At 35.3% G+C, this 65128-nt stretch overlaps 2 protein-coding genes across 2 annotated transcripts in view; both read left to right on the forward strand.

Moving 5' to 3' along the window:
- The window catches only part of ppp1r14ab (protein phosphatase 1, regulatory (inhibitor) subunit 14Ab), an 18255-nt gene extending 17970 nt beyond the window's left edge, over nucleotides 1-285 (forward strand). Inside the window, exon 4 of the mRNA XM_073818230.1 lies at nucleotides 1-285. This exon is cut by the window's left edge and continues 834 nt beyond it. The gene's annotated coding sequence lies outside the window, so the exon portion shown is untranslated.
- A 14758-nt stretch (nucleotides 286-15043) lies between these two features.
- On the forward strand, nucleotides 15044-60173 carry exoc3l2b (exocyst complex component 3-like 2b). The gene is made up of 13 exons (XM_073817834.1): nucleotides 15044-15158; nucleotides 23967-24449; nucleotides 27890-28098; nucleotides 42670-43324; nucleotides 46315-46429; nucleotides 46854-46964; nucleotides 47771-47871; nucleotides 50098-50211; nucleotides 50640-50775; nucleotides 51236-51358; nucleotides 52036-52191; nucleotides 54803-54924; nucleotides 57816-60173. The coding sequence occupies exons 2-13, from the start codon at nucleotides 23989-23991 to the stop codon at nucleotides 58093-58095; spliced, it is 2583 nt and encodes an 860-aa protein (XP_073673935.1). The 5' UTR covers nucleotides 15044-15158; nucleotides 23967-23988; the 3' UTR covers nucleotides 58096-60173.
- The last annotated feature ends 4955 nt before the right edge of the window (nucleotides 60174-65128 follow it).

Genomic DNA, 65128 nt, shown 5'->3' on the forward strand with positions numbered 1-65128 from the left:
CTCTTTCTGTTAGTTTGTATAATGCATTGGTATGTTTGTTTGTACAGTGGCAGGCTGCCAGAAATGTTTCTTACCAAGCTTTTTTTTGTAATTATTAACCGTTTTCTCTTGCTTGTTTCACTTGTTTGTTTTATTTTATATTTATAATGATACGAAACTGAGCAAAAATAATAACGGGCTATTTAGCTTTTGGTATCCCTTCATTTTAAACAAAACAAAAACACTCAAGCTAAAGAACAGAAATAAATAATGCTGTACATAGCCCGTTATATCTTTGTGAAATAAAATAATATTAAATCTACTGTATGTCTTCAGTTAATTACTGATCTACTATTTAAGCTTCTTCTTCTTCCTCATGTGCCTTTGAGTCCAAATTTAACACCTAAGTCCTTCTAGAGCGTTCAAACTACAACTACTAATCTCGGGTCAGACCTTCGGACTGGTCTGACTTGGTGTGCCATATCTTTTCTAACTTATCCGTGAACCAGATTAATAAAACCACCAAAAATCCCATTTACACTTACAAAACTTTTGCATAATAAGACTTTGTTGTATGTTGTATTTAAGCTCTCTATTGCTATAGCATAGTTTAATAACTTCCTGAAAAAGAAAAAAAAACATCTGAAGCTGGTTTTCCAGGCTGGTTTTAAAGTGGTTTTGGCCACTTTTTAGCTGGTCAAACAGGGAGACCTGCTAGAAGACCAACCAAGCTTAAGCCAGCTACTTTTAGCTTAAACTGCCTAAGACTAGATAACCTTTTTGCTAAATGACCTGATTTTAGTTTTTTTAAGCTAAATCAGCTGGGTTTAACACAAATTTTGTTTGTTTGTTTTTTCAGCTATTTTAGCTGGCCTTTTGCTAAATCAGCTGTTTGTTTGTTTTTTAGCTTTTTTGCTAAATTAGCTGGTTTTAGCAAGTTTTCACTTTTTTGCTAAATCAACTTGATGACTTTTTGCTAAATCAACGTTTAGCTGGTTTTAACATTTTCTTTGGCTGGTTTTCTACTGAATCAACTTGTTTTTAATTGGTTTTAGCAGAATTTTTTGTTAAATCAACTAGTTTTATTTTTTGTTAAAGCAGCTGGTTTTTAACCTTTTTTTGCTTTTAGGTGGTTTCTTCTCTATTAAATCGTCTGGTTTTAGCTGTTTTTTTACTAAATCAGCTGGTTCAACTTTAGCTAGTTTTTATTTTTTTGCTAAATCAGCTTGATGACATTTTGCTAAATCAACTGGGTTTAGCTGGTTTTTAACTTTTTTTGTGTAAAATCAGCTGGTTTTAGTTGGCTTTTTGCTAAATCAGCTGGGTTTAGCTGGTTTTAACTTTTTTTGTGTGAAATCAGCTGGTTTTAGTTGGCTTTTTGCTAAATCAGCTGGGTTTAGCTGGTTTTTAACTTTTTTTGTGTGAAATCAGCTGGTTTTAGTTGGCTTTTTGCTAAATCAGCTGGGTTTAGCTGGTTTTAACTTTTTGGGGGGCTGGTTTTCTACTGAATCAATTGGTTTTTAGCTGGCTTTAGCTGATTTTTTTTTTTACTTTTTTTGTTAAATCAACTATTTTTTTTTTTTAAATCAGCTGTTTTAGCTGGCCTTCTGCTAAATCAGCTGGTTTTACCTGGTTTTTAACTTTTTAAGCTTGTGTTCCACTGAATCGACTGGTTTTAGCTAGTTAACTTTTTTTTAATCAGCTGGTTCTAGGTGGTTTCTTCTTTATTAGCTGTTTATGTTAAACATCTGGTTTTAGTTGGCTGTTTTGCTAAATCAGCTTGTTTAGCTGGTTTTAGCTGTTTTTTTTACTAAATCAGCTGGTTTTAGCTGTTTTTTTTTTCTTCTTTTTTGCAGGTTTTCTACGGAATCAACTGCTTTTTAGATGTTTTAGCTGATTATTAAGTTTTGTTAAATCAGCTGTTTTTAGGTCCTTTTTAGCTGTTTTTGCCTAAATCATTTCAAAATCATTTCAAAACTTTTTTCGAATCAATTGGCTTTAGCATTTTTATTTTTGTTAAATCAGCTGGTTTTAGCTGGCTTTTAACTGGCTTTTTGCTAAATCATCTGGGTTTAGCTGGTTTTTACATTTTCTTTGGCTGGTTTTCTACTGAATCAACTGTTTTTAGCTGGTTTTAGCTGATAAATTTGATTTTAGCTAAAAATCAGTTGTTGTTTTTTTTGTTAAATAAATTAGTTTTGTTTTTGTTAAATCAGCTGTTTTAGCTGGCCTTCTACTAAATCAGCTGGTTTTATCTAGTTGTTAACTTTTGGTTTTTCAGTTGTTCCTTTTTTTTAGCAGTTAAAATTTATGTTAGTTAAATCATCTGGTTTTAGTTGGCTTTTTGTTAAATCACCTATGTGTAGCTCTTTTTAAAGGAACACTCCACTTTTTTTGGAAATAGGCTCATTCTCCAACTCCCCCCGAGTTAATAAGTTGATTTTTACCGTTTTGAAATCCATTCAGCCGTTCTCCTGTTCTGGCGATATCACTTTTAGCATAGCTTAGCATAGATCATTGTTTCGATATTTGTCCTATTTAAAACCAAAGACTATAGAATACCCAAGACATGTCACTGGTATTTTTGAATGGGGAAAAATGCAACGCTCATTGTGGCCGCGAAGCCCCGCCTTCTTAATGAAAGAGCCAATCGTTGATTAGTACAGTCAGCGCGTCATTGCAGCTGCAGTTAGAAGTCCCGGTTGCTATAGAAACGATCGGCGCTCTAAGACGTGCGCTCAGTATCATTTAGCAGGAAAAATAATCGTTTTTTAACGCTATTACAGCTCAAGAGACCATATTTATGAGGCAGTTCTTGTTGGATTTCGTTGGAAATTTAAAATATGAAATTTAATCGTAAGCTTGGTGAACAGTTTTGGAGAATTTGATGTTTCCCCATTCAAAGAGATAGGAGCTAAACTTGAATGCCCGAGAGGCGTTTCAAAGATGGCCGCCGAGTGACATGACTTGCCTTAAAGGGGCTTTGTTAAAACTTGACTCTTCTGTAGTTATATCGTGTACTAAGATCGGTGGAAATGCAAAGCTTCAATTTTCTAGGCTGATTTCTAGGGCCTGCTTCGGCCCTATTACGGCAGCAAACTTCCTTGACTATTACACCGGAATGAAACTAGAAACTTGCAGCTTTGCATTTCCACTGGTCTTAGTACACGATATAACTACAGAAGAGTCAAGTTTTAAATACAACAAATATGGAAACTCGTTGGTCATTTTTGAACGCGATGCTATTGGTCTAATAGGATTCAGTGATCTATGCTAAGCTATGCCAAAAGTGATATGGCTGAATGGATTCAAAACGGTAAAAATCAACTTATTAACTCGGGGGGAGTTGGAGAATGAAAAAAAGTGGTGTTCCTTTAAGCTGTATTTTTAATTGTTAGCAACATGTTAGCAATATGTTAAATCATGTTAAAAACATGCTAGCAACATGTTAAATCATGTCATCAATGTACTAAAGCATGCTAGCAATGTACTATCAACATCTATCTAATCTATCTAAACTGTATTCAATTTTGCAGGTTTGTTTTTTATGTATGTGAAATTTGACATACATTTAAATAATTACAGATTTTTCAGTTTGTGTTCTTTTTAGGATAAATAAATACATTTTCAGGATAAATTATGAAATCACGGATAGGATATTTCTAACAAAAGATGTTGAGCTAATCTGTAAAAAAATCTTCTCAGCATGATCTTAAAAAGACAGCAGAGGGCAGTAATGCATCTGAATCTGTTTTAAGATCTTTTGGTTACACAAGCTATTGTATATATTACTGTATTACATAAATGTGTTTCACTTGACTTACAATCCATTTAAGATTAAAAACCAGTGCAGATGTTGTATAATTTAATATCACCACTGTAATAGTTTCATTCACTGACACTGACATTCAGTAGCAGCTCTTATTCAGCTTTCATAAACAAATAGCCAGCCAATCAATCAATCACTAGCGTTGTTGTTAAAAGATGGAAACACATGAATGGCAGTTTCAAACCCTGTACAAAGTTAACATCTTGTAAACACACGCTATAACAGAAACACCATGTCAACGGTGAGGCCTGTCAACAAAGGGAAAAAAGAAACCAAAAGAAACATTGTTTTTTCAAATAGAGCAGTGCGAATTCTTTCAAGCAGCAAAGCCATGCTTGTTCCTATGATGTAAACAACATAAATAGCACTGATTACCACAGTGCCGATCAAAGCCTCTATAGATCCGTGGGTCTAATACAATGCTGTAAGAAAACAAACAAACCACCCCACGCAGAGACGGCGCAGGTGCACTCATTGACCCGGGCACAGTCTGCCCTGCTTATTTCAACCCACAGTTGGGAAAACACCTTCAGATGTGCTAGGACGGTTAGCATCAACAAACACGCTTCAGACAAAAGCCGAGCGGGACAGTGGACTCCTACACACTCAGGACCACTTCCCTCACGCCACACACCGGTGATGACCGATCACGTTAGGCATAAGCACACTTATCCATGCCAAGCAATAAAGAAATAAACACAAATACTGTACTGCATCCACGCCTCCCGGAGTAATTAGTGGAGTCATAGTGCCCATGATCCCAGAGGCCCAAGAGGTGGTGGGGGAAGCTCAAGAGCTGGTGGAGAGGAAAGGGGATGGCCGGCTTCCTGAGGAAAAAGCATCGTCTTTTGCGCTCCAAAACAACTCAGGAAGTGACCATAGCTAGCCCCAGGCTTCAGACGTGCTTTCAGTTGGACGACAGCACATGTACAGTGAGTAACTCTCTGAGTTGGACACTTACAGTGATTGCCTGACAGACTAACACACAAACACATACACAGATACGAAACCTCTGGGACACTGGGATGTCCCTGCTCTGAGACCTTTAGGGATTTACCATCGCTTCAGTGCCAAACAAGGTAAGAGGAATGTTATTCTGGTTTGACAGGGCTTTTTGATTTTTTGTAAGTTTAAAATTGCTGAAATGATAAGTGGAGGCGCATTTAGTGTCATAGGGTTCAGTTGTTTCTCTTGGGTGAAGAGGGTTATTTTGATGTCTTGGTGAGCTGAGTGGATGAGGCATACGTCTTAGTGCCAATGATGTATATTAATGCCAAGCATACTTCAGTTTTCATACTTTTTGTACACTTCTTGTATTAATACAAAACTGGAAAGCTGGACTTTATGATTGTTGATTATGATGTCCATCTTGATTTATTTAGTAAGGTCCATGTGTCAGGTACTGATTCTTATTACTTTCTCTGGGCATCTCGTCTCAAAACAGTGGACAGAGGTCAAGAATAGAGGTCTTTATAATAAGCTGGTTTTCAACTAGGTGGTGTATCATCTGATTTTAAACATGTTAAACAAAAACAACAACAAGCACCAAATCCATCAAATCAAACATTAGAATGTTTTTAAAGTATATTTATGTTGCCTCAAACTGCATAGGCCCGAAATGAGTTTGCAATTATATGACACAGAATATAATTGTTTTTCTTAGATAAACAACAGAAGTATGAATTTATTTTAATAATAAGTGAACAGTTTTTTTTTTATTTAGTCTGGTTTATATGTTCTTTGAGCTTGTGTAGTTTTGTTCTCTTTTAAGGATTTTTTTAATTTAATTATTTTTTTAAGGGCATCTGCCTTATTTGACTAGTTTCTGACCGTTCACAAATGAATATGCCATAGAGCAGTTGTTCTCAGTCAAGGGCCGGGGCCCACTAGGGGGCATCAGCAAACTTCTAGGGCAGCCTTAAAGTAATTTAAATTTGGTTATATTACATAATCTTAATTAAAATGCTAAACACACTAAAAATTAAGATGTACAACATTGAACTGTCATAATATTTTTATTTATCACTGGACATATGACCTTTGCCACAAACAGCAAAACAAACATTTTCTCCTCTCTTTTTGTAGCTGATAAGACTTTTATTTTGATATCCTAACTTACATATTTTGTGTTTTTTTTTTTTCGTGACCCTATCAGAACAGACCATGAAAGCCAATTTGGGTAATTAAATATTATAATATTTAATTAACCAATAATATTTTATAAATGTTTATAATAATTGTACTTTCTAAATTATATTTTATAAATAAAAAAGTACAATAATTTTATTTAAAATAAATAAATAAACAATATGGATATAAAATAATAGTAATGTTTTTTCCACAAAATATTTTATACATATTTATATTAATTGTATTTTTACTAGTATATATATGTGGAACTAAATAAAATAAAAAAATAAATAAACAGAATAATAGAATAAATAATGAATAATAGAAAAAAATATTTTACATGATATTTTATATATATTTATAAAAATTGTATTTTTACCAGTATATATGGGTCTTTATATATTATATTTTATAAATAATATAAATACCTCATAATACCACATTTTAATTTAAATATACCAGTATAAATTGGTCTAAAATAAATAAATAATAGAAAGTAAATATTTTACACATAATATTTTATACATATTTACAATAATTGTATTTTTACCAGTATATATTGGTCTTTATAAATGATATTTTATAAATAAATAAATACTTAATAACATGATATTTTATTTAAAATAAATATATATAAAATAATAGATATAAATATAAAATAATAAAATAATAGATATAAAATAATCACAGATTAATAATAGAATAAATAATAAATCATAGAAAGTAAACACCTAATAGTTCAAACATATTTATAATAATTGTATTTTTTAACAATATATTCAATAAATAAATAAATAAATAATAACAGATAAATAATATAATACATCATAGATAATAGATGTATAACTGTATTTTTACCAGTATATATGTGTCTACATATATATATATATATATATATACTACATGTGACACATAATAAATAATTGAAAGTACATATTTTACATAGAATATTTTGTACATATTTAAAATAGTTAGTATAAATACTTTATAATACAATAATATATTATTCTATTTTATTTTTAAACGCAAAAAAATACATTTTTTTACATTCTGTTAGAGTAAAAAGAATTATATGCCATCAAAATGAGTAATGAATTTAATACACAATCCAAACGGCATGAAATAAGGTGTATACAGCTATATATAGTATTACCATTTTTTGGGAGGGAAAGAAATGATAGAAATTAATAGTTTTATTTAGCAAGGATGCTTTAAATTGATTGAAAGTGATGATAAAGATGTTTATAATGTCACAAAAGATTTCTATTTCAGATGAATAATGTTCTTCTCAACTTTATATCCATCAAAGAAACCTGAAAAAATTCTACTGTGCTGTTTTTAACATCATTGTATCAATAAATGTTTTTGAGCAGCAAATCAGAATATTAGAATGCTTTCTGAAGGATCATGTGACTGGAGTAATAATGATAAAAATTCAGCTTTGAAATCACAGAAATAAATTACATTTTAAAATATATTCAAATAGAAAACAGTTATTTTAAATAGTAAAAATATTTCTGTTTTTGCTGTATTTTGGATGAACCAAATGCAGGCTTGGTGTGCAGTAGACTCTTCTTTCTAAAACATTAAAAATCTTACTGTTCGAAAACTTTTAAATGTAACCTCAATTTTAACCAATTAAAAGGACAACGCCGCAGAGACAGCTTTTGTGCTTTTTTTTGAGAGTGTACAAGTGAAAACAACACCTGCGCCAAGAGTAAACAGACAATGCTGATGACAGAAAACACTGTGTACAGCGATAACGTGACAACCATAAAACCCTGGGATAGACAAAGCCATGCCATAATCAATCCTTCCTCACATGCTGACTGATATCTTCCCCTGAAAACCTCTTAAATTAGCTTTAACCTGACCCGCTCAATGTAAAAGGTTACACTTGTGACGTCCATCCAGTCCATTCCCGCTTACAGATGCCCACACTACAGCAAACGGAACCAGGATGCTACCAGCTAAAACGGGCCCTATAAAGGATGACCCCTGTTCCTCTACTGGCATCCACCGCGCTGGAGCGTGTCAGCAAGGCTGCGGCTGATTGCTCGCTGTGGTCAGGGCTGCTGTTCTAGTGGCATGACATAGAGAGCCCTTCTCTCAGTACAGATGCAGAGGGCTTTTCCTGTGGTCTGTATGGAGCAGCATCACAGGATGCAGGCAGGCTGTGATTGGACCATCCCCTGCTGACCCCTCATTCAGGTGCCAGCAAGAAGTTGCATAATAGTGCTGACAAACAGGGATATGAGCACACCACTTTGGGAGAGAAACCAAGAATGGTGTGTTTTACTGTAAGGACAGTAGGACACAAGCAGCGGTGAACACACGTTTGAACCCCTTTAAAAAACAGTTGTAATGTTCTATTTAAACGCATTTTAAAATAGTGTAAATAATATAATTAGAGTATTTTACACTACTTCTAATTATTTAAATAAATAATTAGTAAATATGTATGTATGTACATCTCATTTAAATACATTATTTAATACATTAAATAAATAGTTTTGTAAATTTAAATAAACCATTTTAAGGCTGCATTTAATTATTATAATTAAAAATTATAATATACAAAATTTGAAAGATATACAGTAAATATACAGTATTTATTATACATGAATTATTAGAATATATTGTTTTATTATCATAACAAAAATATAAAATTTTATATTAAATAAATACATAGATAGAAAATAACAATACATAAATAATAGCATAAACAATTTTATTCAGTTATTTATACATTTTATTAATAAATAAATACTTCATAATACACTACTTCATAAATGCATAAATCAATCAACAAACAAATAAATAAATAAATAAACGCTTGTCTAACTGTAATCTCAAAGATGGGTTAAAATGTAGACATTTTAATTATTATAATAATTATTTAATTATTCTAATAAAAATATGCTATTTTATATTAAATAAATAAATAATAAAGATATACAATAATAAAACATACATAATTTAATAAATAATAGAAAGTAAATATTTTGCACATAATATTTTATAGATATTTATAATAATTTTATTTTTACCGGTATATATGGGTCTTGATAAATTATATTTTATAAATAAATAAAAAATACTTTATAATGATACTTTAAAAAATACTTTATAATGATACAATCAATCAATCAATAAACAAACTAACAAATAATTAAATAAATATAATATACTATCAGATAAATAATACATTAAAAATAAAAATGAGAAAGTAAATATTTTACACATAATATTTTGTAACATATTTATAATAATAGTATTTTTTACCAGTATATGGGTTTTTATAAATGATATTTTATAAATAAATAAATAAATAAATAAATACTTGATAATATGATACTTCATAAATAACAAAAAAATTGATTAATAATAAAATTTAAAATATAAAGTAAATATTTTACACATAATATTTTACACATATTTATAATAATTGCATTTTTACCAGTATATGGTATTATGAATTATATTTTATAAATAAATACTTTATAATGCAATACTTCATATCTAAATAAATAAATAATAGAATAAATAATAAAAATATTTATAATAATAATTGTATTTTTACCAGTATATATGGGTCTTTATAAATTAAATTTTATAAATAAATAAATAAAGTAAATATTTTACACATATTTTATACATATTTATAGTAATTGAATATTTACCAGTATATGTGGGTATTTATAAAAAATATTTTATAAATACATACTTTATAATACAATATTTTATAATTAAATAAAAACATAAATAATAGAATAAATAATAAACATATTTATAATAATTGTATTTTTGCCAGTATATATGGGTCTTTATAAGTGATTTTTTTTTATAAATAAATAAATACTTTATAATACAATAATAGTTAAATAAATAAATATTTTACACATAATATTTACCACATATTTATAATAATTGTATATTTACCAGTATATACAGGTCTTTATAAATGATATACAAACATGTACATAATTGTTACTAAAAAAAAACTATCTAAAAAAACATAAATATTACTAAAACACAGGCCAGACTGTCCTTTTGAATCACTCGGGCTGTTGGGAAATATTTGAAACTTGGCCAAGGTGACCGTCGTAGGCAGAGCAGGAGCAAAGGATGCACCAGCAAACACACACAACAATGACAGTGTTAATGTTATGCGGTACTATTTCCTGCTCCCCAAGCCAAGAATTCACCCCAGTTTGCAGCTTCTCTTTATACAGTCCCTCTTTATTCAGTGCTGGTCTCAGATGTGGCGCCAATTGTGCTTTCCTGATGCGCTTTTTGCCCCCTGACAATCAACAGGAACAAGAATATGATGTCCTTGTTCGGTCTCAACTCAAAATATAGCATGCATCTTATAATTAATTAACAGGGAGGTCAAGGTGGACATGAGAAAGTACATCCGGTAGATAAGTGAGGGCTGCAAAAGCAAAAAAACAAGAAAAATGCTTGAACTCCGATCTTTGCGCAGCCTGAACGTACAAATTCCCCCGATTTAATCAGCCCAACTGGTCAGCGCTCTCATTTTGCCAAAGAAATACGAGTTAAATAGCCATGCCAAGTTTTTGACCTCTGCAAACGTTCCCTGAGGTTTACGGGAGGCGTGACACTCGCGGCAATCCTTTGTTTATGCATCAGCGAATAAGCTTTTCTGTACTGTTTATCATATTGTTTAAGGAAACAGATTTCATAATACTTATATGGGCTGCCAAAATGCTTAAGAAAACAAGTGTTTGGAGAAGCTCACACTCCTCCAACATGCTTAGTTTCTTTTATTCAGACCTTGTTCAGTTGTAATGTGCCCTCCATGACGCACTCCAGGGCCATTTCTATTGTTCAGACAAAACTATACGCATTTGTTTGACTTCCCTTTGGCACGTGTGCTGCCTGATTGTTTTGTGAAATATAATAATGTTAATCGGCAAAAAAAATATAAGAGCTGTGAGGTCACCGATTAATTTTAATGGCCCATGGCCTATTAAATAGGGGTTATGTGCAAGAGACTTCCCTATTCTGTTTAACAGGTCTTACTTCTTCCGGTTCAAGCATTTTGCAAATGCTTTGTTAAATAGGAAGCTGTTTTACTCAACATAGACGTCACGGTTTGGTCAGTTACCCGGATGTAAACAATAGCATGGATTGCACGGTTAATGTACTACTGAATATGTTGTTCTGCTATGTTTTATGCTGTCTAAACCACAGAAAAACGTGTGGAAGCTGCTAAATTATATAGAGAAGGACTTATTAAGCAGGAAAGGGCCTGATATTTTGACAAACTAAAGTTAACAGCTGGTTAAGATAAACAAACAAGCAGTATTAAGATATTAGCCTAATATTTCACCTCCCTGACTGGAATTGATAAGAACAAACATGAATGTTGTCAAGATTCTTGCCCTGGAAATCCTGGTTCAGTTTGGCCAAACACAAGCTTTTTGATCCTCAGACAGTTTTGATTTGTTATAACTTTTGGCGGTCTATAGTACTCCAAATGTTTTTTCCCAGTCTGATCGATTAGTACAGCCCAAAACATGACAATAATTGACCATTTTCAGCAGCAGTAATCAACAAAATATGCAAGTTTTGTTTGGTTCAATGGCATTGTTTATGTTCAGTGCCGCCAATGTGGCTGATTGATGACTATGAAAACGCTAAGTATCGAAGTCAATTATTCCGCTTATACTACAGTTACCACACCTCAAGACATCGATCAGGTGATATATTTCAAGACATTCGTCCCGTTTTTGTCCTTAAAACGCTGCTCATCCAACAGCTTCGTTGCTAGTTCCAAAATGTCATTTTGGACCTAGTAACGACATTTAGGCTCAATCCCAATTCTACCCCTTACCCCTACACTTAGCCCTACCCCTCCGTTTGGCGCGTTCACGAGAAGGGGTAGGGGTGTCTCATTTCTCTTTTGGTTGGAGGGGTAGGGGTAAGGGGAAGGGCCAGATAGCCCTCCAAACGAAGATTTTTCAGGACCTCACTTCAAACGAAGGGCTAAGAGAAATTTCCAACATGGCTGCTCACTCGAGCAAGCAGACTCGTAAATAAAAGTAATTTTTGCTTTTAATAAGGATTTTGATGACAATGTTTCTTTTTATGTATATACCTTCAATCTTGTGTTTGTGTTTATGGTGTTGTTTTGTAAATAAACGTTTGCAAAAAAATCGCTAAAGTTTGCTAGCAGATAGCAATGATTGCACGATATTACAAAATATATTTTTATGTCATACACTTGACTGCATGTTAGAAACATGAAAGACCAGTGGCACGGCAATTTGCAACGGTGGTGTAGTGGAGGGTGTACGCAGGTATACGGTGTATACACACTTCCACTTTTTAAATCCCCTCTGATGCGCATTATTCAGTGTCCTGCATTCGCCAAAATCATGGCAGTCCACCACATCCAGTCATGTGAATAAATGTAAATATTCGCTAAAAACACCCAATAAAGGCAGTGATGATGCAGTCAGGACCGTGGAGCCGGCTTGCTTTGAAATGTATTTGATGATTGCGCCTAATGCATCTGCGCCCGCTATGTCTACCGCACCAGTAATTTAAATCAGTACATAATAATAAAAACGATACCTTACAAATAAAAAGAAGCAGATTTTTACGATCAGAAATTTCTTAAACCAGTGAACCCCTGTAAACATTTTAGTCCAAGGATCCAGAAAACGAACGCGTTCAAATAGAAAGTTGAAAATGAAATTCATAAATGAAGCATATAGACTTCTCCAGGCACCACTACACTGATTAGCAATTTGCCGCGCATGTGATAATGCGTTGTTTGTTTTGCTTACGGCCACATGTGAATGAACGGTGCGTACACCGTACATTTGTACTTTTTGCAACATGACAACATTTTGACATCTTGGAATGATGATAAACATCTGCGCATGTCCTCTGACGTAACATTAGGAACTAGCGACAACCTACGATGACGTATAACAGTGTTGTAGTGGTGTCCCATTCCTTAGGGGAAATATTTTAGCCCTTCCCCTTTACACTTTGTTTCAAGGGACAAGGGGAAGGGGCGAGGGGTAGGCGAAGGGGTAGAAAATAGAATTGGGATTGGGCCTTAAGCTGTTGATAGCAAACTAATACAGTTAATAATCTAGTTTAGACCGACAGACAGGCAGACAGAAAGAGAGAGGGAGAGAGAGATTAAGTGCATGAATTACCTCTCTCAAGTCTGTGTCTCTCAAAGGTGACTGGCAGCATCGTCTCTACTAATAGTTAAACTTTAAGTTCATTTTCTTCAAGACCACGCTGTTGTTACCTCGCGTGTAAGCACTGTCATGCCGTTTTTAAGTTGTTAATCGTTAGAGCAGCACTAACAACATTAGTGCGTATGCTAACGCGTGTGCTAACTGTATGTGTGTGTGTCTGTAAGGGAGAGAGAGTGGGAGAAACAGAGTTTGTGCTTTCCGTACATAATAAAACGTTATATTGTGTAACAACATAGAAATAATCTGTCGTTTTTATCCTATTGTTTACTGTATTTTTTTGTTTGGCCAGTGTCATTGTGGGTTTTGGTTATTTTGCTGTTTTGGGCTGTAAGGACCTTTGAAATCGTGTGGCGAAGTGATGTAGAGTCAAGTGCTGCCTGGAACTATGTTCGCCGTGCGTTTTCCTGAAAATAATGCACACCATTAGAGCGTTTGTCAGCCAATCAGATTCAAGCATTCAATGGCCCTGTAGTATAATGCCGCGTTCCAGGCAACCCATTACTCGTGTTTTTCCAACCTTCTACCTGTGAAAGTGCACTGGATCGGCAGTCAAACCCGTGACTTCCCACCCGTGAACTCGTACTAGATCGATGTACTCCCAATTCCGAGTTCTGACGTTACATAGCCCGCGAAACAACAATGTCAGCCCCTACGGTTGCGGTGTTTATGCAAGTGGTACATGATGGAAAAATAGACTTTAGGACAATAAAACACTGCAATCAAATTAATAATAAAATAATAATAAATGTGCTCAGGCAGTTTGGCGTGACTTGCCTGGAACACTACAAAGTCGTGAGTCGTGGTTTGAAGTGGTGATTTACGAGCTCAAAAACTTGCCTGGAACGCAGCATAACACTCTATTCACCTTTCATTGGCCGCTATTGGCATATGACAAGAAGAATAACAACATGCAGTAAATGGTAACTGTTTGCACTACAAACCATGTGGTCATAATTAAGATAATACAATAAAATAATTTGGTAAGACACACCAATTTGCAATATCAAGCAGGAAATGAGCTGTTTTGTACAGCTAAAAATAGCTAAACGCTGATGAGTCCAGAAGCCAAACCCATTAAAATTTAAAAATGGCTGCGCCCACTCTTACAGCAAGAAATAGGTGGATATGAAGCTGTTTTACTCAAGATTTCCATAAAAGTGTTTTTTTGTTGTTGTTGTTTTTTTTTTTTTTTACTAATATTTAGATATTAAAATTTAATAAAACGTCAACAATAAAAACAGCTAGCTAGTTTAACTGCTTACCTTAAAAGTCCATAGATATCGCCATTATTTACACGCGATGAGACCTGTTTTTGGCTTTGGTCCGGTGACTTTTGACATATAGGCTACCCTATAAATCACATATAGGCTACCCATTTACAGGACTTTTTTTTAATGAAGGATATCCTTAATACATAAATACGAATGATTTCAAACTATTTAAACACGCACACAAACACTAAATAAATGTAAAAATGACAACGTAGCCTACTTGAGACACTGGTGAAAAACCTTTTGAAAAACCTGTAAGCATATATTTTTAAGCATAATAATAATAATACATATTTTAAACATACTATTGTGTTCTTAAAGTCTTTTTAATTATTTTATTTTAACATTTAATTTAAATATAAATATGATTTATTACTATTACATTTATTTATTTATTTTACATTCTTGAATTATTTAAATAAAAGTATATTTTATTTAAGTATTTTATTGTATTTTAAACATTTTTTAGTGTACTTGCTCCTGTGTGCTTCCAGCTGAATGCGCGCTTTCTCTTTAGTCCAGCCCACAAACGAAAAGTAAAAGTCCTGAGTCCTGACAGCTCAGCCCGTAATCACTTGCTCTGAACGGTGGTTTAAACGGCTGGTATAGGTGAAGTTCCTCGATTTGAATTATTATCTCATTATTTCATTCAAATATTTTTCTTTCTGGTTGCTGACATGAAGACCTTTCGACATGGACTCTGTAAGTTTTTATGTCTCCTTTGTTAATATAAAGTGTTAAATGTCACCGGACCTGCAGAGTTTAATTAGCTGTCGTGTCATTTGTAACCATGTTAATCTCTGTGAAGACTTTACCGCCTGTAATACTGTAATAGCGCTGGCGTTTTTATTGTTTACAACTCTGGATTTGATCAGAACTGTGTTAAATGAATGAAATAATGTGGTATTTCATTACTATGTGAAATATTTATTTAAAACTAAGAGAAATAAGCGTGGAACGGAGGCTTATAACGCTTATAAATATATTACAAAATAGCTATAATATATTTTTAACTTTTAACAGTTGTTGTTTTTTCCATTTTAAGTGAAACCACATCTCATATTAACTAAACTAAACTGAATGCATTGTCACAAGTTCGTTTTCCCAGTACTTTACTCTCTGCCCTTCAATCTAATCTTCATTTACACATCTTTTTTGCAACCTCGTCACATGACAAAGCAAAAAAATAAAAAATAGTTGGGCTGAATTCTGAACTAGCTGACTTAATAGTTTTCTCTTCCTGCTTATTAAGTAAAATGTTTATCCTTCCCGTTTTAAAAAAGAAAGATTGCATCCACATTCACAGAAAATCTCATAAGGTCATCTAACATTGTTCTCCTGGTGTACAGTTAAAGATTTACTCCTGAGACAAAGATAATATGTCCTGGAAAAGCACAAGCTTTAATAGCAGGGCATATTCCAATGTCAAGATGGACGACTAAGATTTGCTAATGTTGGTTACGTCAAAACAAGTAACCTGACCTTGTTGTACCCATATAATACTGTGCTTGTGTTGAGTTCATCTGTAATATAGTGGTGATGAATGATGGCATGAGGGACCCTTTTAACACTTCCATCCTTAATCACTTTTGTGGCTTCAATGACACGCAAACTCTATCTATCTATCTATCTATCTATCTATCTATCTATCTATCTATCTATCTATCTATCTATCTATCTATCTATCTATCTATCTATCTATCTATCTATCTATCTAAACAGTAGTATTTCATAGCACATATCTTACCTTTAACCAAATTGAATGTTTTTATTTTTCCAATTAAAACACTTATAATCAGTTCTCTAAATTTCACTGGACCTGTTTGAGATCACGTGCTTGCATTACCCCTTGACTTCAGGAGCTTTGAAACTTCACCTTGGGGAAAGTCATTGGGAGGTTGTCTTTGGCTCTCTCCAGCATTCCAGTGCTTTTCCTTTAACCAGAGCCTGAAACCCAAAGCTATAACAGAAGCAATGGCTCTGTCTGTCACATATTAAGACCTGTCCTCCCTCTGTTTGACTGTAACTCACTGCCCATCCCTAAGAGACAGGATGACGATAGACTTTGAACCGTACTGGCACTGCAGTCTGTGGTTCCACATAATTTTGAAATGGTAGATTCAGATGAGGAGGATTATGGTGCGAACAGAGCGAGACTAAGCTTAGATTTCACAAGATTTTGGTATTTTGGCATCCTCCAGAAACCATCTTTGACAGTAATCAAAACGTACAAACAAGAAAGGTTTTTCCCATAAATTGGTCAACTGTTACTTACCACATACAATGAAAAACTGTAAAAGGTTTAAAGGGTACGTTTAATGATTTTCAACCAGCATTGTAAGTAAATTAACTATGTGAATTATTTTTCCTTCTACTGAAATCTTAAAACAGGACAGACTTTTTGACAGCTTTAGAGTTTTTGTGAAAACCACAGATCATACTTCTGCATTTTTATCCCTGCTCATGGATAGTCTGATCAAGCCCAATGCATTATGGTCATTTGAGCTTTCCAACCTTTTTTCACCACTGCCCTTTTCTCTATTACTGATTTAAAAAAATCAGTTTCTATTACACATACAGCCAATTTTTATTAAAACCCCATCTGGCTGGGCTGAATTAATCTTTTATTATCACATTATATATAATTGTACTGAAAAATACTATCAAATTGATGGTATTAGCAAGTAAAATTACTATAATTTACTGTTAAAAAAGCATTCCCGAAGTCCCCATGTGACATGACACATATGATTATATATGTATAATTATTTCTTTTTTTTCTGTTATCAGCAATCTACATTATATTGTTTTGTGTAACATGATCTATTTAGTTAATGTTCATTGCATTATTTTATATTTAATATTTTGTCTTTGTTGTAAAAATATACTGGCACCAACATGTGACTGTATTTTCTACAGTAAATTTCTGGCAATTACTATGGAAGCCCTCTGAGTTAAAAAAGTTAAAAAAGATAATTGCAACTTTTTATCTTGCAAATCTTTTTTCTTAGAATTGCTTGATTCAAACGTACAATTCTGACTTTTTTCTTATAATTGTAAAATGTAAACTCAGAATAGTGAGATTTAAACTAGCAATTCTGAGAAAAAAAGTCCAAATTGCAAGATAAAAAAATCGCAATTCTGATTTTTTTTTTCATAATTGCAAGTTTATATCTCGCAATTCTGACTTAATAACATCGCAAGTTATTAAGTCAGAATTGTGAGATATAAACTCACAATTTTGAGAAAATATATATTTTTCCCCCTCAGAATTGGACCTTTTAACACGCAGTTTAAATCTCACAATCTGAACTGTGAGAAAAAAAGAGTTTGTATCTCACAATTCTGAGAAAAAAAGTCAGAACTGCGTGTTTACATCTCACAATTTTGAGGAAAAAGTAATAATTGGAATATTTAAACTCGCAATTGCAAGAAAAAAGTCATAATTGCGAGATTTAAGCTTGGAATTCTGAGGAAAAAAGTCCAAATTGCAAGCTATGAACTTGCAATTCTGACTTTTTCTAAGAATTCTCGCAATTCTGACTTCATAACATCCAGCTACTAGTTATTAAGTCAGAATTGTGAGATATAAACTTGCAATTCTGAGAAAATATCTGTCGTTTTTCCCTTCTCAGAATTGGACCTTATAACTTGCAATTTAAATCTCACAATTCTGACTTTTTTCTCAGAATTGTAAGTTGTAAACTCGCAATTGCGAGAAAAAACTCAGAATGGCAAGATTTAAACTCGCAATTATGAGGAAAAAAAATTAAATTGCAAGATATATAAACTCACAATTCTGACTTTTTTCTCAGAATCGCAAGTTTAAATCTCGCAATTCTGACTTTATTACTTGCAACTGAAAGTTATTAAGTCAGAATTGTGAGATATAAACTTGCAATTCTGAGAAAATATCTGTCGTTTTTCCCTTCTCAGAATTGGACCTTATAACTTGCAATTTAAATCTCACAATTCTGACTTTTTTCTCAGAATTGTAAGTTGTAAACTCGCAATTGCGAGAAAAAACTCAGAATGGCAAGATTTAAACTCGCAATTATGAGGAAAAAAAATTAAATTGCAAGATATATAAACTCACAATTCTGACTTTTTTCTCAGAATCGCAAGTTTAAATCTCGCAATTCTGACTTTATTACTTGCAACTGAAAGTTATTAAGTCAGAATTGTGAGATATAAACTTGCAATTCTGAGAAAATATCTGTCGTTTTTCCCTTCTCAGAATTGGACCTTATGACTTGCAATTTAAATCTCACAATTCTGACTTTTTTCTCAGAATTCTAAGTTGTAAACTCGCAATTGCGAGAAAAAACTGAGAATGGCAAGATTTAAACTCGCAATTATGAGGAAAAAAGTTTAAATTGCAAGATATAAACTCACAATTCTGACTTTTTCTAAGAATTCTCGCAATTCTGACTTCATAACATCCAGCTACAAGTTATTAAATCAGAATTGTGAGATATAAACTTGCATTTCTGAGAAAATATCTGTCGTTTTTCCCTTCTCAGAATTGGACCTTATAACTTGCAATTTAAATCTCACAATTCTGACTTTTTTCTCAGAATTGTAAGTTGTAAACTCGCAATTGCGAGAAAAAACTCAGAATGGCAAGATTTAAACTCGCAATTATGAGGAAAAAAGTTTAAATTGCAAGATATAAACTCACAATTCTGACTTTTTTCTCAGAATCGCAAGTTTAAATCTCGCAATTCTGACTTTATTACTTGCTACTGAAAGTTATTAAGTCAGAATTGTGAGATATAAACTCACAATTCTGAGAAAATATCTATTTTCCCCCTCGGAATTGGAGCTTATAACTTGCAATTTAAGTTTTTTTTCTCAGAATTGTGAGATTTAAACTTGCAATTGTTTGGAATAAATCTCATAATTTAGAAGTCTTTTTTATGAAATCTCATAAAAAAGTCATTTGCGAGTTTATATCTCACAATCCCGAGAAAAAAAACTCAGAATGGAGATTTAAACTTGCAATTTTAACAACAAAAAGTCACAATTGCAACATATAACCTTGCAAATTACTTTTTTTCTCAGACTTTTGTAAGTTTGTATCTCGCAATTCTGACTTTATAACCCGCAATTGAGTCAGAATTGTGAAATATACAATTATGAGAAAATAGCTGTCTTTTTTCCCCCTTAGATGTGGACCTTATAACTCACAATATAAATCTCACAATTCTTAATTGTGAGAACAAAAGAGGTTGTATCTCACAATTTTGAGAAAAAAAGCCCTAATTGTGAGATTTAAACTCGCAATTGTGAAAAAAAAGTCGTAATTGCAAGATTTAAACTTGCGATTCTGAGAAACCAAGTCAGAATTACGTTTATATCTCACAATATTGAGAAAAAAGTCAGGATTGCTAGGTGTCAACTTGCAATCGTGAGAGAAAAAGTCATAATTGTAAGATAACAAGTCGCAATTACTTTTTTAAATTCTTTATTCAGTGGCGGAAACTGGCGTTCATAAATAACAGCTGCCAATTTAACAAGATATTTTTACAGTGACTTAATAGACTGCTTGTCTGATTTCACCTTGAATTTATCCGGTTATCCACTCACTTGAGAATGCCACTGCCATTGGCTGTAATGCGGGGGACCTGTCCCTTTTGTCCCCTACCTGTCTGAGACAGGAAGAGGAGTTGGTCTGGGAAAGCGGTAGTATCTCACCCAATGATCTAACCCGACGTTCCATATTGGCTCCACTGTAAGGTTTATAATTAGAGCTGGAATTTCACTGGGAATGTTAAGAGAGGATGATTCAATTGCTGTTCCACTTCAGTCACAGTTTTTCTTATTAACTCATTAACTTAACTTGTTAACCCCCTGTTAAACAGTTCAAGTGTAAATGAACACGGTTGTTAAGCAGTTGCGTAACTTACTTTCTCCTCCTCATTCACTCCATTTGCTTTGTAAATTTCCTTCTTGTCTAATAATTAAATCCCACTGGTGAGTCAATGATCAAGTCAGGTTAAAAAAATGAAAAAACTCTCATCAATACTCAACGTCATGTCATTTCAAATCTGCATGACTTCTGTGTTCTTTTGCCCATACAATGGAAGTCAATGGGGTCCAATGTTGTTTTTCAAACTTACTTTTATTATATTGACAATAACAGTTGAAACATTCGGTGAAATATATCTTTCAGTATGTTCATGGCTTTACACACGTCTTCCAGTGTGAATGATAAGCCCCTAAAGGTAGGTGACCCATATGGAAAAATCATGCAGACATAATTATTTAAAAGAGGTAGGAAGCCACAAACAATAGACCATCTCTAGGAATTTAAAGCTTGTTGGCTGTCACACACTGAAATTAGTCTCTAAGCTACTGTATGGAATCTGACTTTGATCTCGGAAACATGTCGGTAATATAGTTTTACATTTTGTTTAGTGAGCTATTAATAAAATAGCAGAATGTAGTTTTTATCGTGAGGAAACCAGGTAGACGGCTGTTAACCCAAAGCTAATCATTCATTAAGTATCGGCCCCTTCGTATTCGCACACACATACACAAATTAGCAAGCCGGAAGTGATTCAGTGCTGTTCCTATCCCCTTTTGTCACCAGCCATAAATATCCAAGAGGGCTATTCTAGCCAAGAAGCCTTTGAAAGAGGCAAACATGTTTTCTTGAAATAGACTCGGTTCATCAAGTTGAAGCCTCCTTTTGTTTATTTACACAGGATTTTGTATATTCAGAGATATAAAGATGTAACTTTTGGGTAGCTTGTCCTAGTCAGGATAAGATTGTTCTCATTGTGTCATTTTTCTTCCCTTTGAGTATAAAAAATATTTTATTGCCCTTGTAATGTAAGCAGGCCTGACATCAAAAGGTCTCGTCAAGATTACCCAAAGGGTGTGCTTCTGATTCTACCCATCATAAAATGAGTAATCTTTCGTATAAAAATGTCAGATTTGTTATCTCTGTTGTGTAATACTGTTTGCTAGGCTGATATTGTGTTGATATTGAGTTGACGTGCGTCAGTAAAAATAAATGGGGCTGAGCAGTACATGTGTCATGCAACAAAACAGAACAAGTCAAAAAATCTAGTTTAAAACATAAGATAAAATAAGAAGAGTCTTATGCTCACCAAGGCTGCGTTTATTTATTTGAAAATATAGTAAAAAAAAAAAAAGTAATATTCTGAAATATTATTATAATGTAAAATAGCTGTGTTCTATTAGAATATATTTTAGAATGAAATGTATTCCTTTTACGGCAAAGCTGAATTTCTTCAGTCTTCAGTGATCCTTCAGAAATCATTCTAATATGCTGATTTTCTGCACAAGAATTATATATTTTTAACCTTAAGGATTCTTTGATGAATTAAGAGTTCACTCTTTAATTTATAACAAAAACAGTTGTCATTACTGATCTGTTTACATCTGTTTATATCTGAGTTTACATCTTGCAGTTCTCACCTTTTTTTCTCAGAATAGCGTGATATAAACTCTCAATTTTGAGTTAAAAAGTCTTATAAAAATTATAGAGTTATAAAGTGAAAATTATAGAGCTATAAAGTCAGAATTGTGAGATTCTGTGGACAAAAGTAAAAACAAATTTTATATCTCGCAATTCTAAGAAAAAAGTTTATATCTTGCAATTCTGACTTTATAACACACAACTGCGAATTCTGAGAAAACATCAGTCTTTTTTTCTCCTCACAATTCTGAGAAAAAAGTCAGAATTTTCATATCTCGCAATCAAAGTCAAGGTTTATATCTTTCAGTTCTCTAAACTCACAATTCTGAGTTTTTTCTTTAAGATGCGATATGTATATCATGCAATTATGAGAAAAAAAGTCAGAATTGTAAGTTTGTATTACACAACTCTGAGAAAAAAAGTCATAATTGTGAGTTTGTATTACACAACTCTGAGAAAAAAGTCAGAATTGTACGTTTGTATTACACAACTCTGAGAAAAAAAGTCAGAATTGTGAGTCTGTATCACAATTTTGAGAAAAAAAGTCAGAATTGTGAGTTTGTATCACACAACTGAGAAAAAAGTCAGAATTGTGTTTGCTTTACTCAGCTCTGAGAAAAAAAGTCAGAATTGTGTTTTCTTTACTCAGCTCTGAGAAAAAAAGTCAGAATTGTGTTTGCTTTACTCAGCTCTGAGAAAAAAAGTCAGAATTGTGTTTTCTTTACTCAGCTCTGAGAAAAAAGTCAGAATTGCGAGTTTAAACCACGCAGTTCTGTGAAAAATATAGAATTGTGAGTTTGTTTCATGCAACTCTGAGAAAAATATCTGAATTGTGAGTTTGTATCATGCAATTCTGAGGGAAAAAGTCAGAATTGTCAATTTGTGTAATGTAATTTTAAGAAAAAAGTCAGAAGTGTGAGTTTATATCATGCAATTCTGAGAAAAAAATCTGAATTTTGAGTTTATATCATGCAATTCTGAGGAAAAAATTCAGAATTGTCAATTTGTGTAATATAATTAAAAAAAAGTCAGAAGTGTGAGTTTGTGTCACGCAACTCTGAGAAAAAAGTCAGAATTGTGAGTTTGTATCACACAATTGAGGAAAAAAGTCAGAATTGTGTTTGCTTTACTCAGCTCTGAGAAAAAAAGTCAGAATTTTCAGTTTGTGTCACACAACTGAGGAAAAAAGTCAGAATTGTGTTTGCTTTACTCAGCTCTGAGAAAAAAGTCAGAATTGCAAGTTTGTATCACTCAACTTTTAGGAAAAAAGTCAGAATTGCGAGTTTGTGTCACACAATTGAGGAAAAAAGTCAGAATTGTGTTTGCTTTACTCAACTCTGAGAAAAATGTCAGAATTGCAAGTTTAAACCACACAGTTCTGTGAAAAATATCAGAATTGTGAGTTTGTATCACGCAATTCTGATGGGAAGTCAGAAATGTGAGTTTTTATTATGTAATTCTGAAAAAAAAAATCAGAAATGCAGGTTTATATTAAGCAATTCTGAGAAAAAAAGTCAGAATTGGGATATAAAAAGTCACAATTACTTTTTTTGTATCCAGTGGTGGAAACGGGCTTCCATAGTGAAGTATTGATTTCTTTGTAAAAAAATAAAAATAAAAATTGTGATCCCAAACTTTTGAACAAGTAATGTATATATTTCAATTCATTTGAAGGCATTCACTGAAAGTATTAACTAAAAAGTATTAAGTAAAAATTTCAAACTACTGTATTTTAAATTGATGAATAGATGTTATGTCATTTACCCACACTACTTATCAGACACTATTGAAATCTTCTGTTTCACAAAATTCGCTGTCTTTATTTCTGTGTCCATTGTACTATGTAATTTCAGCTGTGTTGTAAACTGGAAAGAACCAAGGAACATTTTCATAAAAAGTGAAAGCTCATAGCAGCATCATGGATGAATGCCAATGTACTGGCCCGTGTGGCAGTAATTTCCTGTTTGTAGAGACAGAGTGCATTCGTAATGGCTTACAGAGTTCATACTGGTAGTGGTGGTGCTGATAGATATGCATTAATTGTTTTATCTCTCTTCCAGCATATATCCTCCCAGCGCAACCATGCCAGTCCTTAAGAACCTCCCGTCTCGGCTGAAGGGAGGCAGGTTTAGCGTGGATTTGTCGACAACACGTAGTGAGTTCATTCTCCGAAAAATGAGTCTCAACCTCAATCCATTTGAGGAGCCTGGCTCAGATGAGGACTGGCCAAGAAGCAATGGAGGCTCACTTCTGGATGGGCGTGTGCCCCGGGACAGAAACCCATTTGAGGATGAAGAAGATGAAAATGAGGCTAATGAGGTGCGGCGTGGAGGATCAGGGAAGGGAGGCTCCATCAAAGGCACCCTGGAACGCATGAAAGGAGTTTCTCCCCTCAAGACCCTAGGCAAACTGGGCAAGAACTTACGCATGTCTAGCAGGAGCAAAGGAAAGGACACCCCCTCCCCACATGGCTCTATAGGATCAGCCTCACCCATGCAGAGGAAGAAAAAGGGCAGACGGAGTTCAGAAGGGAGCTTGCTACGGTATGATGGGTTCAATTTCCCTTTACAGTAATGATCAATGAGTTAATTACGTCAGTGTGTGTCTACACAAACTTTTAGCAAGTGGCATAAATGCAATCCAATAATTGGCCTTTAAAGGGATAGTTCATTAACAATGAAAATTCAAACAAGATCATAAAATCCAAATAGGTAATAAAGTATTGCATAACAAATTCATATGAAGTGTGGTTTAAATTAAGCTTGTCATATGAACAACCAGTCAGTAACTACATTAAAGAATGATTCACCCAAAAATGAAAATTCTGTCATTAATTACTCACCCTCAAGTCATTCCAAACTAGACCCTCATTCATCTTTGGAACACAAATTAAGATACTTTTCATGGAATCCAAGTGCTTTCTGACCCTGCATAGACAGCAATGTAAGAACATCGTTAAAATAGTCCATGTTACATCAGTAGTTCAACCATAACTTTATTAAGCTACCAGAATACGTTTTGTGTGCAAAGAAACACGTTTTTCATGTCTGCGGGTTGAAGCGACCCCAATAACGTAATATTTAGCCCCTGGAATGCTAATTTTACCAGAGGAACCCCACCACAAAATGCATATTTCCCCCCTGGAACACAGTTTTTACTGGGGGACTCCACTCAAAATGTGATTCGGCTGCCTTTGGGCTAGTTTTGAGAACCAATTGGGCAGGTTTTGTTGTGAAAAGCTAGCAACCCTGCCACTCACTCCCATGAAGCACTGCAAATGACATAATCTAGTCAGTCTCCCTACTATCTCAATCTACTTGAGTATTTATGAATATATATAGAAATTTTGAAATGAATGTATAATATATTAATTCTCTCTCTCTCTCTCTCTCTCTCTCTCTCTCTCTCTCTCTCTCTCGCTCTCTCTCTCTCTCTCTCTCTCTCTCTCTCTCTCTCTCTCTATATATATATATATATATATATATATAGTCAACATCTTTAAAGCAATACTTCTATATTCCTCCATCAATATTCTCAAGTTAATCTCTTTTCCTCATTAAACCTGTTGAGCAGTAACAAAGGAGACATTCAAAATATGCAATTTGGGTGTCCACCATGAACAAGGTTAAAGGGATAGTTCACCCAAAAATAAAAATTCTGTCATTAATTACTCAACCTCATGTTGTTCCAAACCTGTAATACCTTTGTTTATCTTTTGAGCACAAATGAAGATATTTTTAATTAAATCCGAGAGCTTTCTGACCCTGTATAGACAGCAATGCAGCTGACACGTTCAAGGCCCAGAAAAGTAGCTTCATAAAAGTACGGTTGAACCACTGATCTCACATGGACTATTTTACCGATGTCCTTGCCACCTTTCTGGGCCTGGGAAGTTGGCCTGGGCCAATTGCATTGCTGTCTATGGAGGGTCAGAAAGGTCTTGGATTTCATCAGAAATGATGATGAACAAAGGTCTTACAGGTTTGGAACCACATTAGGGTGAGTAATTAATGACATAATTTTCATTTTTGGGTGAGCTATCCCTTTAAGAACCACTGCTTTAGGTGACTATTAGTTATTACAAAGGTGTGTACTGTTCAGCTTGTTTCAAAAGGTCTGTGATGTTCTTATGGCAGTTTGAGCTGGGAAATCCTTTTCTCATAGATCCACTGAAAATCTCTAATACATGCGGCATCATGCCACCCGAATAAAGTAGGCCACCTTGGGTCATTGTCCAAATTCACATTTGGCCCTCCAGACCCCGATAACCTGAAACCAGTTCAGCATTAGATGTTCAGTGCTGCTTTCTGTGTGATATGATACTGATTGTGAGAATCATTTATAAAATTATTGTGAACATCAGTTCAGTAATTTCTTACCCAGAGGTCGTCCATTTTCATATGCCATCTTCATCAGTGTCATTCAGACCAATCCAGACTGAAGTACCACCAAACCTATTCTTAACAAAATCCTGAGCAGATTAAACAATTACACTTAACACAGACAATAAACACATAGACACAATAGACTCTGTCTGTACAGTATCTCCTGCTCTCAGTTCAGTTCTTTGTCTCATTAGCAGTAAGTAATGTGAGTTACGTAATCAGATTACTTTTTTCAAGTTACTAAAGTATCACATTACTATCACATAGTATCATATAATATTAAATATCTGAGTTACTGTTAAAATAAGTAAAGTTACTATGTTTTTCAATTTATTCAGACACCTCTCCTGTCCTGTGTTAAGAGGAATTGTGAGTTGCAGAGGCACTTCCTTCAGTCTGAGGCTTATTAATTTCACTTTTGGTGTGAAAAAGCCTTTAGAGTTGCCAAAAATATAACTTGTGGGTTTTTAGCCGAGGTCAGAAAAAGTAATCCAAAAGTAACATAATGTATTACTTTCCATAAAAATTGTTTATAAAGTACCACAGTATTGTAATGCATTACATTTAATAGTAACTTTTTCCAGCACTGCTCATCAGACATGTAGTAAAAATTGAATTGATAGTCATCTGTCTGTAAACACATCCAGTTAAGCTTTTAGCGTTTTATTCCCATTTACACTCATCTGTCTGTCACTTATACAGATAGTATACTATCTTTACCACAGCTCAACTAAATCATGCTTTAAAAGTGCCTGCTGTATCTACCTATTTTCTGTGAATGTTCGATATAGAATAGAATAAAAATACCAAAGTGTAGTAAACAGTAAAACAATTTGCGCTACCAACCAGTTTGTTTATAATTACAACAATACATTAAAGTAATATGTTTTGAAATACCAGTTTGCAATATCAAGCAGCGTAAAGACCATGTAAAACTTTACCAAGAATCAGAAGTTCATTTCTTAGCTGTTCTCTCTCATTGGTCAGGTTTGTGTTATTGAGTATTAGCTCGTTTCTCCCATTGGGTACGTTTTTATTCTTGAATATGAACCGCTGTCTTTATTGAGTGTTTTGGTGTTGGCAAAATGTAGACAAACTGAAAGTTTCTCTCCTGGAGTGGACTGTGCTGTGTTTCTCATCTGTGTGTTGTGTGGCCAGTATTTGTACAAAAAGTGTGGATTTGGTTAATTTCAATTGGATTTAAGTGAATATCAAGACATAAGCACACAGTCTTGAATCTTTGTCTGCTTGTTCAATATTCAGTTCAAGATTTGTAATGTGGTGATTCACTTTGTAGCTGGTAAGTTCATTACTTATAACTCAATAACAAAGACTTGTTTTAAAATCCCAATGGGAAAATTAATGGAAAAAATCTTGGAAACAAGGCAGCTGAAAAGTGGACGGCCACTAGTACACTCCATATCAGTTCCCGGGACTAAGATGAGAAAGAGACTCAGTGTTTTTGTGGTAATTTATAGCAAATATGAGGAAGGAGAGTTTGCAAAATGATTTGGGCAGTTCCATTTGTTGCCACCACTAGTAGAATAGACATACTATTCTCAACAAACTTCTCCTCATCAACTTTCTTCTTTCTACAGAATGGCCGGAAAGTGCAAGGAGAGCTTGACCAATGGTGACCTGTGCTCAGAAACTGATGCTGACTCCACCAGTCGCCGACTCTCCTTCCTGAAGATTGTGGGCAAGGGCAAGATGAAGAGGGAGTCCATGCAGGACCACTCATCTCAGGGGCCTGAGGAGGAGCCGGTGGAGGAGGTGCCTGAGGTCAAACCCAGGGAGCCACTTTCAGGTAAACAGTCAACTGAATATGAACATATCACTGCAGTTTCCAACAGAAATAAACACTAGAGGCGGTAAAACAGCGAGCACTTGTAATTGTTTTCAAACACAGTTATAATTACAGCTCCATGTGTTTCACATTCCGGTGTTGTGCCCAATTCCCTATTCCCCCTAGTATTTGTAGGTTTAAGGTTAATTGTGGGGAAGGGGTTAGGATTAGGCAATTATGTAGCAATTTCAACAAAAGGGGGTAATAATTTGGCAGGGGGGTGGTGGAAATGGTGAGGCTGCCATTACATAATCTGAGAATATTTGTTTTCTATTTAAATTGGTTCATTTAAAAGTAGACATTTCACTCTCTATAGATATATTTTTCATATCTGTAAGGCAAGTATACACAGAGTTCCAACGTTTCAAGTCCACAGACACAGAGACAGCAGAAAGTGCACACTATTTGCTTTAATTATTTTACAAAAGCACAACCTTTCGTTGTTGTTCTGACTAATACAATTTTGGTCAACCAAGCCTCTTCTCGTCGACTAATGGTTAGTCGACTATTATGGGGCAGCCCTAGAAAATGGGCACAACTCTATGCATTAGGGTTGTGCCGATAGACGATAGTATCGTGTATCGACGATAGTCAGAGATATCGCCTGTGGCTGATGCCTTTGACGATAGTTAGACGATTATTATTATTATCCGTCAAAAAGGCGCCTAACTTTAGCGATGCAGCGCGGAGAGTCGGTTCTAGGATGCTTCAGAAACTTGCCGCGGTATGAACACAAGCAAAGAGAGTGGCTACGTCGCCTTAACGCGCCACAGACGTCTGCAGTGCGTATGTGTTGCGTCCGTGCACCCACGGAGAGATTTTCATCATACAGCACGGTGTAGATTAACTGATTCTAACGGGAGTGTTATATTAGCATTGCACAGTCATTAGGATAACAGAGGTAGTAGAACGTGGTTCAGGCTAAATTAATTACCATATATCAGAATCGATCTGTATAGGCTAAACATAAACATTCACCTCAGTAACATCTGTATGCGTTAATTAGAATTACGATGCGATCAAATGGCGCTAAACATACGCACGTGAATTACACGGGCATCACTTCTCCACATTCTACATAAACTGAATTACAACATCACCTGACGACAACGGTCAGACATAAAGTGATAACATTATCGCAATATGACAGGTAAAGAAAGATACACTCATTTACATTCATGCACGCACATTTACCACTCACTGAGGATAGCAGAGAATGAAACCGAAAGTAAAACCTCTCCGGCAGAACTATATCGTCAGCGCTCTGTACACGCACAACTTAGTCACATGCCCAATAGCAAGTCTACCTTTACAAAATGAATAAGGAATTTACTACATAGATAATTAAATAAATCAGCACGATAGTATCGTGTATCGGCGATCTCTCAGGCTGACGATAGGACGATATGAAAATTGAGCATATCGCCCAACACTACTATGCATAACAAGCTTGCTCGGAAGATCAGCCAGCATGGAATTGGAGTTAGGATGTGGAATCCTTGGGTATGAAACCCATGAAAAACATGACTCCTGATAAAAGACCTGAAAGATGAGAGATTGAAAACAAGCTAAAACGGCATGATTGCTATTGTGTTTATACATCACATTTTTCTTTTGTTTATACTGTCTGGTAGGTTTAGGTGTAGTGCAGATGGTACGTTATTTTAAAACGTCACGGAGCATTAGAGTTATAGTGCCATATAACAAACTTTTCAAGTTAGAACTGCGGTGAGACATACAAAACCAATGTCACATAAAACGTACTATATGTAAGTTCATCTGTTCCGGGAAAAAAAACCCTGAACACTCTTTTAGCACAATTTAGTGGACATTTCGCATCAAATATGTCACAAAACATACATGGCGGTACTTTAAAGGAATATTACTATGAATACTCCTTTAAGGCATAATTGTATTGAACTTCTAAAAGATCTGCAGTCATAATCGACTGTGATAGCGTTAAATATGGGATTATTTGGAAATGAATTCCACTATGAATGTACAACTATCTTTAATGCCTGTTCCTAAACTTTTGACCACAGCTGTAATGTACCAGAGCTTGATTGTTTAGCTTGTCCTGCATGAGCATGGTACATGCAAGGCAGGAATTTGCACATGATTGCATGCTCAGGTTTCAGGCTTTTTACTGCAAGACAAGGGGAGATAAGGTTCAAAACCAGCAACAACTTGCAGGCTCTGATGGTTAAAGAATATAAGCATATTGATAGTAAAGAATGAGATTGGGACTATCAACCTAGCAATACCAGTTGGTAGCGTCACAGCCCTGGACTGTTGTGCAAACAAATCTACAAGTGTTACTGGTTGCTTGTACATTTGTTAAACAGTCAACAGAGTTCATTGTGTGCTCAACCTAGTAGAATTTAGCTTCAGCCCTGCTCTTACACAATTGCTCTTACATAATTACAGAATCATTTAAGCAAGACTCTGATTAGCAGGTTCATGTGTGTTTAATTAGAGCTGGAACTAAATTTTGGAGAAAGATTGACAATCGGAGAACTTGCCTGTCAGAGCGGCATGCATTTTAACAGATTTTCGAAGCTCTTCAGCCGTTTTCACCATACGGGTAGGGGGCTGTCACATTTAAACCATCAATCTTGTCCCCTTGTAGCATGGAACATGATAAAAGAGGAATCTGAGCAAAGGGGAACTGAATGTGCCCCCACAGTGTCATGTTTGGTCATGTCTTTGCTTTGTTTCAGCAGGGGGGGACAGGGTTAGTGATTTTTGCCGCTTTGCATGTTGCAGCTGACACAGCAAAAAATCACTCTTTATTTGTGTATTTAGCCACATTATGTTGACGGGAAACCTTCTGGTGACCTCCCGCAATAGTCATGTTGCTTTCCAAATTGTGCGTTCAGCAACTCTCAGCTGAAGAGACCACCAGACGCTTTGAGTTATCTGTAATTTGGGAGAAGAGCCATTTTGTTCACACATTGATTAGATGTCACATTAGATATACAACATTCCAATTTTCTTAGTTTGGTCTGTTTTTGTGGTTTCTTAAGTATATGAATTTAAATAGATAGCCTACTTCCCATTTATTTTGCAGACATAAGTGTTGTGACTAAAGAAAGCATTGCTCCATCCACCCAGCTGTTCCCGAGTTGCCTCACATTCCTGAGTGAATGATAATCAAGGCTTTAATTATTTATTCAGAGAGTCTTTTTGAAGAATGTTATCAAACATCTTCACAATGATGCATTAAATACATGGGACATAAGAAATGGGAAAGTAACGCTTCGAGTAATGCGTAAGGCCATGCATGCCTCGGTCGCTGCACATGCAAGAAAATCCAGAAAATGGAGCAAAGAACAGGATGTGAATGTTGTTCGTAGAGGGTGTTTTAACTGTCAATATTCAAATTCTGCTAAACAAGTTCAGATTTCACTAGAGTAGGAGTTGGCAAAACTTTTACAATGACTTTACTTCTTGTGTCATTGCTTTACCAACCTCACTCTATAGCTCAACATATAATTGATATAATTATTTTCTTTTTAATTTATTCATTTTGTGGTTGGTCAGATAAAAAAAAATATGTATCTTATGTTCACCAAGGCTACACAAACAGTAATATTGTATATTATACAGTTGAGGTCAAAAGTTTACACACACCCTGCAGAAACTGCAAAATGAGGGATCATACAAATGCATGCATATAATTTGTTTTTGGTACTGACCTGAATACAACATTTCACATAAAATACATTTATATATAGTCCACAAGAGAAAATAATAGTTGAATTTATAAAAATTACCCTGTTCAAAAGTTTACATACACTTGATTCTGAATGATCCACAGCTGTTTTTTTGTGATCATAGTTGTTCATAGTTGCTCAGAGTCCCTTGTTTGTCCTAAACAGGTAAACTGCCCGCTGTCCTTCAGAAAAATCCATCAGGTCCCACAAATTCTTTGGTCTTCATCAATTTTGTGTAGTTGAACCCTTTCCAACAATGACTGTATGGTTTTGAGATCCATCTTTTCACACTGAGGACAACTGAGGGACTCATGGAACTATTACAGAAGGTTCAAATGCTCACTGATGCTCCAGAAGGAAACACGATGCATTAAGAGCCAAGGGTGTAAACTTTTGAACAGAATGAAGATATGTACATTTTTCATATTTTGCCTAAATATCAATTTTTTTTATTTAGTGCTGCCACTTCAGAAGCTACTGAAGATACTTAAATGTTTCCCAGAAGACAAACCCTCAAAATGACCCTGATCTTCAAAAAGTTTTCACCCCGACTCTTAATGTGTCGTGTTTCCTTCTGTAACATCAGTGAGTGTTTGAACTTTCTGTAATAGTTGCATATGAGTCCCTTAGTTATCCTCAGTGTAAAAAGATAATCTCAAAATAATACGGTCATTGTTGGAAAGGGTTCAAATACACAAAAATGCTGAAAAACCAATACATTTGTGGGACCAGAAGGATTTTTCTAAAGAACAGTGGGCAGTTTAACTGTTTAGGACAAACAAAGGACTCATGAACAACTATAACTAAACCAAAAAAAAAAAGCTGTGGATCATTCAGGTAACAACACAGTGTAAAAAGAATAAAGTATATGTAAACTTTCGAACATGGTCATTTTTATACATTTTTTATTTTCTCTTGTGGACTATATGTAAACGTCTTTTATTTAGGTCAGTATTAAAGGTTGTATCAGCGATTTCTAGCCTAAAACATAAAGTGTCAATTTCAGCTGACCTTTCTTCACGATCCGCTCGCTGCCTGCCCCATAAATTGTCTGTGAAAAAACCGCGTCTCTCTGGTCAGCCTAGGGTCCGAGATATGCCAAAAAAACAATCGGCACTACCAACCTTTCCACACATAAACAAACAGTGTTCCAACCAATCAGTGTCAGGGGTTTGGTGTTGTGGACTTTCGTACTGGTGCAGGGATGTGAGGGAGGCGGAGCGAAAGTCCACAACACCAAACCCCTGACGCTGATTGGTTGGAACACTGTTTGTTTATGTGTGGAAAGGTTGGTAGTGCCGATTGTTTTTTTGGCATATCTCGGACCCTAGGCTGACCAGAGAGACGCGGTTTTTTTCACAGAAAATTTATGGGGCAAGCAGCGAGCGGATCGTGAAGAAAGGTCAGCTGAATTTTACACTTTATGTTTTAGGCTAGAAATCGCTGATACAACCTTTAAATAAAAAAATAACATGCATTTTGTATGATCCCTCTGATTTTGGTAAAATAATTAACATTTTTCACAATTAGCAAGGTGTATGTAAACTTTTGACCTCAACTGTATTATTTCAATTTGAAGATAACTGGTTTCTATTGTAAAGGGGACATCGGATGCCCATTTTTCACAAGTTAGGGGTCTTCATGAAATGTCTGCAACATACTTTGGTTAATATTCCTCATCCTTTTACCTTGTCAAAAACAGTGCACAGTGGGCCTTTTCGGTGTCTATTTAAATGATAATGAGCTACTTCTCACTCCACCCCCTCTTCTGTTTTTTTGTGTATTCAGTGGCATGTTACCAACAAAAAAAGAAAGAAAATTAAGACTCTTATGTTCACTTAAACATCAAACTACAAAACACCTGCATTGCTTACAAAACATTGTTGTCACTACAGCTGCTTGAGTGCGGAGAAAATGGCAGACATAGTACACCTAGCTGAAAGCAGAAATATGCTAATGATGTCATACTGCTCAGGCTATACTCTCAAAATATTATAACTTCAATTGATACAATTTAATTCTCGTAATTTTGACTTTATTCTCTTTATTCTTTATTTTATTTAAAATATTACAACAATAATCTTGTAATTTTAGATTAATTTTTTTTTTTTAACGTGGCACTAAACTCCATCATAATAAACAGTTGTGCTGCCCAGTAAAAAAAGCATTTTTGTTAGTAGTCCCATTATTTTAGGCCCCACTGTATACAGTATACAGTAAATATAGTATACAGTATAAGCAGTTCCACCAAGGGTGGTAAATCTAGTCATTTTGCTTTAAAAACCCCAACAATACCATCTTTTCCGTGATGTTGCAACAACATGAAAAATGTGTTCTTGGAACACAAAGCATGTTGCAAATAAACCTCATTGCTGCTTTGCTGTGAGTTCAGAGAGCAAGGTCTACGTTGCATTTGGGTGGCTGGTATCTATCAGGACTGAGAGCATTTAGTAGTCTTTGTAATATGACATGACTGAGTTGATAAAGAAGCCATATAGAAGGGCGTTTACCCCTCATCGTAGTGAATGATTTCCAGACCTCGCCAAATTACAACCCACAACCTCTAACCATAAGCCATAACTGCAGCTGAGAGCCATTCTGTCATGGCCGCCATGGAATCAGTATCTGAGTGGAATGTTTGCAATCAATGCGTTCCCGTTTATGATAGCAAATATTCCTGCATGCCAACTGGCAGAGTCACTTCCACCTTATCCAGCTATTGTCCAACATTTGGCAGGAGGATTTGTTCATGCATGTCAAATAAACCAACAAGCATTAAGTGAGGGCAGGGTAGCACTTAGTATAAGGTGGAGTTCGCGTTTTCCAAATGGTCCAATTTAGGTTCGTTCTGTTGACGTTGGCCACGTCTAAATAAATCAAAAAGGGAGTGGGACCATCCTGACCTAAAGGTCTCCAGCGGCAGGCGAGGCCAGTTGTCACTTGGAAGCCACTTCATCTCACTGGGCCTGGATGTTGAAACTAAATTTTAGCATGTGGAATTCCTTCAGCAGGGCTCAGTATTGCTCGACCCATCTGCTCCGCTAAGGCAGAGGCAGGAAATACAATCGTCCACCACTTATTAAATATTTCACTTCTGGGGAAAATATGTCTATTCTGCACATGCTGCGCATTAAGTAAAGGAAGTGAATGAATGAGAACGGGAGTTTCTGTGGGCTGCTATTCCTCAAGTTCTGACTCTGAAACAGAGGGTTAATGTAAAATGGTCCTGAACCTGTGGCACGACAAAGAACAGATCGTATTCCATTACATTCCTAGAATCCAGGCTAATCTTTTCCTTGTAACGGCTGATTGGTCCTGCTGAGAGGTGTTGGTTGTGCAGGTGTGTTGGAACTATGTTAGAGGATATCTTGCTTAGTCAGATCTTTTCAGTCGAGTTGCTTGATAGCCCCCACCCTTTTAAATCCTCAGCCAAAAGCAAACAGTGTTATGTCCTCTTGGAAGTTGTGGTGGGGGTATATGTGTAGCATATGTGCCATACGTGCCCTTAAAAGGCAACACTTCAGTCCCTGTGGTTTTCATTAAGGAAGGGTGGCGACATGTCCATGCTTAAGTCAAGTATGCTCCACACCATGAATTTAGTGCGTGAGACTCTGTGGAAACAAAGAACTAGTGTAGTCCTCTGCACAGCTCAGCGCTGTTACTGGCAACTTTCTGCATTTTAATGACTGTGGGATAAAACCATTTAAACTACATGGCTTTCAACATCTGGATCATTGCTTTTCAAATATTGAAATCCATCATTTAACACAAATACATCTATGTATGTAGTATATATTCATAGTACAAAAATAAAACAATGCCAATATTGCAAATTATAACACTACAAAGTGTATATGGGTTGTTGTCGTGACATGGCATTTTCACTGTCCCACAAGAGACTTTTTTTTTGTTTTTGAGTCAAAATTGTCCTATGGTATTACTGTCTCAAGCATGGTTCAATAAATTTGAACTTTTATAAATTAAAAAGAAAAGCATAAAAATGTCACTGTGGCATAACTGTGCAAGTGTCTGTTTTAGTAAATGGCAATCATTTTTTCATATTTCTGAAAGTGTAGGAACTTAATACAATTGTTGAGTTGTTCTGAAAACCAAGTCCTCTGGTGTGACATCATATCCTGTTTTTAAACTGTACAAGTGCCTATTTTAGTTAATGGCAATAATCTTTTCATATATTTCCATATACAGTCAAGCCCGAAATTATTCATACCCCTGGCAAATTCTGACTTAAAGTTACTTTTATTCAACCAGCAAGTTTTTTTATTTTTATTAGAAATGACACAGGCTGCTCCCAAAAGATAATAAGACGATGTACAAGAGGCATCATTGTGGAAAAAAAATATTACTCATCTTTTATTTACATTTGAACAAAAAGTGTCATGTCCAAAATTATTCATACCCTTCTCAATAATCAATAGAAAAGCCTTTATTGGCTATTACAGCAATCAAATGCTTCCTATAATTGCTGACCAGCTTTTTGCATGTCTCCACTGGTATTTTTGCCCATTCATCTTTAGCGATGAGCTCCAACTCTTTCAGGTTGGAGGGTCTCCTTGCCATCACCCTGATCTTTAGCTCCCTCCACAGATTCTTAATTGTATTTAAGTCAGGACTCTGGCTGGGCCACTGCAAAACATTAATGTTTTTCTCTGCTAACCATTTCTTCAGCACTTTTGCTGTGTTTTGAGTCGTTGTCTTGCTGAAATGTCCACTGGTGCCCAAGGCCAAGTTTCTCTGCAGACTGCCTGATGTTGTTGTTGAGAATTTTGATGTATTGCTCTATTTTCTTGGTGCGGTTTACTGTGATTAGGTTCCCTGGTCCACCGGCTGAAAAACACCCCCAAAACATTAGGTTCCCACCACCATGTTTGACAGTGGGGATGGTGTTCTTAGGGTTAAAGGCTTCTCCTTTTTTACGCCAAATGAAGGCTACATCATTGTGGCCAAAAATAATATATATTTGTTTATCTGACCATAGATCAGAAGACCAGAAGTCTTTTCCTTTGTCCAGATGAGCATTTGCAAAGGCCAAGTGGGCTTTTGTGTGCCTTATCTGGAGAAGTTGTGTCTTCCTTGGTCTGCGTCCGTGGAACCCAGCGGTGTGCAGTGTCCGTTGGACTGTCTTGTACATCGTCTTATTATCTTTTGAGAAAAGCCTGTGTCATTTCCGGTCAAAAAAAAACCTTGCTGGTTGAATAAAAGTAACTTTAAATCAGAATTTGCCAGGGGTATGAATAATTTGGGCTTGACTGTATATCCGCATATCAGTCTGAATGAACAATATAATGGCGTTAATGGGAAGACTAATTTAAAAAAGTAAGTTAACAACTCACACACTTGGGTTTAACCACTTTGTTACATCAAAATGGCATGTAAACATACAATATGCAAGTATTTATAAAGATATATTATATAACAAACACAACCTTGTCTCACAATTAAAAAGCTTGAAAAGTCATACAATTCGAAAGTTTTATGAGCCTTACAAGCAGATAGATTTATGCACATGGGTGGACAAACAGTTCATTACCTGGAATGCCATTACCTGTTGAAAATTCTGAGTAAATTCCAATTCCTGTTATTCCAATTCCTATTCAGCTTCCTGTGGGGCATGGACAATATTTTTCATACTTGATCAGTTAAAAAGGAGTCCATTTTTAAATTATTCCTCTCAGACTGATGCTTACAGGGTCGACCTTTTCTTCCTCCAGGCCCGGTCTCAAAGTCATTGAGATGATACAGTGAGATGTTGTTCTTTGGGTGGAGGACTTTTCACGTGGATGAGTTGCAGAGGAAGTGACTCTAAATTTTTAACAGGCAGCGCATAAATTTTTCCACCTTGTCCCCCCCGTCTGCGTTAGCGATAACCCTGACGGTATTGTATTTTATATTTAGATCTCCTTCCGATGGACTGGCACACTTGGGCTGTTATTATGCGAGGCGCTTGAGAAGGGCGTGGGGTCTGTCGTGGCATTACAGGACAGTCCATCCTAGATAGGCACAGGGACAGATGAGTCAGGCGCCAACCGAACACCCCCGCATCCTTCCCTCTAAGAAAAGGTCAGGAAGTCACAGGAAATAAATGGGCAACTCAGCATCGAAAAGAACCCCTTATCGTCTATCCAGTGTTCTTTAGAGGAATTCAACAGCAGGGACAATTATTTGCACAGCTGATTTGTGACTTTTGGTCTCCGGTGTATATGGGCTGTTCCCAAACTGAATATTTTTCCTCTCACTAAATTTGTCACTACTGAAACACAATGACATATAATTTAATAAGAATGGCTATATGGACCTATTAAGATTTTGTTTACATCTGCCTTGTAAACAGATTTTTTGCTATTTTATTAAAAGTTTGAGTTAAATTAATAACGATTACAATTTTAACAATATTTCAAGTGTGATTTATGAGATGTGTTGCATTTTGAATCGTCTTTCTTTGTAAAAGGCATAAAGTTGATCATAATGATGTCAAAGTTAAGGATTTATTAGTTTGAATATAAATGGAACCAAACACTATCATAACATCTTCAACATTCAATATACTTTATTATTGATAATTTATTTTTGACAAAACCTCCCATGTTTCAGTCGTGACAGCACATTTTGGTAGTGACAGTAATGTTTTGGTAGTGACCTCATCACATTACAGAATTTTAACTGGCATATTAAAATCTAAAACTAAAACATACTGAAATACTAAAAATTTGCATAACTGTGCTAAAATTTTATTTCCTCAAATAAAGAATTATGTGTTCCCTTTCTACCAAAAAAAAAAAAAATGAAGACGTTTTGGTTGTGACTGTTTCGGTAAGGACAATTTTATTGAATACCACCCAAAAAAAAAACACACACAATTTTACTACCGAAACTTCACCAAATGTTTTGGTAGTGACAATTTTAGATACTTTTGAGCCTAGCTTAAAACGTTAATCCTCTGCATCTTTAGCGGCTTAGGTGTGTGTTCATTATTACATCCAACAACAGACCACCTCAATCGCTCAATGTGAGACATTCTTGTCTTCCCCTGCACCTGAGTCGACACAATAGACCTTTCTCACAACTTCCGTATTTTGCGCCGGAAATACGTAATTGCTGTGTAAACCCATTTCCGCCCCGGTATGCCGGTAACCAGTTAAACAACGTGAAAAACGCTTAACGTGGCTTAATGTATGTAAAAAACGACCAGGAAACCGCAAGTTTCTGTCAGACCTTACGTGGAACAAACATTAACTACTATCAAAAGAACGAGCCCTTATTCCACATATAAAGTGAATAATATCACGTTAAGCGTTTTCTCCCCCATAGAAGCCCATTATAAGGAAACAGCTTAACGTGGTTTGCGTACCTCAACAGCGACCAGGGAAAACCAAACGTATGTTAAATTTGACTTATAATAAATACTTGCTGCTGTCAAAAGAACGAGCTCTTATTCAGCATATAAAGTGCGCGCCCCATAGAAGTCCATTATAACAAACAATGTTAAGCTTTTTCCTTAATGGAGTTCTATAGGGAGAAAAGCGTGATATTATTCACTTTATATTATTCACTTGATATGCTCAATAAGAGCTAATTATTTTGACAGCAGAAAGTGTTTATTATAAGTAAAATTTTAAGCCACGTTAAGCTTTTTTTTTTTTTTTTGTATAATAGACTTCTATGGGGCGCGATCACTTTATATGCTGAATGAGAGCTCGTTCTTTTGAGAGCAGCAAGTGTTTATTTTAAGTGAAATTTAACAGAAGTTTGGTCTTCCCTGGTCGCTGTTAAGGTAAGTTAATAAACCAAGCTGTTTCCTTATAATGGGCTTCTATGGGGGAGAAAACGCTTAACGTGATATTATGCACTTTATCTGTGGAATAAGGGCTCGTTCTTTTGATAGTAGTTAGTGTTTGTTCCAAGTAAGGTATGACAGAAATTTGGGGTTTTCTGGTCATTTTTTACGTACGTTAAGCGTGTATAAACGCGGATAAACTCTTAGTGGAAAAACGTATATCCTTTATCCAATTTGTTCCTCTTTGTGACGGAGTTTTCCTACACGACTCTTATGGGGTCTGCAAAAGTTATCTTTGACAAACCAGCGAGGGAAGTTGTGTAGACTCTCTCCATTTTAATTTTAAATTACCCGGCTTTCTGCTGTGTTGACATTACACAGGAAGTCTGCATACCCTGCGATTGCGTATTTCCGGTTTCTGTGAAAAAGGTCTATGGCGATTAGAGTCAGACTGATTTAGCTCGGTGAGGGCGGGTCTAAAGTAAGGCACTCATGTCAATCAACTATCGTGGGAGTGGCCTCTGTCGGTGTGTCGTCATACTGACAAGAAGCTGAGGATGACCTGATTTTAAAAAGGGGATATTACTTTTAAAGATAAAAAAATACCACTGGGTGGATTTTTATCATTGTAGGGTGGTTGTGTACACAAACTGCCAACACACATTAATGTTCAAACAACATGAAAAAGAGACTTTTGCATCCGATTACCCCTTTAAATGCTTTTTAAATGTGTTTTTTGGTTTTGGAGCAGTTTGCACCAATTCTGTAGAATGGCCTATATACAGTTTATAATATACAATGATATGTATGTTATTTATGATATATAAATATATTTACCAAAAAAGTTATACTTGTTAAGCTAGTTAAGAACTCTCTTGGGGACATTACATGCTATGCACCTGTATCCATAACACAACAAATACTGGTGACAAGCTCTGCTAGTCTTTTCAGTATGTAAACTTGTTGACCTCTTGACTTTCTTTTGCATATTTAAAGCTTGTCAAAATCTATCGCCAGTAAGCAGACCAATTTGTTAGCCCAAGTAAATGTGTTCATCCCATAGGAAAGGACTGGAAATGATGAAGGATGGGTGTGAGCACTGACCTCACTGAGAGCCTGTCTGCTTCATCAAAGATTTCTTTGGAATGTCAAAAAGTGCTGCTACATGTAAGAAACACAAGTGAGATCATTATAAACTATGACCAGCAGAGTGCATTGGCAGCCCTTTTGACCATCTGGAAGATATATTGCATTTATGTTTTAGGTTTAATACCATGAAATCTACTAATGGGGGAATTCTGAAGAACTTTATTAAATGGCCAAAATAATGTTCCCAGATTCATCCATCTTCTCCAATTGATGTTCTCAGCCTCTCATTGTCCACAACTATATTCAGTTGCTCCATGAGTTCTCATGATTTACCAGACAAAGAAAAATGCTTCTTACTCACAATTTCTAAACAATTTGGTATTTTAGAGCTTGGCATATTTAGAAATACGTATGTGACCCTGACCACAAAACCAGTCGTAAGGGTAAATATTTTGAAATTGAGATTTATACATCATCTGAAAGCTGAATAAATAAGCTTTCCATTGATGTATGGTTTGTTAGGATAACATTTGGGAGAGAAACAATATTGAATATTTTGAATCTGAGGGTGCAAATAAAAAAAATAATAATATTGAGAGAATCGCCTTTAACATTGTCTAAATGAAGTTCTTAGCAATGCATATTACTAGTCAAAAATGAAGGTTTGGTATATTTATGGTAGAAAATTTAAAAATATCTTCATGGAACATGATCTTTACTCAATATCCGAATAAGTTTTGGTATAAAAGAAAAAATTTTGATCCATACAATGTATAAATACAAATATACCCGTGCTACTTATGACTGGTTTTGTGGTCCAGGGTCACATATATGCATTATAAAATTGTCTAATTGTCTAATCTAATTTTTAATTGTTTTGGCTTATTTTAATGGTAGTTTGCTGAGGCCCCCTAGTGGGCCCTGACTCCCTGGTTGAGAAGAACCACTGTTTTAGAAATAACTAACAAATATATATTGAATCATAAAGTGCTACTTCAGACAAAATTAGGTAAAAAAAAAAACAGTTTTTTTGGGTGTTATTCCATAAATTTGTCACTATCGTAACAGTCACGACCAAAACATGTCATCATTGTTTCAGTAGTGACAAAGGAAAACACATAATCCTTTATTTTGGGGGAAATAAACAAACGTTTTGTATAGTTATGCACATTTTTAGTACTTCAGTATGTTTTAGTAGTTTTAGTATGTGGGTTAAAGTTCTGTGATGTGGTCGCTACTGAAACATTACTGTCTCTACCGAAACGGTTTTGTTGAAAATAAAGTATATTGAATTATTAACTTAGATGTTATGATAGATTTTGGTTCAGTGTATATTCAAACTAATGAATCTTCAAGTTTGAAATTAGTTTGATCAACTTTTTGCCTTTTACAAAGAAAAATTGGGTTCAAAGTGCAACAAATCTCATAAATCACACTTAAAAAAAATTTTTAAATTGTAATTGTTATTGATTTACCTCTGAAAACTTTTTAATAAAATAAAAAAAATATTTACAAGGAAGACGTAAGCTAAATCTTAATAGGTCAGTATAACTCTTCTTAATTAATTATTGCTGTGTTTCAGTAGTGACATATTTGGGGAGAGGAAAATTATTCCAAAACTTTCAGAAAATACAATATTAGAATTAACTGCACAATTACTAGAAATGTGTACCTTTGATGTTATACATTTTGCATAAATACAAAATCTGACTTTACACCAATTCTGTGGAATTCTGTGTACTTGATAATGTGTTTTATATTCTTAATTCCTTACAGATTTAAAATAAAGAAGAAAATACTTCACAAATTATTTCCATGGAAAAATTGTCAGCATACAGTTTATAACAATATGAGGGTGACTAAACAATAAAAGAATGAATTCTTCAGTCTCTGCTCTGTGACTAATGGATAACCTAATTTTCTCTGTTTTATCAGTATTGGAGATCCTGCAGTTGGTGACGAAAAGAGATTTGTTTTTGGCTGACACTCACATTCTGGAGCTGGAGCAGGAGTGTAGAGAGGCCGAATCCACGACGGCAGGGGGCCCTGAGGACTTCACCAGCCCCAGCAGCAAAGACAGCAGTCGGCGCAAAGCCAAAGACGTTGAGCTGCTGTACGAGGCCCTGCAGAAAGAGTTGTGGGATGTGGTAAAGGAATCTCTGCGTTCCCCCACGGCCGGGCCCAATCTGGGCCTGGTGGTGCAGGTGCTTCAGCAGGAGGAGCAAGCCGATCGGGACTGGGCTCAGAGTGAAGGAGCCTCTCCAGGAGGCCCAAGGCCAAGGGAGTTCAAGAAACGCTGGAAGGAGGCGGTAGTCGAGCTGGCTGATGCAAACTTACCCCAGCGTGCAGAAGCACAGGAGGATGAGCTCGCGGCCTACCTTGATAAGCTAAGAGTGCGTATGGTGGAGGACCTCGGAGCGGCCCGGCGTAATGTGGTGTCGGTATATCCTGCGGAATATGACTCCTTCCAAGTGTACACACAGAGCTACCATCAGGCTGTTACCCGCCGTCTCCAGGCTATCACTAATGGAGATCTGCAGATTACTGATATATACTCTTTGCTAGACTGGCTCTACAACATTTACAATAGGTAAACAACAGCAGTTTGACTAGGATCGTTAACTTAAAACAATGTAATTCAAAACCTGAATGAGAAAATTTTCCCATAAAATGAAACAAGCATTGACCACTAGGGATGTAATGATATTATAAATTGAGGTATCGCGATAGCAAAACTGTCTTGATATTATCATGGTCACACGACAATATGAAACGATATAGGTCTTCCGGGTTAAAATGTGTAAAGTTTAAAAATATTCTAACATAAAAGGTCTTTAAAGTTGTTTTTTGGGCCATTATGCACAATATGGCTTAAAGGAGAACTCCGGTGTGATATTGACCTAAAGTGTATTGAATCATGATACCGAGTGTGAACGTACCTTGCATATTTCATCTCGGTTTGTGTCCAGCTGTCCGAAATCTGGGGTCAGTTAGCCGATGCTCACAACAGGCTGTCTATGAGAGTGAACAGGGCATCGGAAAAGCCATGTAAATAAATCACTGTTTTACGCCATTTACGAGGCACAAAGTAGCTCCACGCTTCATTGGTAGACTTCCTAGGGCCCTGACATTTAAAACGAGACATTGAGAACTCAGAAAAAGCACCGGTAGTTTATTTACAAGAAGATTTATACAGACAGTACCTGGGAAAGAAAATCCGGTCGCCGCCATCCTGAACTTAGTCACGATAAATCGAGTGTCGAGCACCAATGAATTTATCAGGTTATCAACGTATCAGGTTGTAGTTTCCTTCGTGCTCGACACTCGACTTATCGTGACTACATTTAAGATGGCGGCCACCGCTCTGTTCCTGGTGGAAGATCTCTGTATAAATCTTCTTGTAAATAAACTACCGGTGCTTTTTCTGAGTTTTCAATGTCTCATTTTAAATGTCAGGGCCCTAGGAAGTCTACCGATGAAGTGTGGAGCTACTTTGTGCCTCGTAAATGGCGTAAAACAGTGATTTATTTACATGGCTTTTCCGATGCCCTGTTCACTCTCATTGACAGCCTGTTGTGAGCATCGGCTAACTGACCCCAGATTTCGGACAGCTGGACACAAACCGAGATGAAATATGCAAGGTACGTTCACACTCGGTATCATGATTCAATACACTTAAGGTCAATATCACACCGGAGTTCTCCTTTAATCCCTTTATCAAGACTCTGCGTTTCAAATCAAAGAACGCACGTCATTCAGGCAATCAGCTCGTGATCCGGTGTTTTTCACGCCTTATAACGGCTCAGTTCACAGTGAATGCATTGAACTCATTTATCGCATGTACTGTGAGTTTAGTGTGGGTTTGAGAATGCAACGGCCACCAGTTATGCTTTATTTTTCGTGGCAGATAATTACAGCATTTCACTAGATTTGTAGTGACATGCATTTTTATAAACCTGTTTCCACTGAAGCTGGAGTTTTCCTTCAAAATCAAAGCTCTACTGCCATTTCCGTCAAAATAAAAGCTTAAAAGTGCAGTGTGAATTGCTGACAGCTACTGGTTCAAATTGGCAACATTACTGCAGTCCAAATTCAAAATATCTCTTTCAAATGTAGAAATTAGGAAAGAAGCATTGTAATGTCCCTACTGTAGTATAAATCTAAAATAATATACCTATTACATAGCAATTTTCATTTTTTTTACAGTGCAGTTGTTTTACAATGTATGGCTATTACTGTCACATGAATAACAATAATATAAAATTGTTATTTCTATTATTATATTCTAACTTTTTTGGCTTCTAAAACACCATTGTGATTGTAATTTAGACTGAGACTTAAGTTTTTGTGGATGAGAAAATTTTTGGAGCTCTTAATTTTGAACTCTCAAAGTGCATATCATTTTTTATTATATTATACAATATTATCATATCCTGAGATTTTGATATCATTACATCCGTATTGCCCACGGGTTGCCAAAAGTACTTTAAAATGGTCCATATGAAGTCTTCTGAAGCCATATTCACATGTTACATGTCAGGTTTGACCCATTGGTTCTGAGTAAATCAGGAAATTTGAATTTGTATGTGCGATTTGTGACCAATTTGTGATTAGCAACTCTTAACTTCAGGTTGTTTCTCATATAAACTTATGATATGACTTCAGAGACTACTTCAGATTACTTTTGTGATGTTTTTGTCATGTCTTAAAGCTTGATAGGCCCAATGTCTATTTATTTTTATTGAATAGGAAGAAAAACAGCTAAGATACTATAAAAAATATCTCATTTTGTGTTTAAATGAACAGAAAAGCTTATGTTCAGTGTGAGAAATTAGGTTAGAATAGGCTAACAGACCTCGACAGACAAAATTTCTTCATTTAAAGGAAAACTTCAGGGTCAATACGATTTTTTTAAAAGAAATTAATACTATATTCAGCAAGGATGCATTAAACTGGTTAAAAGCAACAGTAAAGATGTTATAATGTTATAAAAGATCTCTATTTCAAATAAATGTTGCTCTTTTGATCTTTATATTCATCACAGAATCCTGAAAAATGTTTTACCGTTTTCACAAAAATATTAAGCAGCTGTTTTCAACATTGATAATAGTAAGAAATGTTTCTTGAGCGCAGATCAGCATATTAGAATGATTTCTAATATGACACTGAAGAATCAAGTAATGATGCTGAAAATTCAGCTTTATTTAATTGTAATAATATTTCACAATATTAATGTTTTACTGTATTTCTGATTCAAATGCAGCCTTGGTGAGCATTAAAGATACATTTTTTGTACCAAGCCCAATATTTTGAACAATATAAAAAGAAATTCCGCTGGCAGTGTACATTAGCAATGACCTGTTTTGTTTGTATTGTCAAGTATTGCTGGCTGTGTCCAGTTGTCAAGCCACATACGGCAACAGCAAACCTAAAACAGATTGTTATAAATAGCTTCTGGTTGATACGAGAGGTGAAAGCCACTCTTGTACCTTCCCATTCCTGTTCCTTCATAATTCAATGTTTCCTTATGAGTGAAGTCCAGACTCAGTTTGTGATTTGCTCTTCCTGTTGTTGCTGCAGAGATGTCCTTGGAACAGTCACCATAACAACACCCATTAACCTCTCGCAGCTCGGCCCACTGCTGCCAGCGGAGACGGTGGAAAAACTCGAGCTTGACTGCCTCAACTCAGTCAGGGTAAGAACTGAGATTCCCAGAGTTTGTCCCTAAGTATCTTCTAGCATTTTCTGTGTACCTTGAATAACGGCACGTCCTGTCCACTCAAAGAGGTGGCTGGTCATTGCAACCTGCACGGTCAATTAGAGTGCGGCATTTCAGGGTCAGCGCTCGGTTTTCCTGTCTGCAGTGAACGCTACACAATAGGCGTCAGTTTGTCAACATATTTTTCCCTTCGCTCATTAAGCATTGTGAATGTGTGGTCTTTTTAATAATCCTGAAAATAATGACATTAGTCTAACACTTTGTGTCTTGTGTTAACAGAGTGATTGTTTCCTTATGGATGCTATCGTTTCGTACATACCCAATACAGGCCCCAATATGGCCGCCGCCTCTCACAGCAAGGACGCTTTTAATGACTGTGTTGAAATGTTGTGTTTTCCAGGGGAAAGTGACCAACGAGCTGTCTCAGGTTTTGGAGGAGGAGGAAAAGAGATGGCTGGACACCCTGAACGTCGAAGAGTATCAGATACCTCTGGCTCGCACTGTTATTCAGGTCAGCGCAGGGCCTCATGGACCATTTATGCTCATTTATATAAAATAGGATATTGTGCTTGACATATGGTGTCAGAGCATGTGATATCACATGTTACTTTAATCCATTTTCTCAGTATTGATTTTGTGTATAATGGCCCACTGTTTCTAGCCATCTGAAATATTTGCAGCAGGTTTTTGACACTGGGTCTGTTGTTAGAATGAATCGTAAGACATGTGAAATGGCATCCACGCACCTCTGTGTAACAAGAAAATCGTCTCCTAGCTGGAACCAAAATAAACATTTCCCATTGTGAGCATGTTTCCATTACAGCACATTGTTTTTGCAGGCTCTGTATTGCACCCTAGTGGCCATGAATGATATTAAGGAAATATCCTGCTGAAAATACTCTCTTTAGAAGTAGTGAGAGCATTGAGCATAATATTTCAAGACTAAATTGTGACCCTGGACCACAAAACCAAAATAGAGTCTTAAATTTTCTACCATAAATATATCAAAACTTAAATTTTGATTAGTAATATGCATTGCTAAGAACTTCATTTGGACAACTTTAGAGGCAATTTTCTCAATATTTAGATTTTTTTGCACCCTCAGATTCCAGATTTTCAAATAGTTGTATCTCAACCAAATATTGTCATTTCATAACAAATCATACATCAATGGAAAGCTTATTTATTCAGCTCAATCTCAATTTCAAACTCCCTTATGACTGTTTTTGTGGTCTAGGGTCACAATTAAGGGATTAAAATAATGTTAATTTACAACATATTAATTATAACATATTTTCTTGTATTTTTCGACTGTAGAGGCTACAAGAGGATCTTGAGAGATCTGCAGCTGTAAACAAAGATTTGGGTTCACGGGTTGCTCAATGCAGTCTCAACGGACTGGCAGACTTCCTGTACAGGTGGGAAAGTGATACATGAAATGTGATACTACCGTTCAAATGTTCGTAGTTCAGAAATGAATACTTGTATTCAGCAAGAATGCATTGAATTGATCAACAGTGACACTAAATACTTTTACAGTGTTACAAAATAGTTTTATTTCAGATGCATATTGAACTTTGTATCCATCAAAAATTATTACATTTTCCACAGAAATGTAACATTTATTAGAAAACATTTAGCAGCACAACTGTTTTCAACATTGATAATAATAGGATTTTTTTCTTAAAAGGAACCCTGGGTATTCTGTATGGCTGAAATATGTCTTAGAAAAGCCATACTTTATTTTAAAAATCCACATTGTTTTATTCATATTTTTTAGTATTTCGATGGTGTAAAAAGGTTGCACTCTGTGAGCCACTGGCACTACCTGTTGCTATTTTTACCACAACACAACTCGGAAAATTACAGAGCCCCCAAAGAGACATGTTGGTGGAAAAAATTGGCATGAGGGGAAAAAATTGGGGTGCAATCTTAAAAATAAGGGTGTGTCAAAGGGTTCTTCATGCGATGCCATTTGGTTCCACAAAGAACTATTCAGTCAAAGGTTCTTTAAAGAACCATTTCCTTCTTACATTTTTTATAATCTGAAGAACCTTATTTGCCTTTATAATTTGCATTTATCTGTAAAACAGAATGGTTCTTCAGATGTTAAAGGTTCTTTATGGAACCATTCAGACAAAAAGGTTCTTCTATGGCATCGTGAAGCACCTTTATTTTTAAGAGTGTGAGAGGAAATATAATTTTCTCATTTTTTGTGTTCTCTCGCAAAACCAGTTGAGTTCAGACAAACATTTCCTGTTTACTTTGCAGCTTGTAAGTTAGAGGTTTATACAGCTTTGCATGTTCTTCTTGAAGCAGTTCATAGTGTTTAATTTGTACTTGCCTTGGACTTAAGTATAAAGAAATTCAGTCAGTGCTTATAGTTCAAGGCATGGTTTTAGGATATTCTAAAACGCTTACCCCCGGTTTCACAGACAAGGCTTAAGCCTAGTCCTAGACTAAAATGTAAGTCTGAGCTGTTTCAACTGAAATAAAATTGCACTGATTGATTTTAAAATATATCAGTGCTTTTGTTTTGTCTCAAGATGTACACCAGTAATGTTTTTTTCTAAGCATGTTTATAAAAATTACTTAAATGTCCTAATTGAACTATGGCCTAATCCTGGCTTAGTCTAAACCCTGTCTGTGAAACCGGGCCTTAATGTACTAAAACAATGACATTAGAGGGCCAATTCAGTATTAATACGTACTATTAATACTAATAACAATTTTAATATTAATAACCTTATTAATAATATTACTATTAATAAAGCAGAAAGCCATGAATGCAACACGCTAATGCAAATTAATCTTTGTCTCCCCCATAGAAAACTGTTATTAAAAATGCTTAAGATAGGCTAATGGGTGAAGATGGTAATATAAAAAGACCAAATCTGGTACACAGTTTATTAATAAAATATATTATGCACAGGAAAGCAGACAAGCCCACAATATTAACGGAACGTACAGTTTCACATGTTTTTTTTCTGCTGTCTTAATGGAAGTGTTTGCCTGAACTCAACTGGTTTTGTGAGAGAGCGCAAATATCTTAGCGAGAGAATGTAAAAGTTTTGCGAGGGAACGCAAAGTTTCTTAAGGGACTGCAAAAGTTTTGCGAGAGAATGCCAAAAATTTGAAAAAATATTTTTTCCTCCCACCCTGAATTTTTCCCCTCACCTTGATTTTTTTCCAACACCATGTCCCTTTGGGGGCTCCATAGAAAATAAAATACTGATATGATGACCACAGCTACTAGAAGAGCTTACAGGTGACAGTCTAAACGCCCCTGGATATTGAGTAAAACTCACACTGAGAAACTTCTTCAGTGGCTGCTGTGTCATGACAAACATCGATATGTTTACATCCTGCCAGGATGGCATCTAGCATTTCTTGTCTCTGCCATTTGTAAGCTTTTTCAGTAGTTGTGGTCTAATAAAAGCCCCAAAGGCATCAGGGCTAAAGTGGAAAGAACAGAGACAGAGAGCAACAGGTAGTGCCAGTAGCTCAGAGAGAGCAACCATTTTACGTCATCAAAATAATGTCCTAAATGCCTAAATACATTTTATTTCTTTAGTTAGATAACTCCCACTGAAATGTGTCAGAATAACTACATGCCATCGTTAAATGCTTCATTTTTGCTGTAGTTTTCAGCGAAAGGTTGAGATGTTCCATGAGATGCTCGTAAACAACTTTGGAGAAAATGAAGACGGTTACATCGCTAAAACCATCGCTCTTGTCAACTGCTGTCCATCATTCAGGTAGGCTTTCTGGAAGTCCTTCATTTAGGAAGGAAAGGAAAGGGGGTGAGTGAGGCCAAGTATGGTGACCCATACAAGGAATTTGTGCTCTGCATTTAACCCATCCAAGTGCACACACACAGTAGTGAACACACACACACCGTGAACACACACCCGGAGCAGTGGGCAGCCATTGCTGCGGCGCCCGGGGAGCAGTTGGGGGATCGGTGCCTTGCTCAAGGGACTCACCTCAGTCGTGGTATTGAGGGTGGAGAGAGTGCTGTACATTCACTCCCCCCACCTACAATCCCTGCCGGACCTGAGACTCGAACCTGCAACCTTTGGGTTACAAGTCCGAATCTCTAACCATTAGGCCACGGCTGCCCCGTGATATTATATGATGTTTTGTTTTGTTTTAGTGGTTTTCTAATCTAAGCCAATGTGTTTAGGAGCTTTGTGGAGCGTTGCGGCCAGTGTGACACCTCAACCAGTGAGGACTCGATTCGCAGAGCCAACACATCTCTGGACAGAATAATCAACTTGAGTGTGAGAGTGCTGAACGACAGACTTTTTGAACATATCAGGGTGAGGCTGCCACAGATCACCCCACACTTCCTCACATAGACATGTACGCACGCACGCACATATTTTTCAGTACCTCCAGTATGTCCAAGAATATAAAGAATATCTTATCAGCATTTCCCTTATGGGTTGTTCTCAAGGATGTTGTTTTGCACAGCTACTCTGGCTCTGAGACACTAAAATAGCAGCACTATGTGAAAAACACTAGTGAATTAAATGTTTTTGGCCTGACGCCGAACAGCATTCAGTGTTTGCTGTACACATTGGCATTACCAGCTCTCATGGGCCACATAGTTTCGCTGCATCCTTTTTTACCAAGATGGGGCTCCAACAGGAAGAAGCCGCACTCTCTTGACTCTAAATATGAAAGCCCTCACATCCTGGCGAAGGCAAATATAGTACATTCCAGGGTGTACTGTGTATGTCATTTCTAATCAAGATCGTTCTGTCTCATTTCTCACAGCCCTTCTTTGATAAGCTGATTAAACGAAAATGGCTGAGCAACACCGAGCCTTTTGAGCAAATCGAGACGCTCATAAAAGAGCACTACAAGAAGTTTCGCAGAATGGACAATCCACCTTATGAGGTAAACTAAGATGTTAATAACATCAATTTTCTTTGTATCCACACAGCTCTGTATCTACTGCTGAAGTCTATATGTGACCCTGGACTACAAAACCAGTCATAAGGGTCAATTATTTAAAATTGAGATTTATACATCATCTGAAAGCATTATTGTATGGTTTGTTAGAATAGGACAATATTTGTCCGACACACAACTATTTGAATATCTGGAATCTGAGGGTGCAAAAAAATAAATATTGACAAAATTGCCTTTAAAGTTGTCCAAATGAAGTTCTTAGCAATGCATATTACTAATCGAAAATTAAGTTTTGATATATTTACAGTAGAAAATTTACAAAATATCTTCATGGAACATGATTTTTACTTAATATCCTAATGATTTTTGGCATAAAACATTTTTGACTATTTTTGAATATACCCATGCTACTTAAGACTTAAGGTTTTGTGCTCTAGGGTCTCATATAGCTCTCTCAGCTTTTTCTTTCTTTCATAAAATAATTTAAACTCAATTGCATGTCTAATTGTCAATTTAGCCATGTAAAAGGGTGGATAACGTACTGTCAGCAAGTCATTGTCCGTAAATAAACCCCTTCGGAGTCAAACAAGGTTTATCTATTTCATGTATGATCATGTTGGGGTTTTTGTGAGATAAGCCTCCTATTTACTGTGTCCTCAAAGGTCCTGGTGGTGGAGGCGCACCGGCGTGTGATGACTGAATATGTGCGGGCCATCATGAGGGGCAGAATCATCTGCACATCGCTCAAAATGAGGAAGAGAATGGCTGGACGCCTTCGTGACGAAGGAAAGCACCTAAAAACACTCTTCAAAGAGCTGGTAAGATGTGTATCCGAAAGATCAAAGTTAAAGGTTTTCAATTCTCTTGCTGATTATCTGTTATCTCCTGCTGACCTTGGGTGGGGTGCATTTTCAGTTTTACCACTGATGTCACATGGACTATTTTATCGATGTCCTAACTACCTTTCTGGGCCTTGAATGTGTTAGAAGATGTTTGAAACTAAATGAGGTTGAGTAACTAAAGACTAATTAAAGAATTTTTGGTGAGTTAGTTTAGTTTTTTTTTGTTTTTGTTTGGTGATGTGCTTTATTTATCTATTTGATTACTTTTTAGGTTTAATATATTTTTATTTAAGTTTAAGCTTTAGGTTTTAACCAATTTCCAGTTATTAATTTTAGTTCTCTAACGTAAACTTATTTCAGTTATTTTCCAAGGCAACGTTTCTACTTTTTTAAATCTTTAGTTTACAATAACAACCCTGCTGTCAGCAAGATACATGATATTAATTATAATATAATTATAAAATATGCTAGTACTGGTAAATTTAAAAAATTTAAACTTTTTGAAATGTGTTTTCCCTTGCTGTTACGTAACTATGGATTTGTTTTTGTACTTTTATCTGAATTGTTTTAGGTAACACTTTATTTTATGGTGTCCTTGTTACACGTTACAGTTGTGGTCAAAATTTTACATAATCTGCAGTATCTACAGTATCTGGAAAATGTTAATTATTTTACCAAAATAAGAGATTTCATACAAAAAGCATTTTTTTGTATTTAGTAGTGACCTAAATAAGCTATTTTACATAAAAGATGTTTACATATAGTCCACAAAAACAAAAATATATATAAAAAATTTGTTATAGTTGTTCATGATTCCTTTGCTCTGAGCAGTTAAAGGTTGTATCAGCGATTTCTAGCCTAAAACATAAAGTGTCAATTTCAGCTGACCTTTCTTCACGATCCGCTCGCTGCCTGCCCCATAAATTGTCTGTGAAAAAACCGTGTCTCTCTGGTCAGCCTAGGGTCCGAGATATGCCAAAAAAACAATCGGCGCTATCAACTATTCCACAGATAATCAAACAGTGTTCCAACCAATCACCAATCAGACCCTAGGCTGACCAGAGAGACGCGTTTTTTTCACAGACAATTTATGGGGCAGGCAGCAAGCGGATCGTGATGAAAGGTCAGCTGAATTTGACACTTTATATTTCAGGCTAGAAATCGCTGATACAACCTTTAAATGGCCCACTGTTAAGAAAATTCCAACATGGTTTTCCAACATATTTTGTGTATTCAAACTCTTTACAACAATGACTGTATGATTTTGAGATCCATCTTTTCACACTGAGGACAACTGAGGCACTCATATGCAACTATTACAGAAGGTTTAAATGATCACTGATGCTATAGAAAGAAAACACAATGCATTAAGAGCCAGGGGTGAAAACTTTTGAACACAATGAGGATAAGTACATTTATCTTATTTTGTCTAAATATCATATAAATATCATATTTTTTCCCTTTAGAAGCTACAGAAGTAAAATTTTTCCCAGAAGACAAAATGTTACATTTACCCTAATCTTCAAATTCAGAAGGTTTTTACCCCCAGCTCTTAATGCATTGTGTTTCCTTCTGGAGTAGCAGTGAGTGTTTTAACCTTCTGCAATAGTTGCATATGAGTCCCTCAGTTGTCCTCAGTGTGAAAAGATGGATCTCAAAATCATACAGTCATTGTTTGACTGTGTAGAGTTCAAATACACAAAAGATGCAAAAGAGTTTATGGGAGCTGAAGGATTATTCTGAAGAACTGCGGGCAGTATAACTGTTCAGGACAAACAAGCGACTCATTAACAACTATCACGAAAAAAATCATCCAGATCATCCAGGCAACAACACGATACTGAGAAGCAAGCGTTCTCATTTTATTTTTATTAGTACAGCAAATATATTTTTCTCATGAAATCCGTAGTCCCAGATTCATCACGCTTGCCAAAATGTCATGTCCTGTTTTGAGCTAGTTTCTAAGTGTCTTTTAATTACCCAAAAACCTTCTACAGCCGACAACTTTTAAACAAAGGAGACTGAAGAATGGCCATTTCTGGAGTTGGCATGGCGGCAGATGGCCAAACAGGCCCTTGGCTCCAAAGGGCATCTCTATGACCCACCCAAACGCTCCTTTCCCCTGTGCAGTGTCCGCCCCTTGCTTCAGTTAAAACATCCGTTTGTCACCTTGGTGGACAACAGGATGCCTTTGTTTATGGAAGAATGTCCTGGCCTGCGCCTTTGAAGTCATGACTTGCCTTTAAGGTCAAACTGAGAGTCAGGAAGAACTGCCTTGGTGTAATGGGCATACAGATATTTACCCTCGATTGGAACAACATGTGCTCCTATACTTAATCCTCTAGGTTTTTGTTTTTCCAGAGAAGAGGGTAAAAATAGCCTTCGGCGTCGTTCGGGCCCTGTGATCTTTGGCTGTCTGTCAGAAGTCATTGTACATTGTAGTTTTGGAAAAAGCCTTTAGTACCAGGCAGTTGCGTTTAATCTGAACGTTCATCTGCACATTTCAGTTGTTGATGTTTCGGCATATGAAAGATTTGATGGATCTAGTGACATATATCTGATGTTATCTTTGTTTGCCCCCATCCAGGAATCCTCTGCCTCATGGCTTGACAGCGCTATTCCTCACTTATCGGAGATCATTCTCTTGGAAGACACTCCCTCCATCCAAATGGAAGTTGGCGTCCTGGTACGGGAATTCCCTGACATAAGGTGAGTGTCTAGGCCGGGACACCTTGTAGCCCCTGATATGATTGAGGTCGAAAAGCAGAGAGCTCGGGTCATCTGACAAAACATGGTCATTCTGTTTGACAGCAAAAGAGGGGCTTGTAAAAGCAAACAAGACCTTTGCGGTTTCCTGATTTTTATGGGAGACTGTTTGGTTATCCCAGATTCGCATGAAAGGTGTACAGTTGTCCAGCTCTGGATCCTCGCAAAAACAAAGCAAAAACACAGGCATCCTGCCAGGGCCTGACCTAAAGCTCCGTGGTTTAACCTGGAGAGGGCAGTTGCCTAATTAAGAGCTCTATACGGCTCGGGAATCCAGAGGAAACTCTCTTTTGTGGAATGTGTGCTAAATAAAGATTGAAACTTCAAATACATGACCTAGATGTGCTGCGGGCTCCATTGTTTAGCATTAGCAACACCTTTGGGCTTTAAACTGATGAACATTTGGAATCTCTCCCATCTAGCATACATATCTTCACACATTTTATGATCTAGGGAAACTTTGAATGAACAGGAACCAACTCAGGGAAGGTTAAATGAGGATTCTTTGCACTTTGTTTTTTCAGGTATAAGTAGGATGACCAGATTACTTATGGAGGAATACGGGACAAGCGGGCAAGGGGTGGGCAATATGACCACGATAGGAGAAATTTAGTTAGTTATATATATAGTTAGTTAGTTTTGTTATAAACAATAAGAAAGAAGCAAATTACAAACCTTAAGACAAATACAGTAGGTTTATGCATACATTTATTTGTATCTTTTGTTGTTTTATTAACATTAATGACAGACAGGTATTTAATTAGGCTGCTGTCCCTTTAAAACCTAATGCATGAACGTATACTGACACATATCTGGTGTTCACCCACCTGTTTACATTCACTTTACAACCATAACCGACTGTATTTATGTGAGATACTCTACGTGATGGACATTTTGACAACTGTGTGGAGGTGCAAGAAGAACTGATTGCACGCTGTCTGAGAGAGAACTAACAAAGTGACAACTGATTTATACACTTTTTAATGTTATATTTTATAATATGGGCATTGTTTTATTTTTTTGTACTGCAATTTTTTTTCTCATCCAATATTTGAAGGAGGCACTGCCTCCCTTGCGACCTCAGAGGAAACGCCCCTGATACAGATATACATTATACATTACATATACGTTATAGAATATAGTAAAGAACTTAAAGTTTTATTTATTTATTTATTTTTTGTCTTCTAGTTCAAAACAATTATTACTAAATTTATATCCTGTCCTTTTTTGCTTTTACGTGTTTAGTTTAGTTTTGTTTTGGGGGACAAATCTTAAAAAATAAAATAAATAAATACACTACTATTTAAAAGTTTAGGGTTGGTAAAAGTCTCTAATTCTCACCAAGGCTGCATTTATTTAATCAAAAATACAGTAAAAACAGTAATATTGTGAAATATTATTACAATTTACAATAGCTGTTGTAAATTTTAATATATTTTAAAATGTAAATTATTCCTTTGATGACAAAGTTGAACTTTCAGCAGACATTCTAAAAAATGCATTTTTTACTGCCATTTTTATTAGTTTTTACATCTTTACTCAATGCTGATTAAAAGTATCAATTAAAAAAAAATCATCCTGACCCCAAACTTTTAAACATTACTTTAAATAAATCGACAAAAAATATATAAATATCTACTGTATGTCTTTTTTTGTAAATTCATTCATTCATGTCCTAATTGTCTTTTGCATAAAATTCTCAATCTTAAATTGTAAACCTTTTTTTTAAATATCTCTCGTTTTTGTTTGTTTTGACAAATTTTCAGTTTAGAATATTCCCTGTTCTAAGTCACGCAAAATTGTATCTAAAAAAATTAGGTTTGTACTTTAAGACAAACAAAACATATAAAGAGAAGTTCATTTAAAGGAGACCTATTATGTCCCTTTTTACAATATGTAAAGTCTCAGGTGTTCCAGAATGTGTCTGTGAAGTTTCAGCTCAAAATAGCCCACAGATCATTTATTTATGATTTATCATTTTGAAAATGCACATTTTAAGTGGAAGCTAAAACACGCTGTTTTCGTGCATGTCTCTTTAAACGCAAATAAGCTGCCCCCGCCCCCTTTTCCAGAATAAGACTGTGCCTTTACAGCTCAAAACTCAGATACTCTCCCTAAAGACATCTGTTTGGTTTTGATAAATAAGTATATTGTGTTCAAATCATGCGTTTTAAACAATATTACAACTAAAGATTTATTCCACGTCTTATTGCGCTTAAACTGTCAAATACACACAATTTTATGTTAAAAACACACAGAGTTACAAAAACAGTTGGTTATGTCTGTAAAGACAAACAGCTGGGAAAGAAATCACATGTTTATGTTAGATCTGTGTGGCAGCAGTGTAATATACAGTGTAAATAAATCAAGAAATCCACTGCTCTCTTGTCTCCTCTGAGGCTGGGACTCTAAATAGTGCTCTGTGCTCGAACTTTTGCCATGGCGTTAGAACTGGTACACCGTTGTTGCTTGCGAAAACTAAATGGCGAAGCCGTAGGTGGAAACTTGCAGATTAAGATGCTGTTATATTATAATAAGCAAAATCTGAGCAGCTTTTTTTTCACATGCTTGAAGAGAAAGGCTTTCCAAAACAAAATTACTGGGTGGTCCTTTTTCACGTTTTCTGGGTTGGTAGATATACCAGGGACCCGATTATAGCACTCAAACATGGAAAAAGTCAGATTTTTATGATATATCTCCTTTAATGAAAGTCTCTTCCAGTATAGTTTCAGTACTGACCACTCACCATGCAACCATATTACACTTTAACTAATGGCACTGTACATGCCTCATGTATCACTCAAGAGTGAATGACTCTTTCATATGTTTTGCAGGAGGAAGCATGTCTCCGCCATACTAAATATCCGTGGGATGACCCGACAAACAGAACGACAAGAGATCCTGAATATAGTGAAAGACATCGAGAACAGCGATAGCGTCACGCGGGTGTCTCGTGACAGGGCTCTCTTCGCCGAGGTGCCGGTGACGTCAGAAGTACACTGTCTAAATGTAGGCCTAAGCCGCGTCGCCCTCACTGCCTCGTCCCTCTTCTCCAGCATGCGGCGCCGACGCAGAAGGACTCCAACCAGGGAAAACCAGGATGACATGCTGTAATCCATCTCTAATGGATGCTCGTAGATCACTGGAGCAATGCTATTCAGCACAGCATTTGTTTTCGAAAATGTTTGCATATGCCTTGGTCATATGATAAGGACAAGTCTTACAGATGCTCAGGATTGCAGGATCTCTGAGAAAATGACACTACAGTTGGCATCACTACAACTGTTTTTGCACAACTAACATTGCAAAGGCTTGTGTGGAATACAGTGGCACCAAAAATATTTTGGCACTTTTTGAAAATGTTTGAATGTCTTTGCATTATATAACAAAATATCAAACCAAGTGGCCTTTATTATAGTAAAATAACATTGTAAAAGCACACTTTTCAAGAAAAACATTTTACAAATGAAGTTTGTACGGTTTTAAATGATTAATAACATTTTGATGTTGTAAAATGTTAGTGATACATGTTCATAAACACTGTGAGTCAAAAGTTTTTGAACAGTAAGGTTTTTAGTGTTCTCTTGTCTTGTCTGAAGCTACAAATTGTCAAATATTAACAAACTGCCTTCTATTTGAATGTATTTTAAATGTAATTTATTCCTGTGATCAAAGGTAAATTTTCTTTGGTGTCACATGATCCTTTGATCAAAAGTGATAAAGACATTTATAATGTTACAAAAGATTTCTATTTCAGATAAATGCTGTTCTTCTGAACTTTCTATTCACACTGAAGACTGGAATAATGATGCTGAAAATTTAGCTTTGAAATCACAGGAATAAATTACATTTGAAAATATATTCAAACAGAAAACCATTATTTTAAATAGTAAAAATGTTTTAAAATTTTACTTTTTTTGTACTTTGGATCAAATGAATACAGGCTTGGTGAGCAGCATAAAAAAATCTTACTGTTCAAAAACTTTTGACTGGTAGTGTATATGACAAAAAATCATCTTGGGACCAAAAACAGCTCTGAGAAAAGGTCTAGCTTCATTTAATTCCTAATACCATGAAACTCATACATCCTGTGTATCTTAAATGTCCAAACAATCTTTGGAGCCACTATATTTTCTTTTTTTTTTTTCTGGAACTTGATGTATGTTATTGTCTGAATATATAGTGCAACCATCTCTTTTAGGATCTTAAATCGCAGGGGTCCGAGTGCGTATTGTAAAAATATATAACTACTGATCAAAACACTGCTCGGTTTTGGGAATTACTATTGTTATTATTATTTTTCCAAATCATACCATTTACCATCTAGACTTGTAATTGTGTTTTTGTTTTGTTTTAGTTGCACATGACTGAAGACTGATTTTAAGGTACTATGCAATTGCAGTTATCTTTAATCTTTGATTATTTGTATCATATTTAAATGGATAATTTTGTGGTCCAGTCATCGATTATCTTGTCACAAAAGATGTGTTTTGCTTGAGATCACTCAGATTTACCTGTGAACGTAATCAAGAGGGACTATTTATGTATCGCAAGACTTATTTATTGCACCAGTAATTTCATTCATCTGTAATAAATACAAAAACAACAACAATGGAAACCAACAAATTAGTGAAAATTCATGATTAATTGTATCACTTTAGAACAGGGGTCACCACACTCGGTCCTGGAGGGCCGGTGTCCCTACAGAGTTTAGCTCCAACCCTAATCAAACACACCTGAACCAGCTAATCAAGGTCTTAATAGGTATACTTGAAACTTCCAGGCAGCTGTGTTGAGGCAAGTTGGAGCTAAACTCTGCAGGACACCGGCCCTCCAGGATCAAGTTTGGTGACCCTTGCTTTAGAGGCATTGAAGCTTTTGGTTTGTTTACCTAAAATACTGATGGACAGAGTTTTCAAACATTTATGGATTCTGCTTTTACTGTGCCACTGAGTTTGTCTTCTAAGAATATCAGTTTCATCCTGTTTGTCTTTTCAGCATGTGTTTGATGAGTATATGTTGCTGTTTGAGCGCCATAGAAAAGAAATCAACATTTCAGTAAACTTTAGGGTACTCTGCATGACTTAAGACTTTGACTGATATTTTGGTTATAGAAAGAAAAAAATATGCTATTTTACAGTGTACATATATTAAATCACATCTTAATAAAAGACAGAGGATCAGATGTTTCAGCTGTGCGTGTTTTTGGTCGCCGCTGTCCTTGGTGCTGAGCGCTAGTCCAAACCCAAGCAAAGACGCGTGCGCAAATGCTACAGACACACGATATATTATATATAACACTGTAACAGTGAAAACTAAAGTAATCAATCATATTTTTAGAAAATGGTATGTCTTTGTTATGTTTTGTTGTAAAACTGCAGTTGCGCTTTGTTTACAAAGCTTGAAGCTAGAAGGCAATCACCGATTTCATTGTAACAGCTTGTAGTCCAACTAGGTTTATTTTAAAGTCAATTTCTGTGTAGCTATATAGTAGTGGCGATTTCTTTAAGACTGCAAGGGAAGCTCAGCTTCCCCTATAATGTCACAAAATTAATGGTCAAATTATGTACTATTGTATTAACATTTTATTGACTAAAAATGCGTTAGAAAACGTTCATCTCTCATTAGAGTTCGTTCAGAATCAGTTAGATATAGCAGGTCGGCTGACTTGATTTTCTTCTCATACATTCCCGTAGCGTCACAGTGCATTTCCCCGTTGAAGCCCAGCGTCCATTGACTTCAATGCGGCTGCTCTGAACGGTTTTTTTTTCAGTGCTTTGAAACTAGACGGTCATTGGATAAACGCTGCGATTATGTCCCGCCCACGGACGCTCAGCGTCTCTGGGGGTGAATGAGGAGTGGGCTGGCCTGGACTCCGAGCTTCTGCGTGATGATTGGAGGGTCTGTCGAAAGATTGCATCTCCTTTTGACTGACAGCGATTTTGTATTATAAGGAATCGCTGAAGCTATTCGCGCTTAGTCCCATCACGGATTTCTCAAATTCAGACGAAATAAAAACTGCTGCAACCTATTTCTTTATATTTGCTTGGCGAAATTGCTTGATTTTCATCATACATTTCACACAATTATACAACACATTCCTTGTTTCACTTTTACAGAGTTTAATATTTTTTTTAGATCGAAAATGAGCTTCCTCTATTTGACAGACCAGTAGCCGCCACTGCTATATACGTTTTATATGAGTATTGCCATCGACTAAGCTATTAATGTTTATTAACATTAAACAGCCTACAATCGTAACAACTACTGATCAAAATTCATGAGGAAAGTTTTTAACCTTTTTTTTTTGAGAAAACAACAATCGTTATTCCACTTTAGCGTTCATCTGAGCAGCTTGCAATAATCTATAGGCCTGATTCTGATGAATGCATGTCCTGTAATAAAATGCCAAAAAGACAGAGAGCGACAAGCCCGACACGCCTCATAACATAATAACCACGCCCACCGGGCAATCCACTGGAGGGAAATTTAACGGCGACAGTAAACATTCATTATTTTTAACCATGTCAAATGATTATTTCACCACCCTGAAAGGAGGAGATTTATTAATAAACACATTTTTTATTGGTCTATGTCAGTGCACTTTTTCCTTTCCTTCCTTTTGTTGGAGAAATGATCCAACTGAATGGCTCAACGTTAAATAACCAAACATCTACAGCTATTTGTGTTCTTAAACACTGTTTTTTTGGGTCGACAGCTTATAAAAACGTAGTTTTGTGTTTTTTCGCTTGTTTACTGTACACCTTGTCACATAGCAGCTTTTAGACATTGTTCAGATTTTTGTTATAAGTCAGAAATGACAAGGAGTCCGCTTCCCGCAATACAAAGTCAATGGAGAGCGTTGGATTGTTTTCCCCCGGTGTGGGCGTGGCCTAAATGCGCTCTGTCTCTATACTGAGACATATAAACTGAGCTTCTGACGATTATGTCGACCTGTGGAGCAGATTCATCCATTAACTTTCTTGTTTCAAATCGATTTTCGTTTCAGTAGGCCTAATTAAAAAAGATTTTAAATATTTAATACTGGTGGTCACTTTGTACCACGTGACCCTAAAATTAAACTTAAGTTTTTGTAATATTAAATTTACGTTTTCAGTTTTAATGGCTTGTGTTTTTGACAGCAACGCTATGCATTTTGCAAACAACCTACGTTCCTTTTCTCTCACTCAGTCATAAATTCATATGTTTGTTAGGCAACAACTGTTTATAAATTGCTAAGTTTATTAATTTGGATGTGATTATATCCATATGTATATATTACATTATGTTTTTAAAGAAGTCTCTTCTGCTCACCAAGCCTGTATTTATTTGACCCAAAATACAGGAAAAGCAGTAATAAATTAAATAAAATTAAAATAACCGCTTTCTATTTGAAGATATTTTAAAATGTAATTTATTCATGTGATCAAAGCTACATTTGCAGTATTATTAATCCAGTCTTCAGTGTCACATGATCCTTCAGAAATCATTCTAATATGCTGATTTACTGTTCAAGATGTATTATTTATTATTATTATTATTATTATTATTATTACCAATATATATATATTTTTTATAATATTTTTTTATTTAAAGTTTTAGAAGTTTAACAAACACATATGCAATTGCAAATGCAAATACAAATGCAAATAATAATAATAATAATAATAAATAAATACATATTTACACCCAGACACAAAAAACTGGACAGCCTCAGTTAACAAATATATGCAACAGAATTATTTAAAAATATATATAAACATAAATGACAATATCCACAATTGGTTTATAAATACAATGGTACAGAAATATATAAAAAACAGAATACAAAAATTAAATTTCCAAGAATCTCAAGAAAGGTCCCCATGTGGCTTCAATTTTTTTCAAACCAAAACATAACTGTTCCATCTGAATAATTTAGAGCATCTCATTCATTATTATCAATATTTAAAACAGCTGAGTAATTTTTTTTAGGATTCTTTGATAAAAGATTCCAAAGATCAGCATTTACCTGAAATAAAAAGCTTTTGTAACATTATACATTCCACCATTAAAAAGCTTGCCGTCAGTATATATTTTTTTATTTTGTATTTCTATTTATTGATTTATTTATTATTTGAGAGGGGGGGGGGGGTTATAGAAATTAATACTTTTATTTAGCAAGGATGCTTAAAATTGATCAAAAGTGATGATAAAGACATTTATGATGTTACAAAAGATTTCGAATTTAGATAAATGCTGTTCTTTTGAACTTTCTATCCATCTGTTTTCAACATAATAATAATATTACATGTTTTTTAAACAGCAAATCAGAATATTAGAATGATTTCTGAAGGATCGTGTGACTGGAGTAACGACGCTAAAAATGCAGCTTTAAAATCACAGGAATAAATTATATTTCAAAATACAAAACAGTTATTTTAAATGGTGAAAATATTATGTTTTTGCTGTGCTTCGGATCAAATAAACGCAGGCTTGGTAAGCAGAAGAGACAAAAAATCTTACTGTTCAAAAACTTTTGACTAGTTTAAACGTGCATCAAATTTACTTGTCTCTAATGTAGTGTGCATCTGATGTAGTTGTCTTCTCATTGTACACTAGATGGCGCGCTTCTCACACACAAAATAAATCACTGACCTCACACATGTACTTTAATTGACCTATTCAGCGTCTATATTTAGCTTACTATGTGATTAATAGCCGACCGTGTCATAGATTCACTTTCTTTTTACTGTAACTCACGACATGTCCCAAGTATTTATGAGAAAGAAGGTTGTCAAGGTGTTGCTGAACCTATTTGAACACAAAAGAACTCCTTAGCATGTCAAATACACAGCAGGGGTGAACGTGGGAAAGAGTCGACTTAATGACTCATAATGGAGGTGAAAATACACTCCGTAAAAGAATAAAACACTTCAATGATTACTCACATTTAGGCAAAATGTAAGTTGTTTCATTTCAAGCATGAGTTTTTGACTTTACATAGTTGCTGTTATTTTAATGTCAGTGTCGTCATACGTCCCTGCCCAGCTTTTCTCACGAATGATTCAGAAAGATTAGTTTCCATGCTCACAATAAACACAGCTCACCAATCAAATATTTGAAGGCAGATGAGAAGCTGGTATAGCAAGTGGGACTGGAATGAATCAGCTTCCAAGATTTTGTCAACATAATGGAAAAGAACAAATATTTATACAAATAGTTATATAAATCTAGTTACATAAATTAAACTTAATTAACATTAACAAAAATATTAAGGTTGACATAGAGAAAGGAAATTAGTGACTACAACCTAATTTTCATTTTTTTTTTAAATTCTTGTCAGATTTACCATGTAGTTGTAACATATTACACATATATATGATATCATTGTAGATTTTGATACAATAATGATAATAATAATAATGATAAATAATTGTTGCTAAAAAATAATAATAATAATATAATGATAAATATTGTTCGTTTTTTAGGTGGAAGGGACATTTTATCAATTTATTTAATTATTTATTTATATCGTATTATAAAGTATTTATATGTTTATAAAATATCATTTATAAAGACCCATATATACCAGTAAAATTCAATTATTATAAATATGTTTAAAATATTCTGTGTAAAATATTTACTTTCTGGTATTTATTATTTATTCTGTTGTTTATCTATTGTTACTTTATATCTTTATTTATTTAATATAAAAGCTGTATATTTTTTTATTAGAATAATTAAATTGTGTAAATTTTGTCCCATTATTAAGAGTAGTTAGACAAGCATTTTTGTATATTTATTAGTTTTTTTGTTTGTTTTTAGATTGATTGATTTATGTATTTATGAAATATTGTATTTAATTATTTATTTATAAATAAAATCTCAATAAAGATCCATATATATTGGTAAAAATACAATTATTATAAATATATATAAAATATTATGTGTAAAATATGTACTTTGTTTTATTTATTTACTTTATTTTTAACTGCTATTAATTAATTTTATTTGTATGATAAAGTATGTATTTATTTATAAAATATAATTTATAAACACCAACATAATATATAATTATTATAAATATGTATAAAATATTATGTGTAAAATATTTACTTTCTGTTATTTATCTTTATTTATTTATTTAATATAAAAAATATATATT

Source organism: Garra rufa, chromosome 14, assembly GCF_049309525.1.
Source record: "Garra rufa chromosome 14, GarRuf1.0, whole genome shotgun sequence".
Taxonomy (NCBI): domain Eukaryota; kingdom Metazoa; phylum Chordata; class Actinopteri; order Cypriniformes; family Cyprinidae; genus Garra; species Garra rufa.

Coding starts and splice junctions, on each gene's coding strand:
- exoc3l2b (XM_073817834.1), top strand. CDS start 23,989: ATGCCAGTCCTTAAGAACCTCCCGTCTCGGCTGAAGGGAGGCAGGTTT. Junction 24,450..27,889: donor TCAGAAGGGAGCTTGCTACG/GTATGATGGGTT, acceptor TTCTTTCTACAG/AATGGCCGGAAAGTGCAAGG. Junction 46,965..47,770: donor TGGCTCGCACTGTTATTCAG/GTCAGCGCAGGG, acceptor TTTCGACTGTAG/AGGCTACAAGAGGATCTTGA.